This window comes from Grampus griseus, assembly GCF_964374135.1.
Source record: "Grampus griseus genome assembly, chromosome: 5".
Lineage (NCBI taxonomy): Eukaryota > Metazoa > Chordata > Mammalia > Artiodactyla > Delphinidae > Grampus > Grampus griseus.
In genome coordinates, this window is record NC_138998.1 from 143,030,601 (window position 1) to 143,091,548 (window position 60,948).

At 55.6% G+C, this 60,948-nt stretch overlaps 1 protein-coding gene across 8 annotated transcripts; it reads left to right on the plus strand.

Moving 5' to 3' along the window:
• The first annotated feature begins 32,963 nt into the window (after positions 1 to 32,963).
• PCBP3 (poly(rC) binding protein 3) lies at positions 32,964 to 60,139 on the plus strand. Of its 8 annotated transcripts, none has more exons than XM_082655502.1 (13): positions 32,964 to 33,047; positions 35,204 to 35,227; positions 36,370 to 36,402; positions 36,763 to 36,879; positions 37,709 to 37,840; positions 38,661 to 38,789; positions 41,790 to 41,933; positions 44,774 to 44,815; positions 54,176 to 54,254; positions 54,690 to 54,749; positions 57,549 to 57,601; positions 58,400 to 58,569; positions 59,613 to 60,139. In XM_082655502.1, the coding sequence occupies exons 1-13, from the start codon at positions 32,979 to 32,981 to the stop codon at positions 59,647 to 59,649; spliced, it is 1,089 nt and encodes a 362-aa protein (XP_082511628.1). In that variant the 5' UTR covers positions 32,964 to 32,978; the 3' UTR covers positions 59,650 to 60,139. The 8 variants fall into 8 exon arrangements, with proteins under 8 accessions (XP_082511628.1, XP_082511629.1, XP_082511630.1 ...); XM_082655503.1 differs by having other exon boundaries at positions 54,179 to 54,254; XM_082655504.1 differs by having other exon boundaries at positions 41,790 to 41,864.
• The last annotated feature ends 809 nt before the right edge of the window (positions 60,140 to 60,948 follow it).

A 60,948-nucleotide genomic window follows, 5' to 3' on the forward strand; every position in this document is an offset into this window, starting at 1 on the left:
GTAGATTATACTGATTGATTTTTTTAACATGGAGCCAGCCTTGCATATCTGGATAAATCCTACTTGGCCATGGTACGTAACTCTTTTACACATTGCTGGATTCATTTGCTAATTTTTTTTAAGGTTTTTTTTTTTTAATTTATTAATTATTTAATTTATTTCTGGCTTCGTTGGGTCTTTGTGGCTGCGCGCGGGCTTTCTCTAGTTGCAGCGAGCGGGAGCTACTCTTCGTTATGATGCGCGGGCTTCTCATTGCGGTGTCTTCTCTTGTTGCGAGCATGGGCTCTAGGCGTGCGGGCTTCAGTAGTTGTGCCTCATGGGCTCTAGAGCGCAGGCTCAGTAGTTGTGGTGCACGGGCTTAGTTGCTCTGCGGCATGTGGGATCCCCCCAGATAAGGGCTCGAACCCGTGTGCCCTGCATTGGCAGGCGGATTCTTAACCACTGCGCCACCAGGGAAGTCCCTCATTTGCTAATTTAAAAAATATATTTAGTCTATTTTTGTGGATGTTCACGAGCGAGACTGGTCTATATTTTTTTTTCTGTACTGTCTTATCTCCGGTTTTGGTATCAGGGTCGCAGTAGCCTCACAAAATTAGTTGGGAAGTATTCTATTTTCTATGAGTGTCTAAGGCTTATGTTCATTTTCTTTTAAATGTTTGGTAAAATCCTCCAGTGAAACCATCTGGACCTGGAGGGTTTTTTTTCTGGAGTTTTTATGACAGGTTTTCGTGTCTTTAACGGCTGTAGGCATATTGAGGTCGTCTCTTTCATTTTGATTGGATTTCGGTAATTTGCTGGTTGTTCAGTTCTCCCATTTCTTTGCTGAGGTTTTTGGAGACTTGCTTTAAGCATGTTCGTACATGCTCACTGCAGCATTTTTGTGATGGCAGCTTTAAAAGCCTTGTCAGAGAATTCTAGTATCTCTGCCATCTCCGTGTTGGCATTTATTGATTTTCTTTTCTCTTTCGTGTTGAGATTCTCCTAGTCTCATTTTTGGTATGGCAAGCGAGTTTTGTTTGTATCCTGGAAATTTTGGTTGCAATGTTATGATATTCTGGATCTTATAAAAATCACCTGTCTTAGCAGGCCTCTACTGACATGGGTAGGGGAACCTGTTCACAATGGGCTGGGGTGGAGGCCCAGGCACCCCTTGGCCTCCCCGATACCTTGAGCAGAGGGAGGAGCTCCTCGTTCCTGAGGGTGGGAGCCCCTCTGACGCGGGCACGTGTGTGTGTGCCCGCGTCCCCTGTCAGCTTCGCCTGGAGGGCAGTGTTCCCCAGGGCGTGTGGGGTGGCTTTTCTTGAGACTTTTTTCCAGTGTTCTCTGGCATTTTTCGGTCGCACCCTTTTCCAGTGACGAGCCTAGAATAAACAGGAGGGAATCAGAACAAAACACAAAGGTGAGCTCACTGTTGTGTCAGCCTTCACGCCTCAGGACCCATCCAGGCACCTTCTCTCCACCTTTCCCATTTTTCTTAGGCTTGTTTCATGTTTAACACAGGGTTTAGTTGTGCTCAGCGGGAATGTAGGGAAGAATGCGTCTGCTTCATTCTGTCCAGAACCAGAAGGCCTGGTGCTCCTTGTAGTCACTGCAGTCATCTGTGTCTCTGGATTAATTTTCTTGATCAGTGTCATCAGAGGGTTGTATATTTTGGGGCCTTTTTTGAAGAACCAGATTGTGTATTTGTTCATTTTCACAATTGGTTCTTTTTTTTGTAACTTCTGATCTATTCTTTATTATAATTACCTTCTTTCCATTTTCTGTGGATACTTTCTGTTATTTTTCTAACTTCTAAAATTGGATTTTCTATTCACTAGTTTTCTGACTTTATTCCTAGTATAGGCTTTTAAAAGCTCTAAGTTTTCCTGTAAGTTCTATTGTAGCTGAATGCTACAAATTTTGGCATGCAGCACTTTTATTATTGTTGAGGTCTCATGATTTTCTAATTTCATTTTGTCATCCCCGTCCACTTCTTATTTAGAATCATTTAAAAAGTGTTACGTCCAGGAGAGTTATAGAGTTATCTTTTTGCTAATGATTTCTAATTTAATTGCCCACCGGGTGGAAGGCATGGTCTGTTGATTCCATGTCTTCAAAATTGGTTGAAATTTGCATTATGAGTTAGAACGTTGTCAATTTTGGTTTTATCCTCTGAGAGTTTTAGGAGAGTGTACAACCTCTAAATGTCAGGTGCAGCTTTACACACACACATGATATCCCACAACTCCCTCCGTGTCCACTGTCCTTGTGTGAACTGTGACGGGGGTGCCATGGCGTCCCCAGATGGGCGGTTTGCTGGTTTGGCCCTGGGGTCGCTCCTCAGATTAACCCCTCGCGGGCTCTGGGGCATCGAGGCACTTCCTCACCATCGTCTCTTGGCTGGATTAGTGGGTAATCTCCTGAATTCTCTCCCGGCTTCCTCTCCTGCCACTTTTCACCTTCAGCCTGGTTTCCACACCAGCAGCCAGATTGCCGGTGTTAAAATACCGTGATTTATCAAAAGCCTCTCACATCCCTGTTTCCCGCAGGTTCCACCTGCCCCCTCTTCAAGTGGCCTAAAGCACCCTGCCCGCCTGCCCACACCCTCTCCTGCCACCCAGCTTCCCGGCAGGAGGGCTCACAGAGGATGCCCAGTGGAGAGCAGGACAGCCCTGCTCCCGGTCGTCCGATGTCTCAGACCTTCCGGTGAAGCCAGGCCCCACGTGAGGGTGCGGATGGCAGTGGGAGCCTCTCACGCCCGCGTGCACATGCGTGTGTCTGCCTGTGTGCGCATGTGTGTCGTTTGCGGCTCGATGGGCTGCTTTTGTCTGGACTGTGCCTGGGAGGGGATGCGCCGTCCTCGGGCTCTGGTCCTTTGAAACTGATTCGTTGTGGCGGGCTGTTCAGCGAGCCACTGAACACCACTGCAACTGTCATCACTAAGTGGGTCGCACAGCGAGGGGCGGCCGCAGAGGTGAAGAGGGGAGTCGTGAACCTCACTTTATCTCCTCTGTCACCCCCCTTTCCAGCACCAGTTGAGTTTTGAAAAGAGAACGGCAGAGCCTTCCCTCCGAGACTGTCCCCGTCACTCACCACCTCTTGCTCCGCAGGGAGCTGGGTGTCCCGCTGCCTGAAGCCGTGGCTGAAGTTGGGAGAAGTGGGTCATTGCGCAAGCGAGTCTGTCACATCGCTCTCCGTGTTGCTGGTCTCGTGGTGCTTCTAACCAAACCTAGTGCCAGGTCAGGCTATATGTTTAGTAAACGAGTTCCCTTCAGAGGTTTCTAGGGTGATATAAATTTCAAATCGAATGTCTTTTAGTTCATTAACTTCTGGTTTTCTTGCGCTGTCATCAGAAACTGCTGTCATGCTCTTTCTACTTTGTGAGACTTACTGTGAGGGTAACCCTGTCTGCTGGGACGCCGAGAGCCTCAGGGAGGAGCATGAGATCTCAGTGTTCTTTCAGTTCTCGTCCCCGTAACACTCCTGGGTTGATGCCGGCATTTCTGTCCTGAAGAGTCACCCTTTCCCAAGAGGAGACCTCTGGGTGTCCCTGGGAACAGGAGTACTTGATTGGTGACAAGGGTGCCATGGCCCTTGAGGCCCTAATGCTCCCTCACAGACGATTCTAATTGTTACCGCTGTTTCCACCCACTTCCCTGCACCTCTGACCTGTGGAACCACTCGGTGCCTGCAGGCCCAGCTCTTCCTGGAATAGGGGGCGAACGGGCGGCTTCCGGGTGGCTTCTTCCCTTAGAGGCTGCGGTGTCCATGTCTCTGCTTCGCTCCCTATTTACCCCATTTCACCACTTCCCAGACCCCAGGGCTGTGCTGAGAGCTCTCGCTGGTTCTCCTCGCTCCTCCTGACTTCTTAGTGCTGTGGGTTTGTGCTGTTTTATTTTATGAGCATCATTGCAGTGCGGTTTCTGTAAGGGTGGAGTAAACACTTGTTAACTCTGTGATGTTTAATACGAGGTCTCTTCCATTGCCTTTTTAAAAAGAAGCTTTTGAGTGTTTATTACCTTTGTTCTTTTTAATTGAGTATAATTCACATACCATACAATTCATACTTTAAAATTGCACATTTTAGTCGTTTTTAGCATATTCACAAAGGTGTGCAACCACCGCCACTATCTAATTACACAACGTTCTCATCACCCCAAAAGAAACCCCACACCCATGCCATTACCCTCTCTCCTCAGCCCTAGGAACCGTGCGCCTACTTTCTGTCCCCGTGGGCTTGCCCGTTCTGGACGTTTGCTGTCAATGGGAGCACACAACATGTGGCTTTCCGTGTCTGGCTTCTTTCCCTTCTCATAATGTCTTCAAGGTCCATCCACGTTGCCGCGCGGGTCAGTACTTCATCCCCTTCCTTGTGGCCAAATAACATCCCGTTATAAGGATGCACCACATTTTGTTTATCCACCATCATCAAGTGATGGACGTTGGATTGTTTCCACTTTTTGACAGTTACGAACAACACTGCTGTGAACATCCATGTACAGGTTTTTCTGTGGACGTATATTTTCATTCTCTTGGGTATATGCCTAGGAGTGGAGTTGCTGGGTCATATAGGAACTCTGGAGGAACTGCCAGCCTGTTTTCCAAAGGGGTTATATCATTTTATATTTCCACCAGCAATGTATAAAGATTCCAGTTTTTCCATATCCTTGCTGACATTTGTTATTTTCTGTTTCTTCTTCTTATTATTATCATTTTCATTATTATTACTATTATTGCCATCCTAAGTGGCTCATTGTGGTTTTTTGTTTTTTGTTTTTTGTTTTTTTTGCGGTACGCGAGCCTCTCACCGCTGTGGCCTCTCCCGTTGCGGAGCACAGGCTCCGGACGCGCAGGCTCAGCGGCCATGGCTCACGGGCCCAGCCGCTCCGCGGCATGTGGGATCTTCCCGGAGCGGGGCACGAACCCGTGTCCCCTGCATCGGCAGGCGGACTCTCAACCACTGCGCCACCAGGGAAGCCCTCATTGTGGTTTTGACTTGCATTTTTCTAATGCCGAATGATGTTGAGTTACTTTTCCTGTGCTTGTTGGTCATTTCTATATCTTCCTTAGAGAAATATATATCAAATCCTTTGTATATTTCTTAACTGTTTTTTATTGTTGAGTTGTAGAAGTTTTATATATAGTCTGAATATTAATCCCTTCTTAGGTATCTGATTTGCCGATATTTTCTATTATGTCAGTTGGATTTTCACATTCTTATTCGTGCCGTTCGACGCACAAAAGTCCTTAATTTTGATGAAGTCCGGTTTGTCTACTCTTTGTCGCTGCCTGTGCTTTTTGTTGTCATATCCATGGAATTATTGCCAAATCCAATGCCATGAAAACTTTTTTTTCCAGTGTTTTCTTCAAGATGTTTATAGTTTTAGCTCTTAAGTCTAGGTCTTTGATCTATTTGAAGTTAATTTTTGCCTGTGGTGTAAGGTAAGGTGCAGTGCACTCTTTGGCGTGTGCTGTCAGTTTTCCTGGCACTGTATGTACAAGACTTCCTTTTTTTTTTGAATTTTATTTATTTATTTTTTTATGCAGCAGGTTCTCATTAGTCATCTATTTGATTCTTATTAGTGTATATATGTCAATCCCAATCTCCCAATTCATCACACCACCACCACCATTCCCCACTTTCCCTGCTTGGTGTCCATACGTTTGTTCTCTACATCTGTAAGACTGTTCTTTTCTAATTGGCAAAAGGGAGCCAAGACAATCCCTTGTTCTTCCATTGCTTTCTGATGAGTTCCCACTCGTGACCTTCAGGCCTCTCCGATCCTCCAATCAGTAACACGCTGACGCTCTTCTGCACCAGTGGAGACACCGTCTGCCCCTGTGAAAGAGGGAGGCTTTTGCTCAGTGTCACCTTCATGGCGTTTCCTTACATTTCGTATTTTCTCATTTATTTCACTTTGAACCTCAAGGTATGATATGGGTAAGATATTTTAGCTTGAAACAGACTTAGTGATGTAGTTTATTGCCTAAAATGGTTACCTGATTGACATGGAGAAAGACAGAGAAATGTAGCATGGGCTTCTCATTATTTTTGGTGCTCTGCCCTCACAATTCCAAATGTTGGATGCTGTCGTAAAGAGCCTTTGAAGGCATCCCTGACAATAATGTGCAGAGGTCCTTACACCTGGACTTGAAAAACAGCAAAGAGGGTATGTTATGAACATGAGTTCTTGTGCCTGGGGATGAAGTTTCCTGTTTGGGCAACAATGTGAATTCAAAAAGTGAAGAGTCAAGAAACTTAGACCAAGGAGAAAATGATGCACTCTGGAAAAGACTAGGTGGACAGATTGCATGCTGACATGGAAGGGTTCAAGTGAAATGATTATACCAGCTGTAAAGTAGAAAACCAGCAGTGTGTTTAACTTAATATATAGTTTCATAACTTTTACAATCAGTATACGTACATATGAATATACTAACTATTACAAGCAGAAAGTTGACTGTTTCACTTATATTCTCAAAAGTGTATGCAGTTTTACCAGGCACTTCTGGACTGCTCACCTGTGCAGTGGAGGCCCCCTGAGGGGCGCATAAGGCAGGTCCCAGGATGAGCTCTCACTGGCATTTCATCACATCCCACGCGTCTCATGCCTGAATCTTAAGAAATGCTCGCTGCTCTGTTGAACGCAAGAAAGCAGTTCTGTTGAAGCTCAGTCCCGACGGACAAGGTCCTAATCCATAAGCTCATTTGCCCCCCTGTGTTTTGTGTTTCAGGTCGGTGGGCTCCACGACCAAAGTTGGTCCTCCTGTGAATCGCCGGTTCTGGTTGTGATGCTCTAGGTCACAACGAGTGTGAACACACGCTATCTATGGGCCTGCTCTGACTCGTCCAGCCTGCTTATGGGGGAAGGTGAGTGGCTGGGAAGCGGCCCTTGTCTGCTTGTCTGTTTACCAAGAATGTGTAGCAAAGTCGGACTCACCACGGAACAATGGAATGCGTCTGAAGTGGCAGCATGCTGCATTTCACCCTCTTTAGTCCGTGATATGGTGTCAGCCGGGAGTAGTGCCAGGGAGCGAAGACGAGCCATGAAAAAGGAAACTTTAAGAGAGGAAGTCGATGCAATAATGTGATCGGACAGGAACATCATTCCTGACCGGCTCGTGAAAAGGCACGTCTAGAATTTGAAGAAGCAGGTTTAAGCTGAGGCAGAAATGTTTCTCCCTGGCTTTTTCCCTTGAGTTTTTGAGGAACGTGGGATGCCTCTGAACTGTGTTCCCCTATGTGTTCCCTGTTTTCAGGCCTCCGTGGCCTCATTCCACTAGGTGTGGAATCTGAAGAGCTGGCTCTGTGGTCTGCTTGCTCATTGGGTCTGTGAGGGGCACTAGCCACACGCAGCGCCCCGTGCTAGCGCTGCAGGAGGCCTGGCCCTGCTGACCGTCCCGCCGTGCGGGTGTGGGTGCAGGAGCCAGTGTGCACGTGTGCGGGGGGTGGGGGGCGTGTGCCGGAGCCTGTGTGTCCTGTGTGCCGCTGTGTGCTCCACCCAGCACCCTGAGGTCCGACTTCTGCCGGGGCTTCAGGGGTCCCGAGCCTGCAGTATCGACTTTGCCTGGCCTCGGTGTCTCACTGTAAATGGAGGCCTCCAAGTTTCCTTGCTCAGCTCTCACGCCTGGTCCTCTCCAGGCCAGTTCTAGTTTATTCACCCGTGCATTTCAGGTTACGAGGGCATTGCCGAAGGCTGAAGGTGCATTCTAGAGTGCCTTATTCATGCGGGGCTGCAGAGGTGGCCACTGAGAAACTGTTTTCAGCTGCGGGAGTTACTAATCGGGGTTCACGACGTACACATTGTACAGGTTCCGAGTCAACCTATCTCCCAGGTGGCTGTCAAAGAAACACGTGCATCTTTAAAAAGTCACAAAACTAAATAAGGGGTGCAGGGCCCCCTCACCGACTTTATGAAATCTTTCTTCATTCTTCTCCACGGCGGCTTCTCTTCTGCCCTATCCAAATGTTGTCTGGCTGGCTTTGCTTCGCTTTTTTAATTGCAGCTCAGCAGTTTTAATCCTGTGCTGCTTGACCCAATTCCATAAGCCTGCGCGCTGTGTTGTTTGGACCTTTGCTTTGTGCAGAGGGAGGCTAAAATCATTCCAGCCTCCAGGTGTCTGTTTGTGTGAATGTCGGTGACAGGTCACTTGGCGGCGGCTCTGGTTTTGGACAGGAGCTGGAAGGAATGGCTCCTTCCACACGGCTGGCACGTCCCGGGCTGTTGGCAAGAGCGAGGCTGGTTATGTAAACCAGAGCCGTCTGACTGGGCTTCTTCGGGACCACGTGGAGGTGTAGGACAGGCCCGGACCACCCCCAGGCCAGGCTGCAGCTCAGCAAAGGCGGGGGCCGACGGACCCCACCAGGCTCTCTGCCTTTCGCCCCGGCTGCCCAGCCCCGCACCGGGGGCCCCTGCCCTGCCTGTGGGCCTGCCCTCTGCCCGGCCACGTTTGCCAGGTGCCCCTGTGCTCCAAGGCCTGAGCGCCTGACCTTGTGTCGGGCACTGGGCAGGCTGCAGGGGTGATGGGTGGAGTCCAGTGAGACAGAGAAGCCCCAGCCGTGGGCAAGCGAGTGAGCGGCCGCTTAGCACGGTGAACACGACCCCCCAAAGCAGGAGGCATAGTGCTCAGCGGTGTGGGTCCCCCCCTTTCCGACACCCACGCTGAAACAGCCAGCAGGCACAGCTGGCAAGGCGGTCCTGTCCTGCCCTGGCCTTGTCCCTGCCCCTGGCTGTGGGCTTGTCAGCCCCAGACACCCTGGATGCCTCCATCCTCGGTTCCCCCCGACGTCCAGGCTGCACCTTCTGGCCTCCTGTGTGGTCCCCGTGCCCTCAGCTCCTTCTCTTCGGCCCGTGACTCTGGTCCTTCGTGCCCCTCTGCTCGCTGTCCCTTCCCTTGTCACTTCTTGAGGGACGCAGCTCCTCCCCCAGCCACCTGCCCCCGCGCAGAATCAGGCGGGGGGCCTTGGCGGCTCGTCCACCCACCGTGACCACCCCCACCCTGGCGGCCTCGCGTGGCCGCTCGCTCTCCTTGTACCACTGCTGCCCCCACCAGACCCAAAGGCCAGTGCCCAGGCCTCCCAGCACCCTCCCAGTGGCCGAGGGGGCCCTCCGCGGCCTGTGCCCTATGACCGTGAGCGAGCCCGAGTGACAGGGCTGCCTTTTCTGTCCCTAACAGAGCTGTTGCGGGGTCTGGACGAGCTGACGGTGCAGGACATATGGCAGGGCTCCTGGCGTCCTCCTCCCCTGCCCAGCCACTGATGCTGGCATCCCCAGGACGCCGGGCCCAGTGGGCACCGATTACAGGCTGCCCAGTGTGGGCGGGAGCGCAGGGAAGGGCCCCTCCTCGCAGGGTTGCCGCTGGCTGGGTCGGTTTGTCACCCTATCCAGAGCCTCGAGCACGTGTGTCCTTTGACCTTCTGTGAAGAAATACTCTGAGGCAGTCAGAGACGGACAGAGAGAGGCCCCCCCGCAGGGGGTCGTTAAAGCACTGTTCAATGTGACGATTCAGACCCAGAGCACACGGCCCTCGCAGTTGGCTCTAGCCTTACGCATGAAAATGCGCAAAATCTTATGCATGCAATGGGGCACCATGGGGAATTTGGTCACTACTGTGTAGATTTAAACATAGTGACATACAAAAATGTTCTGTACATAATGTTAAGCCAGGCTCGTCCTCCCGGACAGCGAGTCCTCTCTGCGCCGGAGTTTCCCCACTACCTGGTAGGTGTTTGGCTTTTTCCATTGGTCTGCATCTGATTTCGTGTGAGACGGCGAGAGGTGGAGGTGATAGCACCGTCACAGGGCGACCTCCTGCTGCTTGGAGGCAGTGCCCGCTCTGACCGGGGGGCCAGCTGCGTCCTCCTCGTCCTCTCACGGGTCTGGGTCGGTCCTTCCGTCTCGCTGCCCAGACCAGAGCCCCACCGTCGGGCCCACTCCTCTCAGGACGCGCAGCGCTCAGTGCTGTCTAAGCTCCTGCACACAGCTGGCTTCCAAGGCAGCACCTAGAAGCCCTAGATCACAAGGGAGAGAAAACTGGGGGAAGGAGAGGGTTTGCCGGTGGTGCCCTTTCAGACGCCTTGTCCTGGTGAGGACCCAGCCCCCCAGCGCGCAGACAGCTGACAGGGGCGGCAATGGCTCAGCTCTGCAGAGCTGTGTTTCGATTGACATGGGCCCGAGGTCTCTGCCCCCCTCCTTTTCCAGGCCTGAGCTGTCGTGGCCGATGTCCCGCAGGCACGGCGGTCTGTGCGGTGGCCCCTGTTGGGGGAAGGCGTCATTAAAATGACAGCGCATCCGCCAGGCGCACCCCTCCAACGGAACGAGGGGAGCCGGGAGAAAAGTAGGTCACATGTGCCTGGTCCCATGTCACGAGGTCTCCAACCTGAGGCCAATGGGATCTGTAGCGTCCTCTGGTTTAGAACAAAACCACACTCTAATTTTTCTCCTTTAGCATTTTTATCTTCTCTAAAGGGGGAGAGTGACCATCTGTCTGATAGCCACATCCATCCGGCCCTGCCCGACTGCACAGAGTGGCTTTGTTCTGAGGTAAGGGGCTGCGGGCCCGGCCGAGGCCATGCGGAGCCCAGACAGCGGGTGTGCAGGGCCATCCAGCTGGGCTGTGCCCAGTGCTGACGGAGCGGGAGCGTGGGGTCCTCAGCGAGAGTTCCAGACGTTCCCCTGGTCTGACAACACGACTCCTCTTTCAGGATCGGGGTCACTGCTGACACTCCAGTGTTAGTGAGCTATTACGTAGAAAACAAACAGGTCATTTTTCAGCCGTTTGTGCTCCTGGGGCAGGTGTGGGAGTATGATCCTCCCCTCAGAGAGGCTGGTCATCCCCGGGGCCCAGGGCTCTGCTCCCTCTTTGGGACCGGCGCCTTCGTTGGGGAATGTCCACCCCTGCGGTGACCAGGTGAGCCGCTGGCATCCACTAGCGTGAAACGCACGTTAGAGTAAGGTCGATGCGTGTGTGTTGCCGCGTGTGGAGCTCGATGCTAGATGAGAAGTAACACCCTCTGTTGTCCCTGGGAGGCCAGCGAGCACGATTCCTGTGTGAGGAAGCCGGGAAAGGTCCAGTGTTTAAAAGTGTTTGTAAAAGTAACGTGAGTTTTGTAGCTTATAAATAACAAAAAAAATTTTTTTTTACCTGTCCTATAAGTGAGTCAAAGTATTCCATTAGTTCAGGGTGTCTGATGAAGCAATTTTGCAGGTAACGAGTAGAATATAAAATGTTTGCAGTATCTGCCGTGGGCTGGCCGCTGGTGCGCATCTAGACAAACTATATGCTCTTGTTAGGATGTCCCGGGAAAAAAATGTTTCCAGAGTGGTTTGCCAGAAACCAAAGTTGTATGATATTTGATTTGAGTGTGTTCTACTGGAGAAAAGGGTTTTGCTTTTCAGAAATAAAATATTTAAAATGTGTATCTTAGCTGGCTTTCCAGGACACATAGGTCTATAGCCAAGTCCACAGAAGTGAATGTGGACGCTGTAGATGATTAATTCCCCCACATTTGAGACGTAGAAACAACAGTTGCACCCTTGGTAACAAAATAAGATTTTCCCTTGTAGAAATATTAGGCATTCAGGGTGATACCCAATTCCTTCCAACTGCAGCCTTTGAAAGAGTCTCGTGAACTATATCTAAAGGGCTCTTTACCCGTTTTGCAATCTTGAAGAAAGGGAAATTTTTCTACTATTTCCTTAAGATAGGGCAGGAATTTTCGATCTTTCTTGTATTTATGATTCTAAACGCTTCCTTTGTGCCTGGGAAAGTGCCCAGTATTTCAATGCAGTTTTCACATTGTCTCCTTTTCCTGTTCCACCTGTACGTCCTCACGGCTGGGACAATGGCTCGGTCATCGTGTGGGTAGCAGGTTCATGTGCGTCCATGTAAAGTATGCCCCATAATTGGCTCTGGGGGGCAACAAGACCTGGAAGTAAACCTGCACCCCGGCCAGTGTTAGGAGCACTGACTTGCCCTTTTTTACCAGCGGAATAGAAGATTGTTTTTCCAGAAAGAACACAATCTCAGAGGAAGGTGCCCTAAGCAGAGGGCCAGTCTCTGTCCCGGCCCCTGGCCCCCCTCGCAGGCTCCTGACGGCCAGCAGCTCGACCTTGTGCTTCACGTTGGCCTGGGCCGGTCTCTGACGGACATTCTTGGCTTTCGGTCTGGCTTCGTCTGGGGACCAAAAGGACTGCGGGAGGAGCTGGGCCGCCTTCTGCACGCGTACCCCGGGCCACCCCGCCGGTGCCCCACTGTCTCTGCGAGGCCCCCGCTCTGCGGAAGGAGGCGCAGAAAGCCACCGCTGTGAAGGGCACATCACCGGGCCCAGCAGCCTCAGGAAGGTTTGGGGTCCCGCGCACCCCCGGGGCTGGAGCCTTCGAAGAGCCGTCTTGTCTCTGGCCGAGGGGGGCCTTCAGAGATCGGGGTCTGAGGATGGGCAGCCCGTCGGGGGGGAGCCGGTGCTCCAGGCGGACCCCTGGGAAGGGTCCAGCTCCTTCTCCGGGGCATGCCCGTGCCGCTCTAGGGGACGGTGCCTGTCAGTGCTTCTCCGAGAGGATCCTAACCCCTGCCACCAGCTGAGAACCTTCTGGAGAGGCAGTCTTGTCTACCCCCACCCGACCGCCTGAGTCAGGAGCTCTGGGCTGAGCCTGGTTCTGTGATCCACAGAACCTTCCTGGGGACGCTGGTGCCCGTGAGTGTGAGAGCCACGGGCGGCGCCGCGCAGGAGCCAACGGGCAGACGGCGGTCGGCGGTGTTGGTGCCCGCGGCTGGGTGGGCACGGGGAAGGTCACAGCCGAGCCATGTGTGTCCTGTTCCCCGCGTGTGACCTGGCAGCGGAGTCTCTTGTCCTGAGGGAAACGGGGTCTGTTCCCTGTGTGCCCTTCCCTCACGGAGACCCCACTGCTAACAGTCTTGCCCGCAGCACGGAAACCAGAGGAGATGTGGCCACCCCTCCTGCCCAGGCCGAGCCCCAGGCGGCGGCCGGCGGTGGGAGGACGGGAGGGACGGCCCTGGGCCTCCGGGGACTCAGGGACCGGTGGGGGCAGGGCTGAGGCTGGGCTCACTCCCCAAGCGGGCAGCCCCCGCCCCGGGGGGGGGGGCGCGGGGTATCGTTAAGAGCAATCCAGAAGAAGGTAAGAAAGGAGAGGGAAAGAAACCTGTATAAAAACACACCGCCGGGCAGGAGTAAGGAAACCGGTGATGGACGTCGGTGGAGGAGACTGATCTGGAGGGAGGTGGGTCTGTTTTGTTTGCTTTAACAAAAGTGGTAGAACAGAAAGACTATTCAGTAAATGGTGTTGGGTCCATCAGCTATCTATTAAAAAAAGCTGAACACCAAGTCAGAACTTGATCTCACATCAAACACAGATGCCTCTGCGCCAAGATGATGAGCTGGAGGACTCAGACAGGACGTGTGGCAACTTGGAAACGGCCTTTTCCAGGGACGGGCACCCCACAGGCGCTGGGCCCAGGAGGCACCGAGGGCCTCGCTCCAAACGGGAGGCCGATGCCCGGTGACAGAAGAGTCAGTCTCACGTGACCGTGTTTGCACCCTGAAGTCCCACTGGGTGGGGGCAGGAGCAACAGAGCACCGACCTGCCTTGCTTAGAGCTCAGACACCCCCAGGGACCTTGGTGGGAGGGGGCTGCCCCCAAAGTGCGCCCTGGGCGCTAAGCAAGCTCTCCAGCTGGGGCTGAGCCGTGATGCGGGTCGTTCCTTGTCCTGAGTTGGCGGTCACACCTCCCGGTAAGTGTGGGGGTGAAATCCAGCTGTGATTTAAGCTGTGCGTGTTTTACAGCCTCTAAATCGTACTGCTTTTAAAGTCAAGCTGAGACGCACACACGTGCTGTGATGTTTATGCAAAAGGTCACGTGTGTCCCTAGGAAATGCTCAGAACAGGACCCAACAACAGCGACCGCCCCCAGGGGTGGGGTTCAGTCTGCTCTGAGGCAGTTGTTTCCCAGCCCCTGGGATCCTGTGTCCCAGCAGAGAGGGGTCCGCCCACGGCCCACCCTGTCACCCTCACACCTCGAGGTTTAAATTGCCACAGAGCCTCCCGAGCGGCATCTGGGGGCCCGTGGGTGGCTGGACAGCTGGTGTCAGCTGGTGACACCCTCGGCTCCAGAGGTCCCTGCCTCAGACTGGGCTGGGCAGGCAGGGAAGGGGCAGGGCCCTGTCCCCCGGCTATGTCCGCAGCCTGCCTCCGGGACAGCCACCTGGCCTGGCCTCCAGAAGCACAGCAAGCTGACCGCCCGGGCCCAGAGCATCACCGCTGTCCCTGTCCCCCAAGCTCAGCCCCCAGTCAGCAAGGACCCGGCGCCGGTGCTGAGGAAATGGGCGAGGGGTGCCGGGATGCGGAGGCAGTGCCCACAGGCTTCGCAGGCTGCGCCTGTCGGGACCCTCGGGGGGAGGGGCGGGTCGGCTCCGGCAGCTCGGTCGAGTCCTGTCCTGTTCAGCTCAGGTCCTGCTGCCCCCAGCCCTTGTCTCGCGAAGCTCGTGTGACCCACTTCTTCCCGGCCAAGGTCGGGAGCTAGAGCCCGCTTGGGTGCTGTGCGGGTTACCTGCGCCGTGTCTGTGCTTGGCTTTACACATCGCCTTTGTGTTTGGGAGGTGGGAACGGGGAGCCCCTCCCGTGCACGCGCCTGCCTGTGCGCCCCCAGCACAGCTCAGAGAGCTTGCCAGGCCTTGCCGGGAGCGGACCGCGCAGGGCTTGCGGGATTAACGGGCCATCAGAGGATGGAAGTCCAGGGGATTAAATACATCAGGAGCACCGGCTGGGGCGGTGGGGGGGCCACTGGCGGTTCTGCCCCCTGGGCTGCTCTCATCTGGAGGCCAAGGTGACCCTGGGTCATTTTAGGAAAGAGAAACCGCCCTCTCGACAGGGGAACCCCGTTGGCACCTGGGGCACCCTCACCCGGGCAGCCCTGGGGAGACAGCACCCAGAAAAGGGCCCAGCTCCTGGGAGGGCTGGGTCCTCACGTTTCTGGTTCCCCCCACCCCACCCCCGCTCTGGCCTCGGGCCTCCTGCCCTCAGCATCCTTCCCCGCCTGTTCTCCAGGGTCCCGACGGGGTCCTGAGGATGGGGGTGGTGCTGCCCTGAGGGAGCCTGTGTGGCGGGGAGGCCGAGCTCCTGGTGTGAACTGGTGGGAGTGGGTTTCCCGGGACAGGCCCCCCTCCTCGGAGCCTGCAGAGAGGGATGGCTCTGGGGGCGTTTCTCTGAGGACATTTTTCAGGCAAGTCCTGGACTGGCCAGCCTGCCTGCCGCCCAGGGAGCGGCCCTGGCACGGGTCGAGGGCACTCTTTGGGCCCCTGGTTACTAAGTGAAGGAGTCTGTTCCTGTCGGGCAGTGGGGCCCTGCTCTGTTCTTGCCTTGTGACGGACGCCACCTCAAATCCGAGATGAGCTCCGGGAGGGAACCCCGACCAGAGTGCCCCCAACCAACCTTTTTCCTCATAACTGGTTGGGTTTTACTTCTCCTTCAAAATCTCATGAGCTCAACTAATCTTGGCCTCTTTTGCTTTTCACGCTAACAGGGCAACACCCTTTCTTTGGTTATGTTTATCTAAAATGATTCCCTGATTCCCGCATTTTTCTTGGTATAAATTACCCTCTATGTCCCTTTGTTGTAACAGAAGCTGGAAATAAGAGCTCTGTGTCCCCCTTTTCCCCAGTGAAAAATGGCGCCCGGGGCACAGGCTTGAAACCAGTGCTTTGCTTTTTGGGGGCAGATGGTCTTGACCGTACTCAAGGCGCTTCTCCTGTCCTGTGTTGCCAGGGAGGCTGTGCAGTACGTTCAGTGCCTCCCAGCACCTGCCTCGGGGCTGGGGCCCAGCTCTGCGCTTCCCAGCTTGAGGCCTCGGCTCGTTGTGGCCTCCTGCCCCCAGCCCCCTGCCTGCCCCCAGCCCCCGCCCCGCATCCGGTCTGTGAGCTGGAGGGGCACTTCCCGGCGGGGCTGCAGGGAGGACTGTGCCTGCCACATGGTAAACGTCGTATCAGCTTTAGGTATTGGTATTGGTATTGTGTGTATGACTGTTTAACTTACTAATCTTTTAATTTATTAAGCATGTTGACGGAATTCCCGGTATTAAATTACCTGTCTACTCCAGGTGTAAACCTCACTGGGGTATTGTGATTAGTAGTCCTCCAACATTGCCAGTTCTGTTTGTTAATATGTGACTCAGAGCTCCTAGCTGATCAGAGGCTGGAACTACTGGCCCACGGCAGGACCGGTTCCCCAGTGACGGGCCTGCTGCCCACATGACTGCGGCTGTGCCTCCGCCTTGGGGGCTCCCAGGGGCTCTGCCTGGGCTGCACCTGCCTCTACGCTCCGTGCTGTGCTGCGCACCCGGCTCATCCTGACGTCCTGGGCGGACACCCACCACACACACGTGCAGGGACACGTCGCCGGACGGTGGGGTGGATAAGCACGGCTCCATCCCTGCCGTTTCCCTCCTGCCGGCCTCCAGTCTGCTGCACTGGGCCAAGTTGCGCAACATCAGAAAACTCAAGCTGTTCTTGGACCGACGCCTGCAGAGCGCCAAGTCTGCAGGCCCAAGGGGCGGGCTCCGTGCGCTCCTGCCCTGGTCTCCAACTTCTCCTGACGCGCAGCTCGCCTGCACTTGGCGCCCCGTCTAAGTGTCCCATCCCCCGTCCAGGGCAAGGGCAGGAGGGAGGCCACCCACGCTCCCCTTGGGGACTGTTCCCCAGCCTCTGGACCTTCACATCCCATTGGCCCAGAGGCCGTGAGCGACTGTCCTCTCCTCTCCAGAAGAGGCGCTTTCGGCTCTCTGACCTACTTGGAGCACACGGCCGAGGGGCGGGGGAGGGACCGAATGTGGACTCAGCCTTTTGGACGGCCAGCGGACCAGCCTGCAGCTTGTTTGTCCACCAAACTGAGCCCCTGGAGGGTGAGGGACGCTCCTTGCTTGGTCCTGCATCCCCAGCACAGGCCCCTGCTAGGAACCGAGTGTTAGATGGACGGTCCCTGCCGTGGTCAGCCTCCCACTGTGGCCAGAGGGTCCAGGGAAGGCAAACGGTGCACAGACAGGCTGAGCACCTGCTGTGTGCAGTGGCCGGCGCACAGAGAAGTCGGGCTCTGGGAGCCATGGCCCCGGAGGGTCAAGTCCACACCCAGGCCTCACCGCAGGACCAGAGTCGGGTCCAAGGGAGTCCTACCATCTCTGCAACAGAGGTGTTATTAGTCTTGAAATGGGGTGTTTGAAATAATCGGAATGTTTGCAAGCCGTACGCTCTGATGTAGTGACACCCTAGACCCTGGGCACTTCCCCAGAGGCAGGACAGGAGTATCCCTGGGTGAAGCCCACACCTTCCCAGCAAGAGGAAAGACCCGCGCTCCACGGCCTCTGGAGCAGGGAAGGAGATGAGCAGGCAGCCAGCCTCCCAGCCTGGCACGTTTTTCTGTCCGGACACCTGAGTGAGGAGCCGGCAGGTTGTGTGCAGCGCTCACTGAAGTCAGGTTGTGTCGGCCGGAGTGTCTTTCTAACGTTACCTGAGACCGGCAAGAGCATTTTCCTGCAGAAGTCTCCCCTCCTCCCCAGCCTCAAGGACATGCTCCACACTGTGCGTCCTCCAGGAGCCAAAAGCAGCCAAGAAGCTCCGCGGGTTTGTGCAGTCCTGGCCTCCTGCAGCCTGATGGGGCAGTGAGCTGTTAAACAGGATAAATCAAGTGTGTGGGCCCTCCCCCCGCAGGGCCCCTCCACGGTCTCTCCCCGGCACAGCTGAGGCCCTGGGTGTAGCTCTGGACAAAGCACAGCTAACGGGGCAGAGCCGCCGTGCGCTTGCCGCAGCCGTGCGGGCCTCAGAAGGCACTTGGCTGGCGGGACTTCTCCAGCTCCCGTCTCTGGGCGAGAAATCTCGCGCTGACGCGTGCTGCACCTGTAGGCAGTGTGACTGCTGTAAAAGGGCTTCTGCTTTACTGTCCAAGTCTACTGGCCCTCCCCCGAGAAGAGTGCCTCAGGGCTCGAGCATCACATGCCACGTCCAAACGCGGGTCTCCCTTCTTCACATCTGAAACAAATGCTGTCAATGGCATATGTTTGACTAGTTCACAGTCTGCGGTCAGGCGCATGAGCTCTGGAGCCAACTTGTGGTCACTCAGTTTTGTGGGACTCATATGTAAAACAGGGCTGGGACTGGCCCTCCTGTGTTAGGACAGAGTGCATTTGCATAAGTGCAAGCCTGTGTACTGTGTGCGGTTGGCTGCATGTTATAGCTACACGTCTTCTTAGGACAGTAGTTATTGTACTAGAACTCCTTTGATTTGAATATTCCTTTAAAAAAGAATGATTGGAAAATTTGCTTTATCAGAATTTCACTAAGTAGTACTGGTTATAAATAGATTTTGCCAATTGAATCAATATAAAAGATCAAATGAGGTTTTGGTTCTGGAGCAATGGCGTAAGCGACACCTACCAACTCACATCATAGTTACTGGTGAAAAACTACTGCTTTCCCCCAAAATCATCAACAAGACAAGGGTGTCTGCCCTCACCACTCCTGCGGAACAGAGGACACAGCTCTAGTTAGTTCAGTATGACAAGTAAATAAAGGAACAGGCATACAGATTGGAAAGGAAGAAATGAACCGTTTCTATTTGTAAAAAACACGATTGTCTACCTCGAAAATCCCATTAAGGCTACCAAAAAAACTCCTGGAACTAGTAATAATTAACAAGTTGTTAAGAAAGCAAGGTCTACATACAAAAGTCAATATTGTTCTATATACCATCAATGAACAATCAGAAACCAGAATTCAAAACACACCATTTACAGGAACTCCGAAGAGTTATATACTTGCTACACGAGTAACAAAATATGCACAGCATTTGTGTGCTGCAAACTAGAAAATACTGATGAGAGAAGTCACAGATCTAAATAAGAGAGCTCCGTGTTCACAGCCGGGACACAACGTACGGTGCCAGTGCTTCCAAGTGCGTCTGCAGGTTTAAGGCAGCTCCTGTCAGAGTCCCGGCAGGACTGTTTGTAGATGCAAACAAGATGATTTTTAAATTTATATGAAAACACAGAGGAACTAGTTAAACCAAGAGAATGTTTTAAAAGATTGAAGTTGGAGTCATTTTATGTCACCATAATGCTGCAGTAATCCAGACATTGTGGTATTGGTGGATGGATAGGCACTTACGTAATCAAACAGGATAGAGTCAAGAATACACCCACACACATATGGACAACTGATTTTTGACAAAGGTAATAAAGCAATTTAATACAGAAAGGACAGTCTTTTCAAAACGTGGTGTTGAAACAATTGGCTAATGCATAAAACAAAACAAAACAAACAAACAGAAACCCTTGAACTTCACACCTTACATAAAATTAACTCAAAATGGATCAAATATCCAAACGTAAAATCTAAAATTATAACCTATTTAAGAGAAAAATAGGAAAAGAAGGCTCGCTCATAAAAGATAAAAAATTTAAACAAAAGTCATAGAAGATAAGATTGAGAAGTTGTATTTCCTCACAATTAGAAGCATTTGCTTCATGAAAGACCCTGTTAAGATATGAAAAGACAAACCAGAGCCTCAGAGACGATCGTTGTAAATCACATATCCAGCAAAAGGCTGTGTCCACAGCATAAAGGCCAAGCCCTTTAACCTCCATGCAAAGAAAACAAGACAGTCCAGTTAGAAGATGGACGAAAGACCTGAGCACACGCTTCTCCAAACAGGGTGAGGAGATGGGAAATACGCACCTGGCTGGGTGTTCAGCACCATTCGCTGTCAGGAGAAAGCAGGTTCAGTCGCAAGGAGACGTCACCACCGTCTATAAAAATGGCTGAAGTAAAACACTGACACCCCCAAGTGCTGACGGGAACAGAGTGCTGGGTCTGTCTTGCCCTGGGCAGGGGCGTGGTGGGGGGGTGGCGGTTGGAGGGGTGGAAAACGGCACAGCTGCTCCCGCAAATAATTTGCCAGTTTCTTAAGAAGTTAAAGGTATACTTAACATATGATTCAATAGTCAGTCATGCTTTGCTGTGCACCTGAAACTATCACAACATTGTTAATCAGCTATACTCCAATATAAGATAAAAAGTTAAAAAAAAAATCACAGTCCTGGGTATTTATCACAGAAAAATGCAACCTTGTGTTCACACAAAAACGTGCACCCTGTTGTTGCCAGCTGCTTTATTTGTAATCCACCAGAGCCGAAACCAACCCAGAAGTCCTTCATGGGGTAACTGCATGCACAAGTCGTGGTGCCGCCATGCCCCCAGCCACCAAGATGAACAGACTTCTGTTAGGTGCAGCAACTTGGGCTCTAGACCTCAAGAGCAGTATTATGCTGAGTGCATTTGTCTGATGGGATTTATATGAAGTTCTTGAAATGATACAATTGTAGCGACATAGAACAGATCAGGGCTTGCCTAGGAGAGTGAGAGGCTATGAAGGGACCACCTACAGAGCTCTGCATGGTGGTCCCACTTGTGTGCGTGGTTAGGGAAATCTACACACGTGATAAAATTTCTAGACCCATACACCAAAAGAAGGGCGTGTACAGACTGGGGCCACTTAGGTAATAGTGTTTGACCAGCGTCCCTTACTGGTTTTGCTAACGCACTGCAGTTATGTCAAATGGAAGCTGGCTGAAGGGTACACGGAAACTCTGTATTATTTTTGCAGCTACTCATGAATCTAAAATGATTTCATAATTATACAACACACACGTATAATACACATACACAGACTTTAGAGTTGACAGTTATTAAATCTGAAATATAAGAAGTAAATTGTGTAAACAGATGTTAAAAGTAAGAGCCGGTCAGAGTGGGAAAAAAAGCAAGATCAGTCTGTGCAGCCAGCAAGACACCAACATGAAATCTAATGCTCTTGGCAGGTTGACAGAAAAAGATATGTCACATTAACCCTGACCGAAACCAGGCTGCAGTGACTACACTAATGTCAGAGGAAGGAGGCTTCCGGACGAGACGGTGACTGGGGGAGGAAGGACATCGTGTGAATGTAAAACGGTCGATTCTCCAGGAAGACACATCCGCCCCAGATGTACACACGTCACCTAACAGAGCCTCCAAACACACGAAACAGAACCTGATAGAACAGAGAGGAGGATAAATTCACGATTGTAGTTGGAGATCCAACTGTGCTTTCAGTGACTGACGGGACAAGTGGCCTTGCAGGACGCCACACCTGGCCGCAGAAGGGACATGTTCGTGGCACACAGGGTGTTCCCAAGGTGGACCGTGCTCTGTGTAAAAAATCCAAAAGCCTACCGAACTTAAAACAGTTGAAATCACAAAAAGTATATATTCTGACCAGAGTGAAACTGAACTAGAAATCAGTAACCAAAGGTATCTTCAAATTTTCAAAGTACTTGAAAATCAAAACACGCACCTCTAAATAATATGGTCAATGTGCTCTATCAAAGGAATTTAGGAAATATTTTGGAATATTGGGAAATAATATAATATATATATAATAAACGCACATCTCTAAATTGGTAGGAATCAAGGAAGTCAGTGCCTCTAGAGAAACCTATGGCATGAAATGCTAACATGAGCAAACGTCTGCAAACAACTATCCAAGTTTTACCTTAAGGAACTAAAAGAAAAGAAAAGGCAAGCAGAAGGGAGGAAATAATAAAGCAAGACCAGAAACCAATGAAATTGAAAACAAACTCACTTTTCCAATTGGACCAACTCAGATGAAGAGAGAATGTGGAAGAGAGGGGCAGCTTGGTTGGCCGCGGTTCGCTCTGCTTCCCGGTACTTTTCTGCATCCTTTTGTTGGCCTCACAAGACATGTTCCTTCGTGAGCGTTTCCTCTGCCCTCTCCTGGGAACTGGTGGGTTTGCGAACCAGCCTGAGCCTGGGAGGGAGGAGGGTAAGGTCATGCAGCCTGGACGGGTCCCCAGCTGGCCGTGAGAGAAGAGGCCCCTGTGTCCCGGCTCTGCCTGGAAGCTGGGCCTCGTCCTGCTCTCGACTGTGTGTGTCCCCAGGGAGCCCCTCCCATTCCAACACACAGCAGACCCTCACTGGTGACCAGGTGAATGAACGAGAGTGGATGGGGAGAAATGGAAATATCATCTTGGACGTTCCATGAGTACTTGAGTTTAGAAATCGCTAAATTCTGATTCCAGAATACCCTGTGAGGCCCTAGAAATGGAGCTGGGCTTGGTGTCCACTGCACGTGCTCACCCCGTCTTTAAGTAGGTACTGAATGGGCTTCTGCTTACGGTGGCCCGGGAATGGCGCTGGGAACTGCTGGTTCCGTGTTGAATGAAGGAGATGAACGTGTCCTCTGCCCGCAGGCCGGGGCTGTGGTGGTACGGGGCACAGGAGAGAGGGGGCGCTGGCGGTTGGGGGTGCAGGTGGAGGCCTGGCAGGGAGTGCCCTCGGCAGAAGGGCCCAGACCCCGGGCAGGCTGGAGCTCAGTCTGTCGCAGGAAGGGAGGCCACCGAGGCTGGGTGGAGGACAGCAGTGTGGAGACCGAGGCAGGCAGTGATCTGTTCATTTCTGTAATTTTGTCATTTCAAGAACGTTGTGTAAGTGGAGTCATAGAGCGTGTGACCTTTGGGGACTGGCTTTTTTCACTCAGCCGAACTCTCCGAGATCCCTCCCGTTGCTGAGAGCGTCAGCAGCTTTTCCGCTTGTGGCGGAGTAGGTTCCGCGTGTGCGGTCCCTGTCGCGCTGCCCCTGGCAGGGATGCACCGTGACTGGCTAACCAGCTACTGGATGAAGGTGCTGCTTCCTGTTTTTGGCAATTACAGATAAAATCACAGCCTTTTGTGAGGGTATAAATTGTTATTGCTCTATAGTAAATGCCCAGGGGTGCCACCACCAGGTCGAATGGTAGTTGTGTGTTTAGTTTTCTAAGACACTGCCAAACCGTCTTCCAAGTGAGCAGAGGCCACATCCCCGCAGCCTCCGAGTGGCCTGCCCGCCGCTCCGCCTGCTCTCCGGGCTTGGCGTGGCCACTGCTGTTTACTGTGGCCGTTGTGACACGTGAGCGTTGGCCCCTCCCGTGGTGTTAATTTGCATTTCCCTGATGTCTAATGATACTGAACATCTATCTTCTCATGTGCTTGTTCGCCACCTGTCTGTCCTCTTTGGTGAAATGTCCATGTCTTGTGCCCGTTTTCTAATTGGATTGTTTCGTGTTTACTGTTGAGTTTGATCATTATATATGCTTTAAACTAGCTCTGTGTTGGGTGTGTAGTTTGCAAATATTCTCTCCCAGTCTTGGCTTGTCTTTTCATCCTCTTAATTTTTTTTTTGGCAAAGCAGAGGCCTTTAGTTTTGACACATCTAATTTATCAGTTTTCCCTTTTGTATATCACGCTTTTAGTGTCAAGTCTAAGAATTCTGCCTTACCATGGACCCTTAGGATTTTTCCTTTTCTTTTCTGAAAGTTTCGTTGCTTTACGTTTTACATTTAACTGTGATCCTTTTTGAATTAATTTTTATATAAGGTATAAAGTTTAGTTCAAAAAGTCCATTTTTGCCTACGGATGTCCAGTTGCTCCAGCACCATGTGTTGAAAAAAGCTGTCTTTCCTCCGTTGAACTGCTTTTAGATCTTTGTCAAAAATCAGTTGGGCATATTTGTGTGGGTCTGTTTCTGGGTTCTGTATCTGCTCCATTGGTTTTCTCCACCAACACCACAGGCTTGATTACAGCAGCTGTATAATAAGTCTTGAAATCGGGGAGACTAGTTCCTTGTACTTAATTTTCCTTTGTCAGAATTGTTTTAGCTATTCTAGTTCCTTTGCCTTTCCGTATAGATTTTACAATGATCTTGTCTGTATCTCTGAAATTCTTGCTGGAATTTTAATAGGAATTATGTTAAAGCTGTATGTCAACTTGGAGAGAACTGACATCTTTACTGTGATGAGTCTTGCAATCTGTGTTCTGTCTCTCCATTTATTTAGATCTTAAATTTCTTTGAACATTTTGTAGTTCTCAGCATATAAGTCCTACACGTTTTGTTAGATTTACACCTAAGTAGTTCATGTCATCTGCAAATAGGGACAATTTTATCTTTTCCTCTCATTACCTTTCCTGCCTTTTTGAACTGACTGAACTCCCCCGACTGTGTGAGTAATGGCCGTGAAAGGAGAGATGTTGTGACTTGCTCTAAGGGGAAAGGATTTAACCCTAAGTGTGATGTTGGACGAAGGTCTTTTTGTACATGCTCTTTATCAAGTTGAGGAAGTTCCCTTCTATTCCTGTGTTTTTTCCTGAGAGTTTTTATCACGAGTGGGTGTTGAATTTTGTCAAGTGCCTTTCTGCACAATATAATCCAGTGATATCTTCTTTAGGTCTGTCAATATGATTGATTACACGAGTTGACTTTTAAATACTGCACCAGCCTTGCATCGCTGGAAGAATGGGCATAGTGTATAATTCTTATTGTATACTGATGAATTCTATTTGCTAATGTTTTTAAAGGATTTTTGCACCAATATTCTTGAGGGCCGTTTCCTCCTTTTGTACCGTCTTTTGTACCATCTTTTGTACTGATTTTTGTATCAGGCTAATACTAGCTTCATCAAATGAATTGGAAACTATTTCTCTTCTCTTCTGTTTTCTGAAAGAGATTATGTAGAACTGGTATTAATTCTTCTTAAAACTGTTGGTAGAATCCTCTAGTGAAACCATCTGGATCTGGAGAATTTTTGCAGGGGAGTTTTAAGATTATGAACCCAATTTCCTTAACAGTTATGTAGGGCTATTCAAATTATCAGTTTCATATTGGATGAGTTGTGGTAGTTTGTCTTTTTCAAAGAGTAGGTCAGTTTATCGAAGTCAATTTATTTGTGTAGAGCTGTTCTTAGTGTTCCTTTGTTATCCCTTTGATGTATGCAAGGTTCTTAGCAATAGCTCCTGATTCATTCCTTATAATGATGTTTTGTCTTCTTTCTTTGTCAGTCGTCCTAGAAGTCTGTCAATTTTATTGACCTTTTCAAAGAATCAGCTCTTTATTTTATTGATTTTCTCTGGTTTTTCTGTTTCCAACTTTGATTGTTTCTGTCTTATTTCCTTCCTTCTGTTTGCTTGAATTTATTTTGTTCTTTTTCCAGATTCCTCAAATGAGAGCTTAGATTATTAGTCTGAGACTTTTTCTCTTTTCTGATATATGTATGTTGTGTTATAAATTTCCCTCTAGGCAGCGCTTTAGTTGTGATTCACAATTTTTGATGTGTCGTATTTTTTCGGGTATGTATTTTTATTCAGGTATACATTATACATTCAGGTCAACATATTTTTATAACCCTTGAGACTGCCTCTTTGACCCGAGGATTATTTAAATGGGTGTTGTTTTAGTTTCCATGTGCTTGGAGATTTTTCTGTTATTTCTATTATTGATTTCTAGTTTGATTCTTTTGTGATCTGAGAACACACCATATGATTTTTTTTTTTTTTTTTTTTCACTACGCAGGCCTCTCACTGCTGTGGCCTCTCCCGTTGTGGAGCACAGGCTCCGGACGCGCAGGCTCAGCGGCCATGGCTCACGGGCCCAGCCGCTCTGCGGCATGTGGGATCTTCCCGGACCAGGGCACGAACCTGTGTCCCCTGCATCGGCAGGTGGACTCCCAACCACTGCGCCACCAGGGAAGTCCCACACCATATGATTTTGAGTCTTTTAAATTTGTTGAGGATTGTCTTATGGCCAAGGATATGTTCTGCCTTGGTATATATTGTGTGTGTTCTGCTGGTGCCAGACGTGCTGTAAATGTTGACTAGGTCCAGTTAGTTGGTCGATGGTGGTGTGAGTTCTGTATCCCTGCTGGTTCTCTGCCTAGCTGTTCTTTCAGTTGCTGAGACGGTGTGGAAATCTCCAGCTGTAATTGTGGATTTCTGTATTTTTCCTTTCAGTTCTGTCAGTCTTCACATATGTCACTGTCCTAGTGTTGGATTCATACACTTTTAGGATTGCTTGCTATTGCTTCTTCATGGGTTGACTCGTCTTTATATAATGCCTCTCTCCATCTTTGATGATTTTCATTGCTCTGAAGTCAACATTATCTGGTATTACTATAGCCACTCCTGCTTTCTTTTGGTTAGTGGTTGTGTGACACACCTTTTCCGATCAGTTTATTTTCAGTCTGCTTACATCTTTCTGTTTGAAGTGAATGAGTTTCTTATCGACAGCGTGTGGTTGGGTCATTTTCCTTAATCCACTCTGCCATTGTTTTTTAATTGGTAAATTTAGACTATTTACATTTCATGTAATTATTGAGATGTTAGGGCTTCAGTTCGCCATTTCGTTTTTTGTTTTCTGTTTTTTCTCCCTATGTTTTGTTTCTCTGTTTCCTTATTTCCTGCCTTCCTGTGGGTTACTCAACATTTTTTTAATAATTCCATTTTGACTTATCGACAGTGTTTTTCAGTATCCCCTTTGTGCAACTTTTCAGTGTTGCCCAGATATTACATTATATACATATAACGTAGGCGTTGTGCTCTTGAAAGGAGGCATTGCCTCCACTTCCTCACCGTTACCTCCCACGTCTGCCCTGCCCCCAACTCACTGCCTCCTCCCGATTTCTTTCACAAAAGGAGAAAAGCAGGCCCGGGGTTATGTGGTTGGTTCGTTCCTATTACTGGCAGCCTCCCAGAATTCCTAACAGATCGAGTGGGGGAAGAGTTGGAGTGGGATTATGACCAGTGGCTCCCAAACATGGCCTTGCTCAAAAGGAGTCTGGAGAACCTTAAATGCAGCTTCTAGGACCACCTGGGTCTCCTGAATCGGGCTCTGAGGGGTGGCACACACACACCTCGACTTCAGTGCCAAGGCCTCCATGCTCATTGTAAGATGGCCAGGTGAGCCCTAGGCCACCAGCTGAGCCCTGGGATACCAGGTGCATCAGTGTCTCCTTTCCCAGACCTGAATCTTGCAGGTACACCACCCTCCTGGGATGGGATGAACTGTGTAGCCACTGCCCTCTGAGCAGTTCTGGGAGTTGGGGCAATAGTCCTTCTCAGAGCTCCCCCCAGGAGCACACACAGCCCCCAAGTGCTGCTGCCTGAGGACTCAGCCTGGCCTGTGACTGACACCCAGAGGGCTCCACATTGGGTGGGGGTGTCTCCTCCCGTTCCTCTGGCTCCTGTCTCACCATAAGGATTTCTTGACAGGCCCGTCCCTCCCTCAAGAAGGTGCCCTGTTTACTTCTCTTTGTAGGACAGCACAGTGCCTGGAGCTTAGTAATTGCCCAGGAAATATTTGTTGAATTAACAAAGTTATTTATTACCAGTTACCTACGAGGCAAATTTCAACCTGCATCTTGCATTTATGTGTTCTTGTAGGAAAGGACAGGGGCGGGGAGCAGCCAGCACTGGCTCTGGTACTGGTCTTTGATGCCCTGTCTCCTGTGCCCTGTCCAGCAGGGCTGTGCCACGGGGGGGGGGGGGGGGGGCGGGCGGGCGTGTGGCTTCACCAGGCAAGCGCCCCTGGAGGGGCCATCAGAGGCGTTCTCAGGAGTCTTCCTGCTGGGCTGCTGAGCAGCAGGATAGCCCTCTGCAGGGACTAGGCACTTGACATCACAGGTAACCTCACCTCCTGCCAGCTTCCTAAACGCAGCTTCAGCAGTTTACCCAGAGCCCCCCATTGATGCTGACTTCCTAAATCCACCAGGAGGTTTAAGTGAAAAGTAAATGAGGGTATTTTACACACGTGAACAGAATCTGTACATGTGCTGATTATAAAGTTAGCATGTCGAATAGCCCTTATGTTTGCTTCCCGAATGGACACCGAGAGGTGGTGGCTGGTGGGGCAGCAGAGTGCAGGCCGGAAAGCTCAGAGGCGCTGCGGGGCCAGCGGAGCGGGAGAGGGGCATACTCGTCAGATGCAGGCACGGCCCGCGACTGCCAGCGACGGCAGCACAGACGCCACGCCCTCTGTGTGTGTTTCCTTTGACCGGAGAAGAGTCCACTCACACAAGCCTGCGTATGTTTAGAAATCGTCAGGATTCTGCCGTCCACCCCATCCTGCCCAGATCTGAGTGGGGGACTGTCGGCCGGGCTCAGCGGGGCTCCTCCACACTCAGGCTGGCCTTTTCTGCAGGCGGGCTCCGCAGCCTGGACCAGCCGCGCAGCGAATGTGAGGCTCCGTCTGCTCCCCTAGTGTCACGTCGGCCCGTTTTCCCTCCCAAGGGAATCGCAGCGCCCCCGGGAGACCCGCTCTCCCCGCCGCTCGCCTGTACCTTAGTCTCCCCACCAAAGTGCAAGCGGCAGGACTTGGAAGTGGCCGCAGACACGTGTTGCTGGACGTGCCCCTCGGCTCTGAGTGTACACCCATCTGTGGCCCCAACGTCCTTGAGGGAAGGACACGAGGTTTTATGTAGACACAGGGGATTGCAGTGTCACAAAACCTGCCTCCATCCCCCCAGATCTCCCCAGCCTGGCATCCTGGGGCAGATGCCCTTGAAAACCAGGGGGCTCTCTTACACGTGGATGTAGCACGTGGCTGCTTCTGCCCTGCCTGGGCGTTGAGGCCAGCTCCTGGCCCTGGTTCCCCTGGTGACCCCAGTGCAGGACCCACACCAGGGCAGCCGGAGTCCTTCCTCGGGACGCCACAGATGTGGACTGAGTGTCCCTTCCCGGTGCTGGGTGACATCGGCTGAGGACGCTGCGATCTGTGGCAGGGCGCCTGCAGGCTTTCTGCACAGGAGAGATCAGAGCAAATGTGAGGCCTGGGCTGCGGGGGGAGGGCTGCGGGTTCCCATCCTGGGCCTTGTCCCTGCGGCCACCCTTCCCTTAACTCTAGCCTCAGGCTTTGCGTCAGCAGGACGAGGTGACTCGTGTCCTCCAGCCGAGGAGCCGAGCAAAGCAGTCGAAGTGGATTTGTGTCTCCCGTGCACTGGCAGCGGGTGGTCAGATTTGGATGATTTCCTTATAGATGGGACTGAACCGAGGAGGGCACCCTGGCCACGTGCAGGATCCCGCCCGTGAAATCGAGAAGAGCCGTGCAGCTCAGAGACGGGCCGGGCCTTCAGGTTGGTCTGAGGCAGCGCCTAGATCTCCTCCACCCTTGGCTGGTGGGTGTTGGCTGTGCTGCCCCCGGAAGTGACCAGGTGCCGCCGGCACTCACTCTGTGACCCACACGGGAAGCGCTCTCGTCACTGTCACGCGGTGTCAGGGCTGCATTCCACTGCCTGGCCCTCGACCCAGAAACGATGACAGTTATACAACCAGGGGACACGGACACTGATGTCATCGTTATGACTGTACAGCCTGTGTTCAGGAAGCAAGAGGAAGGTCGAGTGTGTTCAGAGGAGACGTGATGACACAGAAAAGGACCCGTGCCAGGCTTCTGAGGGTGACACTGCAGGATCCGAGATGCCAAGTGCACTGAATGGTCAACAGCAGAGCGGCCCATCCAGTGAGTCAGAGGAGAAATGGCACGTCACGGAGTGAGACTCGGGGGCAGAGGGCAGAGCCTGACATGCCTGCAGATGGAGGACCTCCCTGCGCGGGGAGCAGAATATATGCTCGAGCAAACAATGGCTGCAATTTTCCGAATTTGATGAAAATTCTAAGACTGCAGATCCAAGAAGTTCAGTGAAGCCCCAAGAACAAAAACACAAGGCACAGCATAATAGCATAATTGCTCTGAGCCAGTGATTAAGAGAAACACCTTTAAATATGCTAGAGAAAAGGAGGTTACGTTCAGAGGACAAAGGGGAGACTGCCGTAGACCCCTCCGGACACAGTGCAGTGAGGAGGGAAGGGCAGCACGGCCCACCTGGAATCCTGCACCAGGTGAGACAGGCTTCAAAAGAAGGTGACTGTCCAGACACACCCAAAGCTGAGAGAACTCATCACCAGCAGACCTGCCCCACACAAATATCAAGGGAAATTCTCAGAAGAAGAAAAATGATAGCAGAGCTACATGGTTGAGCATGAAAGACACTTTTGTTATCATCCAAATCCCTTTATTGGGATCAATCCCTAATTGATCCCTTTATTGGGATCAATCCCTAATTGACTGTTTAAATTTCAAAAATAAAGTACTGTAGGATCTATAACATAGGCGGAACTAAAATATGTGGCAGTAACAGGGCAAAGGCCGAGAGGAGAAAGGAGAACACGCTGCTGTCGGGTTGTCCTGCACCCGTCAGGCGGCGACGCCACAGCTCACGGGCTGAGTCAGGTTAGAGGTCTGTGCCTAAGCCCTGAAGCCACTGCCTGGGTGACAACACCCAGAGTGGAGACTAGTAAGTGAACGAAGGAGACGAGGTGGAATCACAAAGTGTATGCAGTTAATCCAAAACGTGGCAGAGGAAACATAGACACGGGGCAACGAAGAACAGATGGTGAAAGCAGAAAACAGATAGTGGAATGATAGACCTAAACTCAACCATATCAACAATCACTGTGAATAGTCCTAACACCCCCAATTAAAAGGCAGATTGTCGAGAAAGATTAAAAAGTTTCTTGGAGGCAACTATATGTTGCCTACAAGAAACTCACTTTGAATATAAAGACACAAATAAATTAAAAATAAGAGGTGGAAGAAGAGACACCATGCTAACACTAATCAGTAGTAAGGTCGGGTGTCTGTATTAATGTCAAAGTAGATTTCAGAGCCAAGAATATTACCAGAGGTAAAGAAGGATCTTTCATAATGGTAAAGGGGTCAATTCATCCACAGAACATAACAATGCTAGATGTTACGATGCTAACGATGGAGCTTAAAATACATGAAGCAAAAAAAGAGAGAACTGCAGGAGAAACAGACAAATCCACAATCACAGTCAGAGACGTCAGCATCCCTACTCAATATTGGGATAAGCGGACAGAAAAGCAGGCCCAGCCGTCTAGCTCTACTGACATCTGTAGAGCATCCCACCCAGTCACACAAGATAGACCACGTCTGGTCCATAAGCAATTCTCAATCAATTTAAAATATCTCAAGTATTACAAGATATGCTGTCTAACTTTAATGGAATTAAATTTGAAATCAACAGAAGAAAGCTATCTAGAAAATCTCCAAATATTTGAAAACTCGATAACACACGTCAAAATATCCCATGAATCAAAAAAGAAATCAAAAGAGAAATTAAGTCTTTTGAAATGAATGGACAGAAAGCACAAATATAAAACTTTGTGGGATGCAATGAAAGCCACATGTAGAGAGAAATTTATAGAACTTAACACTGTATTAGGCCAAAAGTAAGATTTTACAACCATGCCACCAGCTTCTTCCTCAAGACACTAGAAAAGAGGAATAAATCGCGGACCCTGCCCCCGTGTCAGGACTTGGTAACAAATGGGGTGGGTCGGGGGACCGTGTCTGCTTCTCCTCTTCCTCTCATCAAGTGGAGTAAAGTGCATTAAATCCCCAGCGTGAGGAGGACAGAAGGAGGGGTCCTCGCTGGTGAGAGGGATCCGCCAGTTTCTGGACACCAGGTGTGGGGAGGAGTGAGTCTCAGGAGGGCTTTTTCTGATGAACTAGCCGCCTGGCTGGGTGTGGACGGCTGTACCCACAGGAGTGCAGCTGCTGCCTCCTGCAGAGTTTCCCTGGCAGCCACAGAGGTGGGAAGCAGGCCCAGCACACTTGGGGTGGCCTCTGATGGGAGGTGTCCCGGGTCCTGGCGGGATGGCCAGAGGATGCCCCCACCTTCCCGGCGCCCCTCGCCTGCCATCTCAGGGTGGGTTCTTCAGGGTCGGGGGTACTGAGTCCGGCTGACCTGAACAGCCCCTGGGGATGCTTCTGTGGCCAGGGTCCACGGAGGCCTGGGATGCCCACTCGTGGCCACGTGAAGCAGGCCGGCGCTCACTGGCCCGTGTGACTGATGGTGGCTGACAGCCTGCAGCCTGGAGCGCCCCTGGCGCTCGCTGACCCACTTTCTCCACCGTGGGCTGGAAACATTTACATAACAGATGGCCCCAGACCCTGGAGGAGATGTTTCTAATTAAAAAGGAGGCGCGGTGTCCTCGCCTGGCCCCCCCGCCGTCCGGTTCATCGGTGCAGGTACCTGAGCCTTGGCACGCACCCTGAGCTCAGGAAGGGCTTTGCAGGGCTGCTGCAGGGTGTCTGCGTGGCAGGGAGCCATGTCTATTTGGTGCCACTCCGATCGTTTGAACTCGGGCCTGGACCCTGTGCGGACCTTGGGCGGGGGCCTCTCGTCTTTGTCCTCCGCACAGTCAGGCTGAGTCACCGGCACACGCGCCTCGCTCTCCAGCCGTCCTCAGGTCCGCTACTGTGACCATTCCTTGCCTGTAAATCTTAAAACGGAGCCTAAATGTTGCCTGGAGGGCGAAGTGCTGAACCGATACACTGCAGAAATGATACAATAAGCGGACCCGTGCTATGGGATGTAAAGCATCTTCTGAAAACTTTCTAAAGGGGGACTCTCAGCTGTTTGGCCGTTTAGTTAACAGAGACTGAATGCACTTTAGAATGAGGATAACTAGGGAATCTCGACTAGACATAAAGGGAACACAGATCTGTAATCTCCTGGCTTTTTAAGGGTGAAGGGGAGGATTCTGGCACCAGCGTGGCGGGAAATGGGCAGACCCAAGGTGACAGCTGAGCACACACTCCCCAGACACACAGGGGTCCCCAGGCTTGCTGGTCACCCCTTTTCCCCTCCAGCGGCTGAGGGAGCTGGTCCGGGGTCCCTCATCACAGAGGTGACACTGAGGCCCAGGACCATGCGTTAGTCAGCACTGATGCCAGGTCACTCGCTGGCGGGCTTTCCCCGAGGCCCACCCCTCTGCCATGTACCCCAGGCCCCCACAGGTGCCACACCTTGAGTGCCGGGACCAGCCCTTCCTCGCGCTGACTGGGGTGCCCAGGAAGCCTCTGCCTTTCCCCAGCAGCGATGCTGAAGGCGGCAGCCCACCGACCCACCCACCCGCCCAGGCCCGGTCGTACAGGCCCGGTCACCTGACGTGTGCCTTCCCTTGCCAGGTGACACCATCTGGGCCCCATCTGTCCTTCCTCACGGCACCCTCGGCACCTTGAGCCACCACCCCCAGCTACATTTTGGAAGAAAGATGGAGTCCAAGGTCTCAGAAGGTGGCCTGAACGTGACGCTGACCATCCGCCTGCTCATGCACGGAAAGGTACGGGGGCGGGACAGGGGAGGGGAGGCACGCCCACCTCACGCCCACCGGAGAGGGGAGGTACGGGGGCGGGAGAGGGGCGGGGAGGCACGCCCACCGCGGGGGTCTTGGTTTCATATGAGGCTTTTAAATTCTAAGCAACCTCCGACTCCAAATGACGTTTCTCCCAGAACCTTTCGCGACTGAGCTGCCCGCCTGCTGCCCCATCCCCTGTGCCCTAGTGTGTTTTCTACATGCGAGGGCATTCTCCTCCAGGACACTAACACTGATGCACACGTGCCGGCCAGGGGGCTAGGGCCCCACTCAAGTGCACCGGTCATCCCAGGGCTGCCCTTCAGACAGGCGCTCCCCACGCTTCCTTTGCCTTTTGCTTTGAAAGCAAAGTTCCCACCCAGTTCTTTTGTAGAAAGAATGTCCCTCACTTTGGCTTTTTCTGACGTTTCCTCACCATTGGCAGGAGTGTCACAGAAGCTTTCCTATCAGGTAGTCCAGATTTCAGGGTGTCACTTGGTGGGGGGCACCTGCTGGGCATCTCCCCAACTCCTCTTCCACAGTCATCAGGGCGTCTTTGCTGGCGGGTACTTAGGTGCTGCGTGAACGTCCTGTGTGCCACCCTTGCTTCAATCATGGCTTCCTGGACGCAGGGTTTGCTGTTTTGTTCACATCACCCCCCACGCTGTCCCCACGCTGTCCCCGCACTGTCATTATTAGTTTTGATGCTCACATGGTCCCTGACTTGGCGTGGTTGCCCCACCAAGCTGGCGTGTGTCGCCCCACCAAGCTGGCGTGTGTCCTCCTGGGGGGCCCCACCGTTCTGACTGCACATCCTCTCTGCATACCGCTGTTGCTCATCCTTACTTTCCTGCTGATCCTGGAATCAGCCGTTTCTGTAGAGAACCCAACTCTCTTGAGTGGAGGATGGTGGGATGGTGTTAGAGCCCAGAGGTGGGCACATGGGGTACTCACGGCTTTTGGGCTACTGTGGGCCCCAGACAGAGCTAGGGAATATGTGTTTGTGTGTGTGCGCGCACACGTGCGCTTGTGTGTGTGGGTGTGTGTAGAATCATACACACCTATGTCTGCGCACATTTGCATATTTATCTCTAAACTGGGCTCCCTGAGTTCACACCCCCTATTCCAGTCCAATAGCACAGGGTTCATCCTGGCTCCTCTGTCTGGTGTTTGTACCATGAGAAACCCAGGGGACGGTAGGGGCTGGCATAGTACCTGGGGCACTGCTCTCCCTAGATTTCCGGAAGCTGGTGCTCACACCTAGAGCCTCCCCTTCCGTGATGGAGGGATGCTGACCGCCTTTCCTGCTCCCAGGGTGGGTGGCATTTGGTCAAGGTTGTCCGGAGCTGGGTTGTACCGTGGAGGACAGTCTGAGGTCAGATGCACGGCCCCACCTCCAGCAGCTGCTGCCACAGCAAGTACCAAACCCTGCCCCTGGGAGGTGAGGCGCCCTGACTGCCAGAGGGGCCACCACCCCGTGCCCAGCTGCCCTTTGCTGCCACAGCCCCTGCCGCACACGCGCCCTCCTGGCCTCGCAGAACTGAGGCGTTTCCCCAGGACACTGTGATCGCTGAGGGCTTCACTGTAATAAGGAAGATGAGTCTGATTGTGGAAGCTGCTCTCTGCAGCTGGAAGCAGGCTGGCCACGCCTCCCTGAGGTGCCGTGGCCGAGCCTTGTGGGTCTGTCCCAGGCAGGGAGGTGCTGCGACGGGCAGTCCTGGGCGGGAGCGCGTCTGAGCCATTGCGGGCCCCAGGCTTTAGAACCATGGCGGTGTGCTCAGGAGTCTTTCAACGTTCTACCTTTCTTAAAAACAGTCAAATGGCAATAGCAGCGCTACATTTTTATGCGTCACAGAATCACTGAGGGAGACTTTCTCTCTCATCCATTTCTCGCAGGGTTTCCTTGAGGCCTTAAGTGCGCAGCTGATGCCTGTTGACATGTTTATCTGGAGCAGCTGGCCATTCTCTTTCTCTTTGTCTGTCTGTCGGTCAGAGGCAGGGCAGCCTGCCTGCCCGCTCCCTGCTGACCGTCCAGTCTCCCTTCCTCACTCATGACTCGGAAGCTGGACGGCCTCGGCGCCTGTCACAGGATTTATGCTCCTTCTGCTCTATGACATCATCTTTCTGTGATTCTTTTCCTACAGGAAGTTGGCAGCATCATCGGGAAGGTAATTATTTTTTTTATTTTTATTTTTTTGGCTGCCTCGGGTCTTCGTAGCTATGCATGGGCTGTCTCTAGTTGCGGTGAGCGGTGGCTTCTCTTGTTGCAGGGCACGGGCTCTAGGCTCGCAGGCTTCAGTAGTTGTGGCACGTGGGCTCAGTAGTTGTGGCTCGCGGGCTCTAGAGCACAGGCTCAGTAGTTGTGGTGCACGGGCTTAGTTGCTCCGTGGCATGTGGGATCTTCCCAGACCAGGGCTCGAACCCGTGTCCCCTGAATTGGCAGGCGGATTCTTAACCACTGCACCACCAGGGAAGTCCCAGGAAGGTAATTATTGTGTGAACTCTGCCTCTACCGGGGTATCTCAGAGGCACAGTGAGGTGTGGACCAGCCCTGTGCAGGGGGTGAGCCGCGCACGGTGCGTGCCAGGCGAGCAGTGGGGATCCCGCTGGAATCCTGCCCCGTCACCTTCAGGCTGCACCCCCATGAGGCTGGTCGCAGAGCTTCCCGTTCTCCAGCCCTGTGGGAGCTGGAGAGTCACCCCCCGAGACAGCCCCACTGTCTACCTGCCCTGGTGGCCAGTCATTCCTCCCGGGTTTGAGAGCTCAGGACCAATTCCCACGTGCATTCCTGGGAGCAGTCTCCCACCTCCGGCCTGAGTGGTGGTGAGTCCATTCTCAAAGAAACGTTCCCCTGGGGAAAGTGAGCGCTGGTTTGGAAGCTGGGTGTGTGTAGGAGAGAGGTGGGCCAGGACCCCGCACCCCCATTCGTTGTGACCGTCTCTGGCTTCGCTGGTCCCTCGTGGTCCCTGAATGGTGGGGGAGTCCCCAGAGCTCAGAGTCAGGCTTCTTTTCACAAGTTCTTCATGGGATCGCCCGAGGACCTGGTCCCCGCTTTGCCGGCGGTGAGGCTAGGGGACGGGTGCAAACCCGCCCCGTGGAGCAGGTGCCCAGGCCAAACGTGGAGCCGCATCGGGTCCCTGGGGCCAGGTCTGCCCAGCCCACAGCCTGTGCCCTGGGCGAGGTAGCGGGCCAACTGGGGAGTCATGCATGTTGGGCCTGAAGCCCACCTTTGAGGGCTGGGGCGCCCAGCCTCGCGTGCTTGTGGTGGAAGCCCGAGTGACCCCCTCCCTTGTCTGAACTTCTGTTCCAGAAAGGAGAGACCGTGAAGAAGATGCGTGAAGAGGTGAGCTGGCGCCCTGAGCCGCGTGCTGTTTCTGGGAGGGCAGGAGGGAGGAGGCCAGGGCCTCCTAGCAGCTCTGCGCCCAGCCCCACGCGGCCGGGACCCGCCGGGAGCCCCGCATGGCAGGGATGTGAGCGAGGGATGGCCATTCGGAGCCCCGAAGCACACACCAGCAGTTCAGGTGCCCTCCCAGTCACGACCGGGTCACAGCCAGCACAGTAGGACAGGACCGGCCATCGGTGCTGAGGCTCGGGCGCCACCAGCCTGCACGAGTCCCCGGTGGTCAGTAGGCCCTAGGATCCAGCCTACTGCCGGCCCCAAGGCTTTAATCCAGTTTCTGGGGTCTGCGTATCTCCCTCCCAGAGCGGGGCAAGGATCAACATCTCGGAAGGAAACTGCCCAGAAAGAATCGTGACCATCACGGGCCCGACAGACGCCATCTTCAAGGCCTTTGCCATGATCGCCTACAAGTTTGAGGAGGTAAGGGACGCCCCTGGGGAGCCCTATCCCGGAAGAGGGGACCTCTCAGCCCCTCTGCCTCCCCGGGGACTGCCCCCTCCAGTCCACCTGGTGACCGACCAGGGTCCCTCCTCCCCCAAGGCCCCCCTCCCTCACTGAGCGGTCCCTCGGGGCCTGCCCCCAGACCACAAGTCCTCAGGGAAGGCCTGGCACCAGCAGTGAGGCGGCCACGTCCAGGCCTCAGCCCTGTCCACAGCAGCTGACCCCCAGTGTGTTTAGCTTGGCTCGGATGTGGACGGACACAGGGAGAGCCAGGCCCGGGACACCTACGCACATTTGTGTGTCTGTGCGCCTTTGTGTGCGTCTGTCAGAGACCAACCTTAAGCTTGTTATGTGTTTCCGAGATTTCTGAAATTGCTGGAAGTTATCGGAGATGCATTTCGTGTCTTTACTGGAAGGGTGATCAAGCCGGGGAGTAGGTCCTTCTGTCAAATGGATCCCCCTCTGTCTAAGCCCCTCTCTGCCCGCCAGGCCTTAGGGACAGAGGGCGGACCCTGAGTCCAGGCACCCTGGGCGTCTGCGCCCCACCCTGTGGCAGCAGCGCGACTGCACAGACGTGCACGCCTGGGGGTCCCCTTGTGTTCTCCAGCCGCCCCCCACCTCGTCGCCTGAGGCTGGCCCGGCCTCGCAGCCCCTGTGAGCAGCCCAGGCCGGCCACCGTGTCCTCCTGCTGTTCACTGTCAGCTGTTTGCCATCGTGCTTCTGCCTCCCCCTCGTCCTCGTCTCCCCCACCCCTGACAGGGAGCCTGCTAGGCTCTTGCGGCCGACGCACGTGCCTCTCCCTCCCCAGGACATCATTAACTGCATGACCAACAGCCCGGCCACCAGCAAGCCCCCGGTGACGCTGAGGTTGGTGGTCCCCGCCAGCCAGTGCGGGTCCCTGATCGGCAAAGGCGGCTCCAAGATCAAGGAGATCAGGGAGGTAACGAGCCCTCCCCACCCGGGAGCCGAGCGTGGGCGGTCAGGATGTCCCTAGGGCAGAGCACTAGCCGGGTCCCTGCAGACCCTGCAGCACAGAGCTTGCGGCAGGGGAGGGACGAGCCACGAGGCAGAGCGGCCGTGGGAGCCCCCGCTGCGGGCGTCACGCAGAGGAGCCCAGGCCTGACTCCCGGGACGTGGCCGTGGCACCCCTCCACCCAGTCCTGGGCTCCAGGGCACGGGCTCTGCTCCCCAGGAGGCCCCTGCTCCCACTGCCAGGCCCCGTTTCCTGAGAGTCGCTGAGCCGTCCCAGCTGGGGTGGGGCTTGCCTGAGGGGCCCACCTTACCTTCACAAGTTCCTCTCCCAAGGAAAGCCTGAGGCCTTCCCTTCCCCAAAGGATGGCAGCCCCCAGGCTTGATTCCTTCCAGGAAAGATGGCCACTCGCTTTAGGCCCTGTGACTGGGATCCGTCTTCCTCTGTGACCTCAGACTCCACAGAGAGAGAGAATTCCACACATTTGAAAAAAACCCTGCCTCCTGAGATGCCGCTCCGCACCCAGTGTCGCCCGCCCTGCCCCAGGTCCGCGGTGCCCGCCCTGCCGCAGGTCCGCGGCGCCCTGGCAGCGGTGGGCTGAGCTGGATGGGGCTGCCCCGGGGGCTCCAGACGGAGCGTGCAGAGGGCGTGGGGGGGTGACCTGGGGCAGCGTCGGGGGGTGTCCCAAGGCGTGCTGTGCCCTGGACGCCCCCGGGGGCACCCAGGAAGTGCCGCTGCAGTGCACACTGCCCCGCTCGGTGGGGTCCCTTCCGACGCCTGGTCTCTCCAGTCCACAGGTGCCCAGGTCCAGGTGGCCGGGGACATGCTGCCCAACTCCACGGAGCGGGCAGTGACCATCTCGGGGACCCCCGACGCCATCATCCAGTGTGTCAAGCAGATCTGTGTGGTCATGCTGGAGGTACAGTCTGTCCACAAGTCCAGGGCTCCTCGCCAGCCTGCCCCTCACTCCGTGCCGGCCGGGGCTTCTGAGCGCCGGAGGCCTCGGGGCCCTGAGGCTTCATGTGGTCAGGGCCGCGTGAGGGCGGGCCTCAGGGATGGCCTGAGTGAGAGCTGTGCTGGGGTGCAGGCTCCTGCCACCTCGGGTGGGTCGGTCGTCTTCACTGGGGACCTGGGGGGCAAACGGAGAACGTGGGGAGCGTGAGCCCCTCCCCTCATTTCTGGAGTTGGATAAAGGGTTAGCAGTCCGTGGTGTGAGGGTCGTTCAGCAAAGGGTCAGTCCTTAAAAGTGGTGCAGGTGTGCCCTGGGGCCAGGTCCGGGCTGGAGATGCAGATGGAGTGAAGAGGCCCACGCCATGGACAGGACCCCACTGCGTGGGCCCAGCCTGCGGGCATCAGAGACGCCGCCGAGGTACAATGGGCAGGACTTAGGAAAAGCACACGAAAACGCCCCAACTTTGAAGACAGAAAGAAGTAAACATAAGGATTAACCAAAGGAGAAGCAAGGAAGGCACAGCTGAGCAGGAAAAGCCTCTCTTGAAAATCTGAGGGAAGAAAAACCCAAGATTGAAGTTTCAATCAATACCCAAACTGCTGCAAGATTAATTGAAGCTATCAATAATACTTGCTGGTCTTTCTTAAGCTAAAATGAAGTCATCGTGCCTCAAACGAAAGGTTTCAATACCTGTGCTGGTGGCCCGGCCCCCTGGGCCCTCCTCCCCCCGTGCCCGGAGCCCTTGCCGGAGGGTCTGCCTGAGGTGACAGCAGTCTCCTGCAGGAATTAGCCTCGGGGCGGGGGCAGCGGTGGGCTCTCCCTCTTTTGTACTTGACTTGGTGTTAAAGCACCATGTCCAACTCCTTAGAAAAAAATTTGTAGTGCTTTTATTTTCCTGAAGTATGATGCTGGGAAATCAAAAATATTTTTCTAGATATTTTGTTCTGAAGCTCTCCCCACACGCTGGTCACGGTTCTCTTCAGTCCCGGCGCTGGGACCGCGAGGGGCCGTGAGGGTGGGTAGCAAGAAGGGCCCGGCACCCCTAGTGTGGCAGATGCCCAAGCGGCCTGGTGGGCGGCGGTGCCCGGGCGAGGCGGGGTGACGTGAACCGCTCCAGGAGGGACGCCGCCTCTGGTGTCCCCGACGAGGTCAGAACAGGACATGTGGGCTCCTCAGGACCCCTCCCACGTGGCCTTGCTTGTGCCACGTTTGTGGTCAGACGTGACCCCACAGGAGAGCTTGACCCCGTTGGCTGTGGGGCGCTGGTGCCCCCAGGGCTGTGAAACGGTGAACGCTGAAGCACATGGGCAGGCGTGATCGGTCCTCGAGGGACGGGGACGAAGCCTCCTGCCGTTGGTGTCACGAAGCCCCCGGAGGCCGGAGCAGCCACTTACGGGGGAGGAAGCGTCACCGCAGCTAGGAGCCCCTGGTCCGATGTTAAATGAAGAGTGACTGGAGTTTCGGCCTCTGGGGTGGGGGGCTCCGCCCATGAAATCACTACCGAAGGAGGGAGGGGCTGCTCGAGGAGTGGCGGATCGGTGGAGAACGTGAGGGTCGGGCCCGCAGCCCTGGGTGGGGGGGCGTGTGCTCAGAAGGCCTCCCTCCACCAGAGGTCAGCTCGAAGGGAACCGGGCGTCATGGCCATCAGGGCCAGCGGAGGGCGGGCGCTGCCGTCGGCGGGGTCGGAGTGCACCATGGAGCAAGGTGACAGTTGAGGCTGAGAAGTGGGGAGCCCACCCCCCAGCTCAGGGATGGAGTGGGGTCAGCAGCAGAGTCCTCCTTTCGCAGCGGACCGAGTCCTCCTTTCGCAGCGGAAACGGTCACTCAGGGTAGTCACGCTTCCTGCCCAGTGACCCCTAATCGCCCTGAGACCACAGAGAACCCCGCTGCAGAGGCGCCTGGACACGACCTCAGACGAGCCGGAGACGGGAGGACAGGAGCCCAGCCTCACCCACACGCGGTCAGCACACGGGCCCTCGAAGCAGCCCCTCTTGCTCTCCACAAGGTCACACAGCAGGCCAAGGTCACACTGTGTTCAAGGTCACCCAGCACACATCCAAGGTCACACAGTGTGTTCAAGGGCACGCAGCATGGACAAGGTCGCATGATATGGCCTGGGCTGAGAGTTGAAGCTGCCAACCCCTCTGCTGTCCCCACCTCCCTGTGTGTGTCTTGGGTTGGGTCACTCTGAGGTCACACTGCCTGGTGGCTGGGCCTGGGTATGCAATGGCCGCAGGAAGTCCCAGCAAAGACAGGCCACCCCGGTCCCTAAGTTCTGTCTCTGGCTGGTGGTGCTGCTGACTCAGGACTCCCGACAACAGCCCAGGCCCAGCCCTGTGGACTTTGCTCCCAGGGAAGACGGTCACCCAGGCAAGGGGACAGGGGAGGGCCTGATGGCTTCTGACCAAGGGGTCTGGTTGACATCATCAGAATCTGGCCGACTTCTGGTGCTTGAGAATATCGTTCACCCCAAGATATGAATCATATACTTTTGGACACAGAATAATGAAAGGAAATTGTAGCGAATTGCATCACAGCTGTGGACTATTTCATTTGGACTCTAAGGTGCATTAAATGATGGCTCTTTTCTTAAAACAGTGAAGTTGGATGTTTCTCACTTTCCTGTGATTATGCCGACTGAACGTCAGCCCAGGCCACGCGAAGCCCCGGCACTGGCACCGAATCCCCGGGGGCTCTTTCCCGAGGACTGAAGGAGGGGGCCGCCCCTCTCAGAACGCGGCGCCTGTGCTGGCGCCTGGGGAGGGTCGCGGGCGCGGGCGGGGGCGCATCCACCCGCCTCACCCGCCACCCGCCACCTCCTGCTGCGGCTGTGTGTAGGGCGGTGGTCCCTGGCGGACCTGGGGGCTGGGGAGGGCGGGGGCGCAGGGGGGTCGGAAGGAGGCCTCACGACTGCCCGCTGCGAAGCTGCTCTGACGCTCTCTCTCCCTCTCCTGTCCCTTTTCCTAGTCCCCACCGAAAGGTGCCACCATTCCCTACCGCCCAAAGCCCGCCTCCACCCCTGTCATTTTTGCAGGTGGTCAGGTAAGAGCCGAGCCGCTCTCGGCCTCCACTGCCAACCTCAGCCTCTTACTGCAGCCCCCGCCGCTGCCCGTTAGTGCACTCAGGTTTTCTCCCTCCTCACGTGCACGTGTCCCCCGCGCACGCTGGACGCAGAGCTCTCCCGGCACGCAACCGGCCCTGGGGTGGATGCGGGCCACCGCGAGAGAGACCCACCGGGCAGCGTCCGCGGACAGAAAGGGCCGAGGCGGACGCCCTGTGGCGTCCGGGCCCAGGAGGACCCTGGTCCGGGCTCAGGCCTGCTCAGCCGGGCAGCACCGCCCGAGTCTAGCTTCCTGGTGTTTTTAGGAAGCTCGGAGGCAGCAAGGGCTGCGAGCGTTACCAGGGGTTTTATGACTCCTGGTTGAGGCAACTACGACTGTGAGAACTGGCCCCATCTCCCCTGAAATACACGTTCCCAACTTTCCACACACGAGCTCCCCCCAGGAGCACGTGAGGGAGAGACAAGGATGAAGGGGAGGCCAGCTGGGCATCCCGTTACAGGGACGACCCTCTCTCTCCACCCTGCCCCACGCTGGCCGCAGGCCCAGCAGGCCGGCCGTGGCCACTTCACACACCTGCTGTTTTGGTGGGAGCCCCTGAGCTTTCTCTCCTGCCAGGGAGGGCCTGGAAACCAGGGGTCATGGAGATTTCTGTCTGAGGCCAGTGATTGGCTTAGCGGGACCTGGAGGGGCCGACAGGGGGGCCGTGCCCTGTCTTCTGCCCTTGGGCACCGGGCTCAGAGGCGTCCGCCAGGAGCTCGCTTTGTCCCTTCACAGCAGGGTCACGGCAGCCGCGGTTGAGGGACTTTTCAAAGGCCAGGCCAGTGTGCCAGGAGAAGCTCTGCGTCCAGGTGGCAGTGCTGTGTGCCTTGTTCAAGGGAGAGTTAAGACAGAGACTTCCCAGATGACCCAGGACGGGAGGGCCGAGAAGGAAAAGAGGCAAATGCAAACTCTCCACGTTTTTCTCTGCTCTGTAAAAGAACCTTGTCCGGTTTCTCTCCCACTGAGCCCCGTGAGGTGAGGGCAGGGTCTGAGCTCCTGCGGCAGCGTTTGTGGCGAATCCCCGGGGGGAGGGGGCAGCGGCCCCCGTGGTTCAGGCCAGCCGCAGACGGCGCGCCGCATTCAGAGCTCCTTTCCTGCCGTGCATCCGTGATCAGCGGCAGGTGAGTTACCTGCGTGGCCTCAGCCCCAGCAAGCAAGCCCGCGATGATTCCACATGGAGAAGCGCTGGCTTTATTCAGAGGGGAGGCATGTTAACATGAGGCAGAGCCTGGCAGCCTCCCGGGCCCATCCCAGCCCCGCCCCGGCCGGCAAAGCAGGGCATCACCCATCCCCCAGTCAGGACGGCGAGGGCCCCGCCGCCATGGGCTTCACAGGGGCTCAGCACCTTAACCCAGCGCCTGCGCCCCAGGGACAGGTAGTGTGGCCAGCGACTGACTAGTGTTGGTCGTCGGTGGGGGACAGAGTCACAGGAGGGTCACCGCAGCGCTGCAGGTAGCGGGCAGAGGGGTCACTGTACCAGGCCCCGGGCCCTCCCTGCCCGCGTGCAGGATGCGCTGCACACCCAGGCTTCAGAGCCTCCCGCCTCCCCCTGTCCCTGGGAAGATGCCCGCACGCCCCTGCTGCCGAGAGGCACTTCTTGCCATCCCAGCAGTTTCGGTCCATAAAGATTTCATCCAGACGGAACCTGTGACCTGTCGTCTGTCTGTACCTCTGCCCTGAGACGATGGTAGGCGGTCCGTGCACTTCCAGTAGAACTAGAAACCATAACACCCGAGTGATGAAAAGATAAGTCAGAAACTGAAAGTGTCTGGGATAAAGAACGGCCAGTCGGGGAGCACATGGCGGCACTGTCCCAGGGCCTGTCACGCTCGGGGACACGTTGGCGCAGCGCCTGGTGGCGTCCCACGGCCCCGAGCACGCACAGCCTCCCCGATGCGTGCTGTTTCTGGTCAGGTTCCTTTCCTTCCCCACGAGGTGCCCGGGCCTCCCCCAGACGGGGGCTCTGCACCTGCCCCACCTGCAGGCCTAGCGTGGCTGGTGCCGCACGTTCCACGTCACCGAGTCCCAGTGGCAAGTCTTTGTCTTTACTCTCCCTCGACTCTGTGTGGTTTGTTTGTTTTTTGGCTGTGAGTTTCTGGAAGCATCTTGGCTGAGGGACTGTTGAGGCAGGCGGGGCGGGCGGTGGGAGAGGCTTCGGGGCCCACACACACGCTGCGGCTACTCCGAGTCACTGTCTTGAAGGCAAGTGACACGGTGAAGGCAAAACAAGCCCCCATTGGGAGCTGTGCCAAGAGCGTGCTGCCCCCGAGTCACAACGGCCGCCCGTCCTCCGAGGCTGGAGGGCGATCGGCCAACCTGTGGCTCATTTGGGTGCGTTTCTTACTTAATCTGGCCTTCCCAAAATTGGTTTTGAGTCAACTTTTAAAGTTTTCTCTTTTGTTGTTTGGGTTTCTTGGAGTAAATATGTCCTGAAAGTGTTTACTCTGATAGCCGCTTAAATTCTCAAAGGGTTAATAATCAGTGACTCATAGCGAGGGTCACCAGCTCGTTCTTAGATACTGCCAGCTGAGGGGCAAGGGAGTGAGAGTCGGAAGCCGGCTGCCTGGCCCTTCCCCTCCCCCCCCTCGCCCCACCATGTGTCTGGTTGTAGCTCCAGCCACCGAGGGACCCGGGGGGAGGCTCGATGCCAGGACCCTGCTCCCAATCTCTGCACCCCGGGCCCTGGGAGCGTCGCCTCTCCTACGTGAAGGGGGAAGGCCTTAACCAGAGGGCCCGGGGCCTGCTTGCAGGAAAGCCCTTCCCGAGGAGGGCCCTCGTCCCGCAGGGGAGGCCGCGGTGGGGGACACATGGCTGCCGCTTCTCGAGCTGACGGTGTCTCTCTCTCTCCAGGCCTACACGATCCAGGGACAGTACGCCATCCCCCACCCAGATGTGAGTTTTTACTCTGTCCCTTCACCTCTCTTCTCGTCTCCACTTCCCTCCTACCTGCATGCCGCTGTCCATCGCTACTAATATTAATATTACACCATAATATTAATACTGTTCTCAGTGTTCCTGACCTGTGTCCTATCCATATGGCCCTGAGTAACCTTTAGTCTCTTAGCACTGATTCTGCTCCTGTGGAGGACTTGGCCTGACGTCCAATTGTCTTGATTGTGGCTGCAGTCCCGGCTATTCCTGCACACGTGGGGCCTCGGGCGGGGGCCACGGGCCTGCTCTGTCCCCGGCGCCTGCCCTGGCGGGCGGGGACAGCTTGGGCCCCATGGGCACCTGAGCAGGCAGGTGATGTGTCATGAGCAGGGCTGCCAGGATACCTTGGATGGGCTTTGAACAACTGCTGAAGCTACATGCTCCCTTTCAGGCCCCAGTCGGAGCAGGGTCCGTGCATGCACGAGATCCAGGCTGTTGGGAGCCCGTGCGGCAGACGAGGCTCTGTTCTAGCGTTAGGACGCGCTCCACGCCCAGGGCCGCTCCGGACTGGGTTCCAGTCTGAGCGCAGTGTTGCTGCTGGAGGACTGGACGCCCCGAGCACACTGCAGGGGAGCCGCAGGCCACAGGGCTGTAGATAGGCTGGGCCGCGAGGCCTGCGCTGCTGGCCCGGGCAGCGGGGTGCAGGGAAGAGACGGAAGAGGTGGGTGGGTTTGTGTGCCACGGCCGCAGGCACGGCAAGCTGAGGTCCGACCCAAGAAGTGTCCTCTGTCCTGGGAAGGCAGGTCCACGTGCGCTGCTCTCGGAGAGCCAGTGGGGGGCGGGCTCTGTCCAGGCAGAGGGACCGCAGGTGACAGCGATGCCCGCCCATCTTGTGCAGACGCTCGCACTTTTGAACTGGCAGGTGAAGAGCCGGCCGCCTTAAGACGTAAAGTCAGGGCAGGGAGAGTTATGAGAGTTCACCGACACTGCGTACATGTGAGATTCAATTCACTATCATTGCAGGACATTTCTATTGAATAGAAAAGAAAAACCAACGGCTTTTCCTTTTTAAAAAAATCCTCATTACGCAACACACATGAATCAAAAGTCAGAGGAAGCTGGTGGAGACGGGGCTGGGGGCCGTCCTGAGCCACATGGGGGACGCCTGCCCTGCCCATCCCGCATGACAGTTGGCTGTGACCCAGGGCACGGCAGGTGCTGGAACCCGGGGAGGGAGCCCGTCACCCACGTGGAGTGAGCAAAGCATAGCACTGGTGGGGTCGGGACGGGCACCGTGGCGTGTGGGTTCCGTGGACCCCAGTAGAACGCCCGCGTGGCGTGACGGAGATCGGAGGAGAAGCCGGTTTCCAGGGCGGCACAGCCTTCGCTCCCCGTGGCTGGTGGCCTTGCGCCTTTGGAAAAGCATCTGTGCAAAAGCAGACTCGGGACTCGGCACACTTGGTTTGCTGGGCCACGAGGGGCGGTTCACCCAGAGCGGTGAGGTGAGGCTCCGCCCGCAGCCCATGGCAGACCTGCTTCCCTGCTGCCCGAGGCCTCTGCGCTGCAGGCCTGAATTCCTGGTCTGGATTCCCTAGGCCAGGGCACACGCACCGAGCGAGGCCGGGGGACTTTGACTGGTTTGGTTGGTTGGTTTTCAAATCAATTGGTTGTTTTGCTCTTTCCATGTGATTGTCTCAGTATCTCTGAAAAATGGGTAGTTTCAATTTTTTTTCGGATTTTAAACTAATTTATAGATAGCTATTACATGGTTGCCTCATTGAGTTTGACAGAGATTTGAAACACTTGGTTTTTTATGGTGAAAGGGCTTTTGTGAAGGACCCTGCATTCCCCAGGCCGCACGTGTGACGGAGCAACTGTTAGGACAGAAGAGCAGGACTTTGATAAATGCTTTCCTTGCAGGAATGCAAAGTTGAAGGCTTGGACCATCACTAAGAATCGTTCAAAACAAAATAAAGTGGTGACGAGTGACCACGGCCAGGAAGGCACTTTTATCTGAGCTTAATATTCAGTAGGAATTTTTTAAAAGCTTCATTTCTTAGAATGCAAATATAATAATTACAGGAAGTACTAATTTATTTTATAAGGTAACTGAATACACCATTTGAATATTTCAACCCCAGTGGCTGACACACACCCCACTGTCATCTCAGCCGCTAATTCCTTCCTAAGTCAGGCACAGACTTTGAGAAAATACGTTTCTTAGAGCTGAGCATTTCTTCATCTAGAGCTAAAATGTGCGCAGTTTTTCCTGCTTTCTGGTTTAACCCACGTAGGAATCAGGGCCCCACCCTCACCAGTCTCCCTCCAGGTTCTTGCCTGCCTCAGCCCTTGTTTTACCGGAATCCTTCTGGAAGCTCATAGCTCTTGGGCATTCGGAGAAGCCAAGGACTGTTGCATGACTGGGCCTGTCGCAGCTGCAGGCCTTGGTCACGGCTTGTGGCCAGAATGCTCCAGGACGGCCGCCCACGGGTCCTGCCCGAGGGGTCGGGTGTAGTTTCAGACACGAGGAAGGACCATGGTGGCCACAACTCAGGACGCAGGAGCAGATGCGAAGCCTGGACAGACACAGCATGGCCACCACCGCTCTCTCCCACCTCCGCTCTTTCTGTCCCTGTACTGATTACACCAGGAAGAAATTGGTTTCTTCTGGGAGAAATCAGTCAACGTCAGGCACGCCCTCACGTGTGAATCTTATTTCTACTCTTTAAAGTTTCCAAGTCACTCCCTTACTTAGCATCCCCTCATTAAAGGAGTGCTGGAAGCGAGCAGAATCGAGACCAGAAGCCAGCTGGGCCGGCGGCCTCCCTTGGAGCCTGGACATGGGCTTTCGAGGGGCCCTCGCCAGAGCTGGGGGCTAGGAGCAGCGGAGCTGTCGGTCCCCGCGACGCTGGGTCCCAGCAGAGGGTGTTGAGTATCTGGGGGTAGATGGGCGCCGTGTTAGCCGGGAAGCTCGTCACTTAGAGAGTTAGCAGTGGGGAAACTGGGAACGAGTGAGTCATAGTAAGTAGAAGAAACCAGTGGGAGCGCACAGCTAGATCCCGTGCAGACGGTGGTCCCTGGGACTCTGCTCACAGTGGACACAGCCGGGGATGGAGTGCTTTCCCCGCCCACCTCCTTGGTGTCCCCCTCCGGGAGCCCACAGGGAGGCGCCATTGAGGCTGCTCCTAGCATCTTCTGGTGAGAGCCCTGCACGGCCACCCCGCCGACGCCTGCACCTCTGGCTCTTTGTTCTTCCAAGATCCGACGATCTTCAATCCTCTCCTTTCGCAGCTCGGAGTGGCGGGGAGGCGCCCCGGCCTCACCTCCCGCAGAGCAGGAAACAGGGGCAGGTTAACTCTTGCCCCCGCCCCCTCCCCGGGGTTGCACACCCTCTCCTCGGAGCTGAGCTCTTCAGTGGCACGGCCCTCAGCCCGCCCCTCCCAGAATCAGAATCTGCATTTTCACAAGACCCTGGGTAACTTGTTTGCAGGGAAAGTCTGAGAAACACCGATAAGGAGGACTGAGAAGGGAGAACACAGATCCAGTTGAAGTCCCAGGGTTAGTGGATAGGATGGAGGGAGGGAAGCTTCTAAGAGATGAGCACAGAGAATTTCTCAGAATCAATAAACAAAAAAACCTCACATTCAGGAATCCCAAGAAATCCCCAACTCGATCAAACAAAATCCATTTTAGACGCCGTCCAAGTAAAGCCGCGTGACACCAAAGACCAGAAGTGAATCTTCCGAGAGGAGAGAGAGAAGGAGTATTATAAAGGAGCAATTGTGGTGGCAAAAGAAAAGAAAACAACTGTCAACCTAAAATGCAACCTCCAGAGGATCTCCCAAGTTACAGACGTTTTCAGACAAACAACTGTGACCTTCTAAGGGACACCGGTCAGTAGAAGGAGAATGATCCCAGAAGGAAGGCCATAAATGCAAGAAAGAATGGTGAGCAAAAAAAAATTACCATTTCTTTCCTTAACATAAGCACAAATCATAAAGAAAACATTGATATTTTTGACTACATTAAAATTTAAACATTTGGGTCAATGAAAACAAACTTTTTAAAATCAAATCAATGCTATCTAATTGCTGGGATTAACATAACAGAGCTAAATGGGCACCGACAGCATACATAAGATTAGGATGTGGCTGAGGGGATTAAAACATCCTGTAGGTCATTGTATCGTTCAGGAGGAAGGCAAAGATATTGAATTAAGACTAAATGGGGCTTCCCTGGTGGCGCAGTGGTTGAGAGTCCGCCTGCCGATGCAGGGGACACGGGTTCTTCCCCCGGTCCGGGAAGATCCCACATGCCACAGAGCAGCTGGGCCTGTGAGTCATGGCCGCTGAGTCTGCGCGTCCGGAGCCTGTGCTCCGCAGCGGGAGGGGCCACAACAGTGAGAGGCCCGCGTACCGCAAAAAAAAAGACTAAATGTACGTGTTAAAATTTCAAAGTGGTGACTATCAGAAACACGTTCACTTTCATAACTTCCAAAAAGGTACGGAGGGGAAAGCGGGTGGCAGGAAAAGATTAATCAGCACAAAAGGAAGGGAATGAAAACAAGAAAAGAAACCCTTGAAGATCAGGACAATTAAAATAAGATGACAGAAATCATCTACGTCTGTGGGTAACTGTAATCAGAGCGGGAGAAACTTTCCAGTTAAAAACAAAGGCTGTCAGGGTTTTTTAAGAAAAGCTAAACAAAAAGACAAGGAAACAGAAACAAAAAAATATATCAGTTTTTTTTTCAAGAGACACACCTAAAGAATAAGGACCTAGAAAAATCTATTCTAGGAAAATACTAACCCAACGAAACAATACACCATTATTATTATTAGTGGGGGAAAAAAAAACTTTACAGGAAATTACTTAGTCATTACTTATTGATAAATGCTTCACTAGAAGATAAAACATTTAAGTTTGCACCTAAAACATAGCTTCAAACATATATAAAGGAAAAAATTAACAAACCATTAAGAGAATTTAACAGATGTTGCAGTGGAACCTTAACAGACCTCTTTCAATGAAGGCCAAGTAGACAAGTACAGAGATTCTGACAGTGCAACGTGAGCCTGAGTTAACCGACGTGCACCGAACACTCCCCCAGCACAGCCACTGAATTCATGAGAACGTTTGCACAGCTTGATCACACCCTAGACCGTAAAGAAGACTCAGCATCTTTCAAAAATCGGAATCAGATAGATGACTCTCTCCCCATAGAGCAATTAAATTGAAATCAATAATTAAAAGGTGAATTTAAAAAAAAAAAAATCTTGTCGTTATTGAAAGTTAAAGAAGACCAGAAGACCTCAGTGAATGGAGAGACACACGATCCTCCTGGAAACGACCCCAAAGATCTTTCCAGGTTGAGGTACAGATGCAGTACAATCGCACACAAAATCCCCGCAGGCTGTTTGGAATTTTACGTGAAAGAGGAAAAGCCAAGAATCACCAAGCTAGTCACGCAGACGACATCTGATAGGATAGTCTTTACAACGTAAACAAAAACCCACTCCTTGTGTACCAAGAACTTCAACACGAGAGAGAAAAATTTAGCACTTTTAGAAGAAAACAGTATCTTTCAGTTCACAGATCAGGGAAGGATTTCCTAAAGCAGAAGCACAAACCATAAAGAAAATAGTGATGAATTCAACTACATTAAAATCTTTAAATTCTGTTTCTCTCAAGGCTCCATAAGGAGAGTGGGGAAAGATCTTTTCAGCACATATAACTGGAATAGGATTAGTATCTGAAATACATACGTTTACGTGAATCAGCGAAAAACAACCCAAGAGAAAAATGGGCGAAAGACACAGGCATTTCACAGAAGGGGAAACGGGACTCGCAGACTAAACCACGAGGCGGCCCGTCCCTAGATGCGAGCGCTGGCGCGTGGCATGTCCGTCTGCTGATGACTCGTGGAGCCGTGCGCTTATGAATCCTGACTTGTCGAGTGTTTGTCTATGTTTTATGTTCTGACACAGAGTTCGGTGGAAAAGGCAGTTATGGAGAAATGTCTGTGACTGACGCCTGCCCGCTGGCTCCGCCCTCCACCCTCCCCTCCTATCTTCCCTCGCAGTGGTTTGTAGGCACTGGCCAGATTAGAAAGTCTGATTCTCGTTTTGTTTTGTTTTACGGCAGAAATATCTCGAGAAGTGGGAAGTCCCCTTAGCACTTAGTGCTGCACCCTCCTTTACAAATGTAGAAATGGAGGCAAAGTTAAGGCCAGAGCCTTAACAGACAGAGAGATGCCAGCTGACACCCATCCGCCCACCCGCTCGAGGGACGGGTGCTCCTCCAGGCACCACCGTCCGGTCAGTCCTTCTCGAGATGTCACTTTATATTCGTGGGTGCCTGAGGGGGGATCTATTTGCTGGTGTGGCCACTGTTTCATACAGAGCAGCAAATCCACTGCAGTGGGACAGGTCAGGGCCTGAATCCCTGCACTTCTGCGTGCCAGACTCTGCAGGTGCAGCGGAGCCCACCACGCGGGTTATCTGGCCGTGCCTATAACATGCGTGGCCGGCAGGCTCACCCATTTAACTGAGAGCAGGTGATGGAGAGACCAGAGGAGCGCCCGCGGGTGCAGGGGCTGTGGGTGGCCAGGTGGGGACGCCCCGCGGGTTTGAGATGTTCATTCACCCCCAACTCACGTGGGCAGCACTTCAGCCTGCCCATCCCTCACGTGGCACCGGGCCTCGCAGACAGGGGCACGAGGCCCACGGAGACCAGATGTGCCCATCTCTCCAAAGCTGATCAGTGTTGGAGGCGACTCCGACCAGTTCGCCCGCCCCCAGAGCCCCGCTCTCCCCTGCCATCTCGACCAACGCACAGCAGTGCACTCTTGGAGACTCGGGGACACATAGGAGAGGGCCCTGCCCTCATGGGGACCATGCCAGCCCGGCCGTCGGACACATAAGCATGTGACGGGGGTAACATCGCAGACCAGGAGCAGAGAGCAGCCTGGCCAAGGCCCCTTAAGCCCTTCAGGTGCCGCAGGGCCGCCCCTCGGGCTCCCCGCTGACCCCCGGCCCCGGGTGAAGGGCTGGAACCCCCAGGACGCCAGTCCCGCGCCAGGCGGCTCTTCTGGCACCAGTGTGGTGTCTGCACGAAATCCCAGTGACGATCAGAGCAGGTGGCCTGCCTGCCCTGGGCTGGGCTCTGGACAGCCAACTGGATGTTTGTTGTCTCCAGAGACGGGGTTTCCTCCTCCATCCTAGGAACTTGTGTTACCTCCTTGTGAGGAGACCTTAGACCCGGTTCCAGCGCTCCGTGTAGGTGGGCTCAGGGCGCAGACGCCGCCCGGTGTCCCCGTGATTGGGGGTGACGATGTGCTCAGGGGAGGCGGGGTTGCAGGACCCAGTCGGTGCCCCCCACACACACCCTCATGCGCCAACGCCCATGGGTCCTTGCCACATTTCTTATGGGCCCCTGGAAAGAGGAGCCGTTGCTAGGGTGCCCGAGCCGCGCAGCGGGGTCTCCCACCCTTCAGTGCCTTCCCTGCGGGGTCACCTCACCCGTGGCATGGCAGGTACGGGTCCCGTCACACCTCTTGTCCCCAAGACTTGGGTTGGTGTCCCCATAGCGGTGCTACCCGGGTGTGCTCTTCTCAGGGGGCTTCTGTGCATGTCTGCTCAGGCCACGCTTAGCTCAGTGGTGTCAGTCACAGGGCAGACCTGCCGGGCAGCAGGTGTGCTGTCGGCCCCCGACGCCCCCTCACTGGGGACTCTCAGAGCTGAATCTGACCTCAGGTCACCACGTCCCCGCCCCAGAGCTGCCAGGCATGACACCTGAACCTGGGATGAGGCCGGTTCTCTCCGAGCAGGCCCACCCCCAGAGTGGGGAGAGGCCTGGGGTGGGGGAGGGCTGCTTTTACGGAGGGCTTACCGTTTCCGGGGAGGGAGGGAGGGAAGAGGCAGCCCCACACTGGCAGATGCCACAGGAGCGGCCAGGAGACACCAAAGTTTGGCTGCAGACACAACCCACCCACATCCCAGCAGCAGCACAGCGGAGGTTCTACCGGGAGAATGTGCCCGGAGGCCACAGGCTGGGCACGGCTCGGCCCCTGGGCCCCGACCTGTGGAGGCAGGAGGAGGCCGGACTGGCCGGCCAGCGCGCCACGAGCCCTGTCCCCACGGCCGCACCTGCCGGACACGTGACGGGGTGGCAGGCTCTCGGCAGGAGCCCCCGTGGGGCAGCCGTGATCCCCCACGTACTGGGAAGGGGTGTTCGGCATCTGTTAGGAGAGCGCGCCTGGCCCCTGGGAGGCCAGCAGCATACCCACTCCTCTGTCGCCCGAGGGCTCGCCCGTGAAGGCCATGGACGTGGAGATCCCAGCGCTCGTACCTGCCCCCACCCCCGACACGTTCTGCAGAATGGGACCCACGTGGTGACTGGTCAGACCCTCGTCTCACCTGGGGGCGCCCTCCATGCTCCCTGGGTGCCCACACCTGCCAGCCGCAGGGGCTCTGTGGAGGCCCCATGCCGGCCTCCGGGCTCTGGAAGCATTCGGGCCGGGCTTCCTTTGTGAAGGTTGGGAGTTGAGTGCACGTCCTGGAACGTCCTGGCCCTCTCTCCGCTCTGCTGGAGATGTGGGCCGGGCCAGTGGGTGAGCCAGGGCTGAGGACACGCCCGGAAGTCTCCAAGGCCGGGGGTCCCAGCATTCAGACAGCCCCTATCTTCTGTTATTTGTAGTGTTTACTTAAGAAGTGAAGCTCAGATAAAATAACTAAAGAAACTGCATTTCAAAGCCCCCACCAATGTCTAGTGGCTGGGGGATGGAGGCCAAGGGGCAGGTGACAAGGGATGGGGCACGGGGGGTGGGGGGAAGGGGCATAGGCGTGGGACCCCCCACAGGAGCCCTGCACCCTCTTGGCGGCCCTTGCAGCTCCCTCGGTGGAGCCTTCCAGCACTGCTTCCTGTAATCCTGGAGGCCGCAGGGGGCGGGCGGTGGGCCCCACAGGTGGCCCCTCCAAGTCGCCCCATGGGTAGAGTGAGGGCCTGCGGGGGAGGATGCCGGCCGTGGGGTGGGCCAGGCCCAGGGCCGACCCACCGATGTGAGCGGGTCCCGCGAGTGACAGCGTGACGTTGAGGCACTTGGGGCCCAGCGGGTCCTGCTCCGTGGCTCTAGACCCTCCCCGTGGAGCCCGGGGGCCCGCCTGGCAGGGGGCCGAGGGAGGGAAGGACTCGGTGTGCCTGCCAACCGACACGGCCCTTTGGTTATCCCAGGCCAAGTCCTTGCGTGCTGCTGCGTCTGCCATGTGTCGCATGGCCCCCTTTCTATCTATCTGTGCAGACTTCCGTTACGCGTTTTTAATTTGGTGTGACTTGTACTCGATGACAATAACCTTCTTAGCTCTCGTGTCCCTCCTACCCCAGCAGTTGACCAAGCTCCACCAGCTGGCCATGCAGCAAACCCCCTTTCCTCCCCTCGGACAGACCAACCCCGCTTTCCCCGGTACGTACCCAGCCGCCCTTTCTGACCTCCTCTCTTCTCACCTGGGGCCTTTCTCTTTCCGAGCGGTCTGTGTTCAGGGCAGTGAACGGAACAAGTACAGCTCTGGAGTGAGGGCCAGGGACGCGGCGCTCTGCACGCTGCCGCGGGTGGGCGGGGGTATCTCTGTGCGTCTCCATGACGGGTCAGTCACCCTACAGCTGGCCTTCCCGAAGGAGACACCCCCCCCTCGAGGGTCCACCCTGCTCTCTGCTGCCCACCAGCCGTCGGGGAGGCCCTCCTGCAGGAGGTGGTGCACCCGCAGGGCGGCTCGCCTGGGATGGCGTCCCCGTAGCTCAGAGTGGCGCACCAGTCAGACTTTGAGCTTCCCTAGTTGAAGTGACCTTGCTTCTCTCCTTGAGGGCAAAACATTAAATCTGTTTCTTCTTTGCTCTCCAGGAGAAAAGCTGCCTTTACACTCCTCCGAAGAAGCTCAAAATCTGATGGGCCAGTCGTCAGGTAAAAGAAAACCACGCTAAAGGGAGAGCAAGCAGGCCAGGAGGGGACCTGGCGGGAGGAGGGGGCGAGGGGGCTGCTGGCCAAGCGCCTCGGGGAAGGGACGCCGGCACCACCCAGGGCCGGGGCCCAAGTGGCTGGCCCCAGGTCTGCACACGCGGCTCCCAGCTTCCGCCCCGTTCCTGCTGGGAGCGTGGTGGGTCGGCTCTGACTGGGCTCAGGGCACAGCTGCCCTGTCATCCAGAGGCCCCACCTGTGTGTCATTTATTCTCCCAGTGGCACAGCGTGTGGGGGTCTGGAGTGAAGGGCTGACCACACTGTGTGCCTTCCAGAAGTGTGTTTCATGGGAGATGAGATCACTGTGGCCTGGATTTGCACTAAAACACCCCCCGGACAGGGCAGGGCGTGGATCCGCAGGTCCTGTCACCCAGGCTTGGAGCAGTGGGCGCGGCCCGCTCACAGGCCATTGGGGAGCAAAGCCCCTGGAGGCATGTGGCCCGGACCTGCCAGGTTCCCTGGGAGGGAGGCGGCCCCCACGCTCCCATCCCCACCCACACGGGCCTCGTGAAAGCCTGGATCAGAGCAGAAGAGCGAGTGCCGGCTAAAGGGGAAATGCGGGAGAGGCCTGTGTGCAGCGGTCGTAGCTGTCACCCCCACTGGTGTGTTCCGGGCCTCAGGGTGCCTCCGCCCCTCACCCATCCCTCAGGACCACGTGGGCCCAGCTGAGACCACGGGGCTCAGGAGGCGTCTCTCCAGCTGGGACCCCAGCTCTGATGCTTCATGCGCTCACTGTGGGCTTCTCGGCGCAGCCTTTAAGTTAATGCAGAATTGAATGAGTGAAAACTAGAGAAGAGCATTTATAGAATGTTTCTGATTTTGGAACTGGATACCAACCTTTACAAAGTTATGTGTCTGGTGATAACACATGTTTGGGTGTCTGTACAGTTTATAACGTGACTGCAGATAATTGCCCAGCCATCGTCTCCAGGAGACGACCTGGGGACTCCAAGCACCGGGCTTACCTGGGACACACAGCCCCCACCCCACCCCGACACGGCCCTCCCAGCACAGCCTCGGGGACGTGGGACCCGTGTTCACATGCCCCCGTGACGACCTCCCTCTCCAAGGCCCCGTGGGACCCAGAGCGCTCACACACCACACCTGCACGCGCACGCGCACGCTCCCGCCACGGCCGCGGGTCAGGGAGGCCGGGCGGTGGTCGCGTCCTCACCCTGAAGGCCACGCCACGCCGCTTCCCAGGCAGCTGGCCTTTGTGTGGGGGAAGCAGCATTCGTGACTCATGGGAAGCTCACCAGTGGGCGTGACTTTGGCCCCTTTTAAAAGAAGCCCCCTGATCAAACATCATAAGCTATAGGTGAACACGTGTGACCCCCCCCAGCTGTGTCACCCAAACCAGGAGGCACCGCACGGGACTTGGGACCAAGGAGATCTCTTAAGTGACATTTTAAATGTCACTAAGGATTGAATGTTTATAGATAGTTGAACAACTAAGTAACTGTATTGAAAATACCTTTATGAAAAGAGATAAAGAACAGAAACTCCAGGTTTAGCTGTGAAACAGAAAAATGATGGATGGTCTGGGGTGAGTTAGTTTGTTCAGCATAGCTGAGCCCCGTGCTCCGCGGGCCCCAGAACAGGCCCGGTCTCACCGGGTCCCTGTGTCCTCGACACCGATGGCCACGGCACATCCGGTTCCGGGGACACACGTGCCATGGAGGAGGATGCCTGTGGGGCCGGGGGCCGGGCAGTCGCCTTTGTTGGGACCCCTCGGGGCCTTGTGGGGATTAGCCTGAGGGGCAGGGGCCAGCGAGGGAGGAGCGTGGGGTGGGAAGAGGGCTCTGGTCCCGGAATATTCCGAAGGTGCGTGAGCCGGGTCTGCTATATGTGCCACGGGGAAGGTGGGTGGAGCTGGGGGCTCCGGGTCTGGGCTGAGCTGCGGGGCCCACGACACTGGGACACACGGGTCTGGGGCAGGAATAGCGGGGTCACGGCTGTGGGCTTTGAGTTTGAGACGCCTCCTGACGGGATGGAAGCGCCTCGTACACAGGAGTGTGTCTGCCCCAGTGTTCACCCGCGAGGGCAGACGCTGCGTCCCCTCTGGGCCCCTCACATCCCACCTGCGTTTTGTGATCACTGTTTCCAAAGTGAGTGTGGATCTTGTCCTTGAACCCTGAGAGGCTGGCTCTGACTTGGTGGGTGCTGAGCTGACATTTGTAAAGACAGAAGCTGGGCGTGTGATGAGCTGGGCCTGGGTCTCAGGCCAGGACGCCCTGTGGAAAGGCACGGCCTCCGCTGCCCGGCTCTCGGGCCTCCTTGCCCCCACCGGAAGCGCTGCCCGGGGGCGGGGTCCGCAGAGCGTGGGAGGGAACAGGGGCAGCGGAGGAGGCCTGCTGTCGGGTCTGGGGGCGGGAGGGTAGGCACCCAGGACTGGCGTGACCAGTGCGGCCCGTTCTCGGGGCGCCAGGCGGAGCCACCAGGGTGTCTGTGAAGGGCGTCTCGAGAGACTACACAACACAGCAGACAAGTGACATCATGTCGTGCCCAGAACGAAAAAGTGAACCTGCATCCTGCTGGGTTCCTCTTCCTTGTCTGAGAGACGCTGGGGTCAGGAGGGTGGTGGCAGCCTGGGACCGAGCGCTCACAGGCCGCGGCCCCCGGCTGTGCAGACCCTCCCCTGGGCAGCCCCCGGCCCTGCCTGCCTATCGGCCCAGCGGGGCCGAGCGCCGGGTGCAGCGCGAGCAGCCTTCTGCCCGCCTAACCGTCTCCCCTCACTGTGCCCAGGTCTGGACGCCAGCCCCCCCGCCAGCACTCACGAGCTCACCATTCCCAATGATGTGAGTATGCCGGGCCCCGCCCATCCTGAGCCCGTATGTGCCCCTCCCCTCCCCTGCCCTGGTTAAGCAGCTTAATGCCCACGGGGGTGGGTGATATCACCCCCAAGATACCAGCCAAGGAAGCAGCTGGTGGTGCTTCAGGGGTGACTCGGAATTCAGATGCCGGAGCTGCCTGGGGACCCCGGCTGCCCCCATTTGAAGGCCCTGCCTGGTTCAGGGTCAGCCCTGAGAGTAGGTGGCCCAGAAGTGCTCCATGGGCCCTCGGAGGGCCTCACACACTCGCCTCACACACTCAGTTATCTCCCAGCCACCCTCTGGATCCCTGGTTTATCCTAACAATGTTGACTCCGATCCCCAAACCAAGACAACAGGGTGGGTGTGGGGCACGTGTCCTAGAGGGGTAGCTGCCTGAGGGCGGCATGGTGATGGCTGGGGACACGGCCTCTCCAGCTCCCGTGTCCACTCAAACATACATCCCTCCAGCCCGGGGGCGTGGCCTAGAGGGGCCAACATGGCCTCGGGCCCACGGAGGACGCTGGGCCGGGTGATGCGGCCGCATGGCCGCTGTGTCTTGATTTGGCGGGACTTCTTGCGGTCGAGGCCACGCAGAGGCCGGGCACCCGCGGCTCCCATCCTCCAGCTGGAGGGGCGTGGGCGTGCCTCTTCCCTCTGGAGCGTGTGACGTGCTGGGGGTGGGCGGGCCAAGGCAGTGCTTCCGGGAGCTTCCCCAGCGGCTCGGCAACGCACACGGGCTGCGGTGGATTCTCCTCTAAGAAGCTCCTCCGTCCTTTCTTCCAGCTAATAGGCTGCATAATTGGACGCCAGGGGACCAAAATCAATGAAATTCGACAGATGTCTGGAGCGCAGATCAAAATCGCCAATGCCACGGAGGGGTCGTCAGAGCGCCAGATCACCATCACGGGGACCCCGGCCAACATCAGCCTTGCCCAGTACCTCATCAACGCCAGGTGAGGCCGGCCAGCCTGCACGGGCCTGCACGGGGCTGCCTCCCGGGGCTTCTCTCTCCCGGCTGGGCGGGGGCGGGGCGGGGGGAGCGTGACGGGGAGAGTCTCCAGATGGACGCGGGCCCACACGCTCCTCTGCACTCTCACACCTGACCTTTCACCTCCGGTGGTGCCCGCACGGCCCCAGACAAGTCGCCAGGCGTTGGCGCCTTAGGCGGCGAACTGTGGGGAGCCCAGCGTCCGCACGGACTCGGGGCGTCTGAAGCCAAGCCTCTGGGCCTCACTCTTCACAGCCACGGGGAGCTGTGAGGGCCAGCCTGCGCCCTGCCTGTCCCTGTGCAGTGGGAGGGTCTGGGCCCTGTGACGGCACTGCCAGCCTCGTAGCTGTGCTGCCAGCTCTGCACACCCGGGAGGTCCCTGGGGTTTGGAGCTGCAGGGGGGCTGCTTCACTGGCCTTTCCTGGGACCTCCGGCCTTCTGCCCACGGGGACTCTGTAGTTTCAGGGAACAGGTCACGGGGTTTCTCTGCTCTCACACATCTGTGGTTTTAAAGACCCCCCGACCCAGACACGTGGTGGGCGGCTGCCAGGGAACCGTGCAAGGGTCTGAGGTCACACGCTGGGGCACAGGGAGGTCCTGTGGCCGGAGAGCCAGGGCGGAGCTCCTGGGCATAGCGGACACCTCCCTCGGCCTCCCTGCTGAGGGCGACCACACCCAGGAAGCCTCCAGAGCCGCGGCACAAGGGCCCTGCGTCCCTCTCCCTGGCAGGGTCACTCCCACGCCCCTCCCGGCAGTGGCTGTAGAAACAGTTGTGGCAGCCTGGGCCTGTCCTGGTGGCTGTCGTCACGCCCCATGTGGTGACAGGTACATGGGCCCCTGTGGCGGGGAAGGAAGGCCCCGTGGCTCTGGTCCCCGGTCCTCAGCTAGTGGCCACTGCGCTGTGAACCAGGACCGTCCGTGGCAATGAAGAGGGAGGCGCACGCCTCTAAGGGCTCCTCCGTCTGTGAGGACATGGTGACCTGTGCCCTGTGCCCTTGTCTCTTCCAGGCTGACGTCCGAGGTCACCGGGATGGGCGCGCTCTAACCCCGCCGACGTCCCCACCACTCGCCTGTGCAGGCCGCCCACCCCCTCGCAGATATAGAGGTTTCTTTACTACAGAAGGTGTCTGTGCCCTAGAGATGCACCCACAGCGCTCCATCTGTGTCTGTGAGCCCCCGGCTCCGCCCCGACGCTGCTCTAACTTCACTTACGCCCGTCTCCTCACGCGTTGGCATGCCGTGTTCATTATTTTAAATGCTTTGGGGCCACTCCCATCTGTGACGTTGTAGAAACGTTGTTCCTTAGTGTCCGTGTAACTGTTGTTTTAAGACTTGGTTTGACATTTGGACAGCGCTTCCAGCAGCCGTCCCCTCCAAGCCCCAGGAGCTGTGGCCGCAGGGAGCTGCCCCTCCCCGGTCCCTCGACCTCGGCTCCCGTGGCCACACGGGTCAGCGCCGGGCAGGGTGCACGTCTCCCTTTGTCCGAGGGCAGGAGAAAGGAAGGCTCGGGGTCCTGACCCGGGGTGCGGGGCGAAGCGGGGATGCTGGGCCCCGGGCGTCTTCGGGGCTGAGAGTGGGGACCGGCCGGAGGCGTCTCCGCACCGCGTCCCGGCTCAATAAACGTGTGCGCTGCCCCTCGGTTCTGGCCCCTCTCTGTGCCCCCCGCGCTCAGACGCCCCCCCCCCCACGCTCGTGCGGCCGCCTGCCGCCCAAGGAGCAGGTCCTTCTCACCGAAATCGCCCTCCCACCCTCTCCCACCTTTAAACAAGTCATTGTCTGACTTCCACGAGTCTTCTGGTTTTACTTTTGCAAAACTGCGTGGGGGGCAAACCCCAGCCCAGTGTCAGGAAGTAAGCCTGCTGCCCCGCCGCGCCCCGGGCACGGTGGCCCCTGCGCTTCCCAGCGGGAGCCCGCACGCACCCTCCTCCCGGCTCAGCTCGCCTGTGCTCACCTGAGGAGCCCGCTGCGCCCCTCTCGGCGCTGAGGCCCTGGAGGGCCCAGGCCCGGGGCAGACAGCTCTGCCTGCTCGCGTCAGAGGTGGGCTCACGGCCCCGAGCAGGTGGGCGGCCGGGAGGTGAGGCAGGGCCAGCCCCGCGGGGGCACTGCCCTCCCTGCATCGCTGGGAGTCCGCGTGGCCTGAGGGGCCTGCCCTGGTGCCCGCCCCTTGGCAGGAGCCCCTCCTTGTCTGCCCCACTCCCCGGACTCCGGCCAGGCCTCCGGTGCTCGGGCCGCCCATGCACACTCCTCCGCCCTCCCGGGAGTCCCCTGGTCGAGGTTGGGTGCGCAGCATAGCGGCGCCCGCCACACCACAAGCCCAGGGCTCGGGGCTGCGGTTCACTCACGC

Bases quoted from the DNA above. Each gene is read 5' to 3' on its own strand.
- PCBP3 (XM_082655502.1), top strand. From the start codon at position 32,979: ATGGAGTCCAAGGTCTCAGAAGGTGGCCTGAACGTGACGCTGACCATC. The intron at 38,790-41,789 runs GTACAGTCTGTC...CCCTTTTCCTAG, and splicing joins TCTGTGTGGTCATGCTGGAG to TCCCCACCGAAAGGTGCCAC. The intron at 57,602-58,399 runs GTGAGTATGCCG...CCTTTCTTCCAG, and splicing joins AGCTCACCATTCCCAATGAT to CTAATAGGCTGCATAATTGG.